The sequence below is a fragment of the Oryctolagus cuniculus genome, chromosome X, assembly GCF_964237555.1.
Source record: "Oryctolagus cuniculus chromosome X, mOryCun1.1, whole genome shotgun sequence".
In the NCBI taxonomy this organism is placed as follows: Eukaryota; Metazoa; Chordata; class Mammalia; order Lagomorpha; family Leporidae; genus Oryctolagus; species Oryctolagus cuniculus.
Window position 1 is genome coordinate 105,763,293 of NC_091453.1, and position 72,089 is coordinate 105,835,381.

General features: G+C 36.8%; 1 protein-coding gene across 1 annotated transcript; it reads right to left on the reverse strand.

Moving 5' to 3' along the window:
• Positions 1–31,032: 31,032 nt before the first annotated feature.
• LOC100344688 (actin-related protein T1-like) lies at positions 31,033–32,605 on the reverse strand. The gene has a single exon (XM_002720278.4). The coding sequence runs from the start codon at positions 32,284–32,286 to the stop codon at positions 31,147–31,149; it is 1,140 nt and encodes a 379-aa protein (XP_002720324.1). The 5' UTR covers positions 32,287–32,605; the 3' UTR covers positions 31,033–31,146.
• Between the last annotated feature and the right edge of the window lie 39,484 nt (positions 32,606–72,089).

Below are 72,089 nucleotides of genomic sequence, written 5' to 3' on the forward strand. Positions count from 1 at the left end.
TTAATGAAGAGAACTGAGAATGCTATTTATATAGGTAAATAAAAATAGTATTTGGATATAAATATTATACAAAATGGCAAATATTTCCTAAGGATAAAATATAGAATAAGAATACTAAAGTTCTTATTTTGAACATAAAATTGAACAATATGCAAGGGTATTTCAAAAATTTATGGAAAATACAATTAAAACATATTTTGCTGAAAAAAATTCACCAAATACTATTTTTAATTTTTCTGAAAGTCCATAAAAAAAGTATAGCATGGAAAATCTATTCAGGAATTTCAAAAATTTTTACACCAAAATAAAGTTATATTTTAAATACATTTTCTACAAACTTTTTTTAAAGTACCTCTGTATTTTTTTAAATTTTCATTTATTTTCATTATATTTGAAAGGAAGGCAGACAGAGAAAGAAACAGAGATAGATGACCAGAGATCTTCCATCTATTGATTCATGCCCCAAATGGCCACAAATACTGGGGCTGGGTCAGGCTAAAGCTAGGAGCCTGGAACTTCATATGAGTTTCTCAGGTGGGTGGCAGGAATCCAAGTACTTGACCCATCATCTGCTGACTCCAAGGGTGCACATCAACAGCAAGCTGTCTCAGAAGAAGGGTAACAAGGACTTGAACCAAGCACTTATTGATAAGGGATTCAAGTGTCCCAGGCAGTGACTCAACCACCGTATCACATGTCTGCCACAATTGTAGTATGTTAATGAGTTAAAGATGCATATTATAAAGCATGCAGCTGTCAGTACAAATATAATGAAGAAGTGAATATTAAGAAGCAACTGAGGAGGGGCCGGCGCTGTGGCTCACTTGGTTAATCCTCTGCCTGTGATGCCAGCATCCCATATGGATGCCGGGTTCTACTTCTGGTTGCTCCTCTTCCAGTCCAGCTCTCTGCTGTGGCCCAGGAGGGCAGTGGAGGATGGCCCAAGTGCTTGGGCCCTGCACCCACGTGAGAGACCAGGAAGAAGCTCCTGGCTCCTGGCTTCGGATTGGTGTAACTCCGGTCATGGTGGCCATTTGGGGAGTGAACCAACAGAAGGAAGACCTTTCTCTCTGTCTCTCTTTCTCACTGTCTATAACTCTACTTATCCAAAAAAAAAAAAAGCAACTGAGGAGACAAAAGATGAAGTATTACATATTAATGAACCGAGAACAACAGAGACCAGATTTCTCTCTCCTGCATTAAACAGCTAAAAACAAAGGCAAAATATGGGCACAATTATTTTCAGATATTGAAGAACGGGAAGCTCATAATAATTGATTTCTAAATGAATGGAATGAAGCAAGATAAATGCTACCCATTAACATAGCTTATTACTTGAGGAAAGTTTCAATACCACAGTGTAAGTAGGGAAAACACAAAAGGTCTCACCAATCTTTACTGTATTGAAAAGACAATTCTGAGTCCAGGAAGGCCAAACTGGTTCACATTTTGGGTCACAGTGCCTGAGAGTAAAGAGATGTTTATATGTAAAGCTTGGAAAATCTGAAGAAGGTTTCTCTGAGATCTTAGTACTCATCAGTAAATGCATGTGAGTAAACTATACTAAGTCAGGGAAAGAATCACTGAAAAAGAGCAGGAGAAAAATGAGCAGACCTCTAAAAGGGACAAGAATTTGTGTTATTTATGGTGGACAGTTCTTCTAATTTATACGCTATCAAGTAGAATCCTCAAAATGGTATTGCATCATTAGTGTGGTTATATTAACCCTAGACTAAGTACTTTCCTGGATTTCCCTGAAAAATGGTAAAAGGAAGCCACAAAAGTATAAAAATGATTATAAGCAACTTCATTCCATCCAGTGGGGTATAGCTATATTAATATGGTGCAATAAAATTCAGAATTCAATATTGTATAAGAATATTTACAGTCATCCTCTAGGAATTAAAAAAAAACATAATACCTGAGAAGAAAAAGAATACTAGGATTGGATTAATAACAGTTCAGACATTGTATAGCTAAATATTTTTTGAACTTGAAGACAAAGCAGTTTAAGCTATACAAAATGAAACTTGGAGAGAAAAAAGACACAAATAAATATAATAACATATCATTTAATAATGGGGACAAGTTCTGAGGATGTGTCATTCCGTGATTTGATGACTGTGTGAACATCATAGTATGTACTTAAATAAAAAAAGACAGCTAGGATGTTACTAGATAATATAACCTTATGGGACTGCTATATATATATATATATATATATGTACCATATATATGTGTGTGTGTATATATATATCATCTCAGTGGTACATGGTTATAAATAAATACATAATCAATGAACTGTGAAGTAATTTCACAGAACATAACCTATTTGTAACAGGAGTCCTGTCAAAGGAATCATTAGCAGATGATATAAAAAAAGACTTGGAAAGAATGAGCCAAAACATTTTAAATTTAATCAAAAATAAAATGGACAGAGGCAAGAACTAAACAAAATGCAAGTATAAGAAGCAAAGAAAACCACACTAAAACAAACAATAGTCAAATTGTTGATGATCCTCAATAAAAAGAAAATCTCAAAAGCAGCCTGAGGACAAAGTCACATTACATATAGAAGAATAAATACAAAAATGTTATTTGACTTCTTGTAAGCCTAAAAGACAATCCAGCATGAATTACATGAGTCTATATACAGGAGATCTGAAAGACTCCACTGAGAGACTATTTATACTCATAGAAGAGTTTGGTAAAGTACCAGGATATAACATTAACACACAAAAAAAACAATAGCCTTTGTATACACAGACAAGGCCATGGCTAAGAAAGAACTGTTGGGCCAGTGCCGCCGCTCACTAGGCTAATCCTCCAACTTGTGGCGCTGGCACACCAGGTTCTAGTCCCGGTCGGGGCACCAGATTCTGTCCTGGTTGCCCCTCTTCCAGGCCAACTCTCTGCTGTGGTCTGGGAGTGCAGTGGAGGATGGCCCAAATCCTTGGGCCCTGCACCCCATGGGAGACCAGGAGAAGTACCTGGCTCCTGCCTTCGGATCAGTGCAATGCACCGGCCGCGGCGGCCATTGGAGGGTGAACAAACGGCAAAGGAAGATCTTTCTCTCTGTCTCTCTCTCTCTCTGTCTCTCTCTGTCCACTCTGCCTGTAAAAAAAAAAAAAAAAAGAACTCTTAAGATCAATCCCATTCACAATAGCTACAAAAATTAAATTAAACCAAGGATGTCAAAATTTTCTGTGATGAGAATTACAAAATATTAAAGAAAGAAATAGAAGATAGTAAAAATGGAAAGATCTTCCATGTTCATGGATAGGAAGAATCAATATTATCAAAATGTCCATACTACAAAAAGCGACTTACAGATTCAATGTGATTCCAATCAAAATACCAACATTCTTTGCAGATCTAAAAAAAATGATGTTAAAATTCATATGGAAACACAAGAGACCCCAAATAGCTTAAGTAATCTTATAGAACAAAAACAAAGCCAGAAGCATCACAATACCAGATTTCAAGACATACTACAGGGCAGTTATAATCAAAACAGTCTGGTACTAGCACAAAAATAGATGTGAAGACCAATAGAATAGCATAGAAATTCCCAAAATCAATCCATGTATCTACAACCAACTTATTTTTGACAAAGGTGCTAAAATCGATCCCAGGAGCAAGGACAGTCTATTCAACAAATGGTGTTGGAAAAACTGGATTTCCACATGCAAAGGATGAAACTAGACCTGTATATCATACCTTACATAAAAATCTACTCAAATTGGATCAAAGATATAAATCTATACCCTGATACCATCAAATTACTTGAGAACATTGGGGAAACCTTGTTAGACACTGGCATAGGCAAAGACTTCTTGGAAAAGACCCCAGAGGCACAGGCAATCAAAGCCAAAATGGACAAATGGGATTACATCAAGCTGAGGAGTTTCTGCACTGCAAAATAAATATGCAGCAAAGTGAAGAGACAACAGACAGAATGGGAGAAAATATTTGCAAGCTACACAACTGATAAAGGGTTAATATACAGAATCTATAAATAGCTAAAGTAATTCAATAACAACAAAACAAACAATACAGTTAAGAAATGCACAAAGAACTTGAACAAGCATTTTTCAAGAGAGGAAATTCAAGTGGCCAAAAGACACCTGAAGAAATATTTATGATCACTAGCCATCAGGGAAACGCAAATAAAAACCACAATGAGGTTTCATCTCACCCCGTTAGATTGGCTTTCATAGAGAAATCAATAAATAACAAATGCTGATGAGGATATGGGGGAAAAGGTACTCTAATCCATTGTTGGTAGGAATATAAACTGGTGCAGCCACTGTGGAAGACAGTATGGAGATACCTCAGAAATCTGATATAGACCTACCATATGATCCAGCCGTCCCACTCCTGGGAATTTACCCAAATCAAAAGTAATCAGCATATAAAAGAATTATCTGTAGCCCCATGATCATTGAAGCTCAATTCACAATAGCTAAGGTATGGAATCAACCCAGATGCCCATCAATTGAATACTGGATAAGGAAATTGTGATTTATATATACTATGAAGTACTACTCACCTGTAAAAATTGAAATTCTGTCTTTTTGCAACAAAGTTCGATTCAACTGGAAACCATTATACGTAGTGAAATAAGGCAGCCCAAAAATCATATGTTTTCCCTGATCAGGGGTAACTAATAGAGTATCTAAAATGTAATGTATTTGAGTGAAATGGACATTTTGAGATTCAATGATTGTTGAAAGCACTTGTTTCTTCTGTTGAGGAACGTTTTTTTTTCTGAATACTATTTGTTGAATTCTTTTACAGAGAATAATGTTAACCTTATGATCATTTAGTAAACTGATCTCTGTAAAAATTAAGGGTAGGATTGAGTGAGGGATTAGAAAGAGGGTTGGAGTGTGGGTGGGAGGACGTTAGTATCACTATTTTCTTAAATCTGTATATATGAAATACATGAAACTTGTATAACAAATAAAATTTAAAAAATTGTTTAATGAATTTAAAGTGATGGAATAAACTATTTATCAGCACACAATTCCATACATGTAATATGTTTCAGAGCCAGTGTTGTGGTGTGGCAGGTAAAGCTGTTGCCAGTAATTCCAACATCCAATATAGGTGCTGCTCCACTTCTGGCCCAGCTTCCTGTTAATGTACCTTGGAGGGCCGCAGAGGATGGCCCAAGTGCTTGGGGTCCTGTACCCACTTAGGAGACCTGGATGAAGCTCCTGGCTACTGGCTTCAGTCTGGCCTAGCCATGGCTATAGCAGTCATTTGGAGAGTAAAGCAACAATGGAAGCTCTCTCTCTCCCTCTCTCTCTCTTTCTCTCTCTGTAGCTCTGCCTTTCATATAAATATTTTAAAAAAGAAAATATGTTTCCAAAATGAAGGCTAACTTATTCACACCTCACTTGAGAGAATTTCAGACTAGCAACCCCAAAGTACAGGACATGTTAATGGCATTTTCTCAGGTAGAAATAAAATAACCAGAAATTTCAATCGACAAAAAGAAACAAAGGATATCGGAAATTGCAATATATGAAGAAACACAAAAATATTCTTTTTGTCTTTTAAGTTTATCTAAAAGATAGCATGCTATTTTAAGTAGATATATTACAGTTTGGAGTTAAGTATGTATACATTGCACAATAGCAGTTATAGAAAAAAATCACAGATGGAAGAAGGAAATGGAAATATACAGAAGTAATGCATTTATACATTAAACATGAAATGACTTAATAGTAATTCAAGATAGATTGTTGATAATTTAAAAGCATATGAGGGTACATTCCAAATTTCTGATAAATGGAATTAAAATAACTAGGGATTTTTGTACAAAAATATTTTGAAATCTATGTAATTTTTTTATGATACACATTTTCCATTAACTTTTTTTTAACTTTTATTTAATGAATATAAATTTCCAAAGTACAGCTTATGGATTACAATGCCTTTCCCCTGCATAACTTCCCTCCCACCCTCAACCCTCCCCTTTCCCTATTCCTCCCCCCTTCCATTCACATTAAGATTCATTTTCAATTCTCTTCATATACAGAAGATCAGTTTAGCATGCATTAAGTAAAGATTTCAACAGTTTGTACCCACATAGTAACACAAAGTGAAAAATACTGTTTGAGTACTAGTTATAGCATTAAATCACAATGTACAGCACATTAAGGACAGAGATCCTACATGAGGAGTAAGTGCACAGTGACTCCTGTTGACATAACAAATTGACACTCTTGTTTATGCCATCAGTAATCTCCCTATGCACCAGTCCTGAGTTTCCAAGGCTATGGAAGCCTTTTGAGTTCACCGACTCTTATCTTGTTTAGACAAGGTCATAGTCAAAGTGGAAGTTCTCTCCTCCCTTCAGAGAAAGGTACCTCCTTCTTTGATGACCTGTTCTTTCCACTGGGATCTCACTTGCAAAGGTCTTTCATTTAGTTTTTTTTTTTTTTTTTTTTTTTTTTTTTTTTGTCAGAGTGTTTTGGCTTTCCATGCCTGTAATACTCTCATGGGCTTTTCAGCCAGATCTGCATGATCTCCTATTTTTGTTTATTCGATTTTCTTAACTTTTAAATTTGAGAGAGAGAGAGAGAGAGATGAAGTGAGTTTGCATCTTCATGTAGGTCCACTCCCTACATGCCTGTAATGACCAGTCAATCCAGATATCCCATATGGATGGCAGGAATCCGAGTAATTCAGCCATCACCTCTACCTCACTGAGTGCATGTATAGGAAACTGCTATCAGAACTGGAACTGAGAATTGAACTCAGGCACTCTTTTATGGGTGCAAGTACCTAAATCACTAGGCTAAATTTGCACTGCTATTTTATTTTTAGGAGACACAAAAATGGATACATTTATTGGGGAATATGATGTTTTGATATACGTTTGAGTGTCTGTGTGTGTGTGTAAAGCCCAATGCTCAAATCAGGTTAAATACACTTAACTTCTCAAACATTTATCATTTGTTTGTGATGAAAACATTCAAAATTCTTTCCTCTACCTTTTTAAAAATAAAAATATACAGTACATTATAATTATCCATAATCACCCTAGTGAGCAATAGAACACCAACACTTCTTACTGCTGTTTAACTATGACTTAATACCCAAGGAGTGCAATTTTAGACCCCAGAAAAGGCATTTTAAGATGAAGTAGTTATATGTAAAGTTAATAATAGATAAAAATAATATCAAATTAATTAAACCCAAAAAAGGCAGAATAAAATATTAGTAGTATGTAGAGAACATTCAGCAAAATGATTTATTGAAATTAAGTAATACTGATAACTAAATTTAAGTATGACCAATTAAAATGTAGTTAATGCCAGCTTGGACATAAAATTGAAATTCACTTATATGTTAGTTATAATAAATACATTTTAAATAGAAAGATACAGATAGGTACAATGCAAAAAGAAAAACACACTATGCTAACACGACTGAAAAGAAAGTTGGAATAGTTATATATTTAAAGTAGGTGACTTATGGGTCAGTATTGCGGCACGGCAGGTTAAGCTATTGTTAGAAACACTCCCATCCAAGATCAGTATGCCAATTTGAGTCCCAGGTATTCCATTTCCAATCCAGTTCCCTGACAATATACCTGGGAAGCAGCGAAATTTCTTGAGTCTGTGCCACCCATGTGGAAGATCCCAATGGAGTTACTGGCTCCTAGCTTTAGCTTGGCCCAGACCTAGCTATCACTGGCATTTGGGCAGGTGAACAAATAGGTGGGAGAGCTCTCTATCTCTCTCTCCCCACACTCTCGTCTTGCTCTGTCTCTCTCTGTCATTGTGCCTTTCAAACAAATTAAATCTTTCTTTAAAAAAAGGAGTCAAATAGATTTCAGAACAGGTTGTTTTACAGGAGATAGAGAAAACAATTTCATAAAGATAAAGTGGTAAATTCCTCAAGAATATATAAAATGTTAAAAGTCTATGTGCCTTGGGGCAGGTGCTGTGGTTCGGTGGGTTGATGTCCTGGCCCGAGGTGCCGGCATCCCATATGGGTACCGGTTTGAGACCTGGCTGCTCCACTTCCATTCCAGCTCTCTGCTATGGCCTGGGAAAGCAGTAGAAGATGGCCCAAGTCCTTGGGCCCCTGCACCCACGTGGGAGACCTGGAAGAAGATCCTGGCTCCTGGCTTCAAATCAGCTCAGCTCCTTCAATTGCGGCCAACTGGGGAGTGAACCATCGGAAGGAAGACCTTTCTCTCTCTCTCTCTCTCTCTCTCTCTCTCTCTCTCTGCCTCTCCTCTCTCTGTATAACTCTGACTTCCAAATAAATAAATCAATCTAAAAAAAGTCTATGTGCCTTGTAGTCAGTGCTCATAAAATGATCATTTTTCCTTTTTTTTTTTTTTTTGACAGGCAGAGTTAGACAGTGAGAAAGAGAGACAGAGAGAAAGAAAGGTCTTCCTTCCGTTGTTTCACTCCCCAAATGGCCACTACGGCTGGCACACTGTGCTGATCCGAAGCCAAGAACCAAGTGCTTCCTCCTGGTCTCCCATGCGGGTGCAGGGCCCAAGCACTTGGGCCATCCTCCACTGCCTTCCCTGGACACAGCAGAGAACTGGACTGGAAGAGGGGCAACCGGGACAGAATCCAGCACCCCAAGTGGGACTAGAACCCGGAGTGCCAGTGCCGCAGGCAGAGGATTAGCCTAGTGAGCTGTGGCACTGGCCCGTAAAATGATCATTAATAGGAATAGAAAAGTGGAAAACATTTTAAGAAATATTTGGAGGTCATAATATCCCTCTCACTAATTGAAATACATATTAGGCAGAAAATCAGCAAATATATAGCAGACAAATTAACAACAATGTACTGTGAAAATGCAGGTATTTACAAATTTAAACACCTTTGAATAATCCATGGACAGATGCAATCACAGAGGAAATTGATTAAAAATCAAAAGTGAACATCTGAAAATATGTGAGATGGAGCAAAAGTTTGTAGAAGAAAACTAGTATCAAATGATGTGTTCAAATAAATGGTATAAATTAGTTATCTAAGTTTCCATCTGCAAGAAACTAGCAAAAGAAAAACAACTGAAACCGAAGGTTTACAGAAGGAAATGGTAAGAAACAAATCAGGAATCAACAGCATGGGAAACAGCATTAGGTAAATCAATGAAAGCTACAACACATTCTTTGAGACAATCATTAAAATCAATAAAGCACTATACAGAGTTGCCTGGGAAGAATAGAGTCAAATTAGGAAAGGTCAGGAAAGAAAAAGTAAACATCAACATGGTTATTAAAGACATTAAAAATGAAAGAAATGTTATACCAACAAATTTGTCAACAGAGATGAAATGGATTATTCCTACAAAGATAAAAAATGCCAATGCTCACTAAGAATAGATAAAATAGTCACACATGTATTTAAAATTTAGAATTTGCAGTAAATTTTTCTCAAAAAAAGAAACAACTTATAGATAACTTGACTTATAAAATACATGTTCTGTACTTTAAGAAGATAAATTACATATTTTATATAAAGTCAACCACAATATAGGAGAGGTGGCACTTCCCAAGTCACTCCATAAGATCATTATAACAGGAACAGAAAGATAAACTGTGGGTTAATCATAAGCATCATCCCAATTTGAATTCACCAAAACACAAAAAGAATAATATATCATAACAAAGTTGGGCTTATTCCCAGATTGCAGACTAATTTTAAAAATTCAATAAATTCAATAAAAGTAAATCCGCCTATGTTATTTGAAATGATGCAGAAAAGCATTGAAAGTATTAACATGCATGCATGATATAAACTCTCAGCAATCTAGTAATAGGAAAAGATCTACTTAAACTGATGATGCATCTTCAAAAAATACAGTTAGCATGATATTTAATGGCAAAACACTGGATGTTATACCTAAATCAAAGAAGAAGATCATGGTGTTTGCCGTTACTACTCCTATTTGGCATGACGTTGGAGATCCTAACTAGTGCAAAAAAGCAAGAGACTAGAAAGGAAGAACGAAACTGTATTTTCAGATGACACAGCTGTATATGTAGAAATTCCGATGAAATCAGCTATATAACAAAAATCTTAGAACTAGCAACTAAGTTTTGCAAGGTATAAGATTACAGTATTAATATATAAAATAGGTTCATCTGAATGTATTATCAGTGAAGAATTAGAAATGAGAATTTAAAATTTTAAAATATCATTTACAATTAAATCAAAATCTATAGTTGCAAGAACTATGGTCTATTCTAAGCCAAAATATAATCTCACATATAACTTGAAAAGAAAGTGACAACTCATAAGAAAACAATAAAAGAAAATTCAGGGGCGATATTGTAGTTTAATAAAGAATTTTTTCAGGGGCCAGAACTGTGGCATAGTAGGTTAAGCTGCCGCCTGCAGTGCTGGCATCCCATATGGGTGCCAGTTCAAGTCCCAGCTGCTCCACTTCCATTCCAGCTCTCTGCTATGGCCTGGGAAAGCAGTAGAATATGGCCCAAGTCCTTGGTCCCCCGAACCTACGTTAGAGACCTGGAAGAAGCTCCTGGCTCCTGGCTTCAGATCAGCTCAGCTGGCACTGTAACTCAGTCTCCACATGGCCATTCTGTCATTCTATCAAGTCAGCTGCTTGGGATAACAGGTAATGTGTTAAGATTAATTAATTAAATGAGCATAGTCTCATCACTGCTCATTATTTTTTTTCTCTTATCAGAAGCAATATTGTGTAGAATACCACGATGGTGAATGAGGAAGGCATTCTTTAAGAACATGGACGGGGGCCAGCGCCATGGCTCACTTGGTTAATTCTCCACCTGTGGCGCTGGCATCCCATATGGGTGCTGGTTTCTAGTCCCGGCTGCTCCTCTTCCAGTCCAGCTCTCTGCTGTGGCCCAGGAGGGCAGTGGAGGATGGCCCAAATTCTTGGGCCCCTGCACCTACATGGGAGACTAGGAGGAAGCACCTGGCTCCTGGCTTTGGATTGGCACAGCGCTGGCCGTGGCGGCCATTTGGGGAGTGAGCCAACGGAAGGAAGACCTTTCTCTCTGTGTCTCTCTCTCACTGTCTAACTCTATCTTTCAAATAAATAAAAAAAGAACATGGATGGTAGTTATGGCACAAGTATTTTGTATAGAAGAGGTGAATCTGTATCCAGAGTTAATGTCTAGTCCAGTTAGGACAGAATGCTGTTCCTTCTGTAATGAAAGAGGTGGTCCAATTCAGTGAATTTGCTAAGCAGGTAGCTGTAAGATTACCCTGTAAAATGTTGCCATATCAGGGCCTCAGTATTTATCCCTGCTCCTAGCAAATCAGGTACTCATTGGTGTGAGTAGAAGTCCATGTTGTCAATCTCATATATAACCTCACTGTCACAAGGTTACTTTGCTCATGAGCCCACCAGGTGATGACAGATGAATTGGGAAAAAGTGAGTGACTATTATCCACAGAAAGTGTCATGTATCTACTTAATCATGGAGATCCTGTTTTCAGTGAGACACATGAGACACAAATATGTCTCTTGCTCATTGCAAGATATCTATCCATATACTTATCACACAAATTTTCTTGTCATCATTTTTCTAATTCTGTTCAAGTTCCTGATCATCCAGACAAAACATTGGCCACAGTTTTTGAATCAGAACAAAATCATACATTTGACCATTTCTCTTTCCAACCAAAGTGGAAAAACTAAGTAGAATTCTCTAAATTCTGCATACTGGGGGGATTTCCATTCACCACTGCCCATAAGAGATATTCCACACAGGGGCTGTAGTGCTTCAGCTATCCATATTTTGGTGGTTCATACATATTATGCAGACCATTTATAAACCAGATGTTAGTCGTCTTCTTCAACTGATGGTAGAGAACTCCCAAAGAGATATAGGTGGAAGCTTGGAAACAGATTGTACTGTAATCAGAGCAGGAAACCAGACATTTGGGCTACTCCATGCAACTGTTCTTGTGCTTTTACGGTCTCCTTGGGCTTCATCTTGGTATGAAAGCACTTCAAAAAGTTCATGGAAAATATAATTAAAGGATAAGCTTATTTGAAGCAAAAAAATTCATTGAAGAGTTTTCTTTTACAATATGTATTTTCCATGACCGTTTTGAAGATCCTTTGCTTATACTTCTATTTGATGATAGAGCGCTGCAGTGCACACTTAACTTTATGACTTGTTGGGCCAGTTCATGACAGGCAACTAAGTTGGCATTACTCTATTGTCCATGGGCAAACATTCAGTGTACACTATGGCCCAGCAACTGGATAACAACTACTTTTCAAAGGTGTGGGGTTATCTGAAATGGATGGCAAAGCTTTTCTTCAGTATCCTAGGAATTTATGTCATAATTCACATCTAGTGTTCTGCCACTTTGCACATGATTGGATCTGATGGATCAGATGGCCCAAAGGGAAGAGCAGATTGTTGACCAGCTTGGGTCTGTTTCAAGCCTTCTTCTGTTCTGGGTCCCACTGAAAACTACCAGATTTTCAGGTCACTGGATAAATGAGTTGGAGTAGCATACCAAAATGAAGAATATGCTGTCTCTAAAATTCAAAGAGGCACTAGGCCATGTGCTTCTTTTTTGTTGTTGTTGTAATGGTATAGTTTCAGTCCATTCAGGTCCAAAGTCCTGAGAACCAGGAGACTTAATGTCAGTTTCAGACTGGAAGTTGATAGGCTCAAGACTCCTGAAAAGTTTATTTCTCAGTTCAATTGTGAAGGCAAGGAAAGACTGATGTCCTTTTTTTTTAGTTTTATTTATTTGAAAGTCAGATTTACAGACAGGGTGGGAGACACACACACACACACATACACACACACATGCAGAGAGAGAGAGAGAGAGAGAGAGAGAGAGAGAAATCTTGCAGCTGTTTGTTCACAGAATGGCCACAACAGCCAGAGCTGGTATAGCCTGAAGCCAGGAGCCAGGAGCTACATCCAGATCTCCCACCAAGGGTTCAGGGGCCCAAAAACTTCGGCCATTATCCACTGCCTTCCCAGGCACATTAGTAGGGAACTAGATGGAAAAAGCAGCAGCTGGGACAGGAATCAGTGTTCCTGTGAGATGCCAGCTTCCCAGGCAGTGGCTTAACCCACTGTGCTACAACACTGGAAATAAATCTTTTACTGATTCCTCTTGCAATCACATTTTTTCTTTGACTATCCTGTATAGAGACTAAATAATACTATTCTTTTATCAATACATTATCTTCTCTTAACTCTACCAGAATACTAATTATTTATTTTTGAAGTTTTTATCTGTTTTTATTCTATCCCTTTTTCCACTGAGGGATTCTCTTATAACTTTGTCCATTTTTTATTATGTCAGAGATTTTCATCTAATGTCTGCTGATTGATGATTTCCATTAAATTTTATGACTAAAGCAGTAAGAACCTGAATGAAAGATCTATGTGAATGAGTGGTATTTTCAAAGATAAAATCCACTCAAGGTACGGTTGTGTTTCATTGGAAATCCCACATTTGTCACAAACTACAGGGTATTTTTCTCTTTTAGAAGACATTTTGCTTCATAGGTTTCCTAAATGATATACATACCATGGAGGCTTATCAGAGGTGATAGTAAGAGATAGGGGGTCTCGTGATTCATATTCACTTAGTGTTCTAATTTTCAGATGGCAATACTTAATATGACTAGGCCATAGAATTAACTAGTATTCTGCTGTGAAAAAGTGCAGTTAAGTAGTTAAATTATGAGTAGAATGAAATCCTACCATTGGCTACCTTTTTACAATCTGACAAATATTTTTGTACAAAGCAAACCTATATACAAGAATTTATATTAAATTTATCTATTTGTACTGTATCATTTGTTCTCTTCTGTTAAATCCAATCTTTGTAATAATAGTGACTTTATTGATATTCCTTATTACATCTCTAGCATCTAGAGTGGTGATTTAGAGTACACATTCAATAAATGATTGTTAAATAAACATTATATAGATACTCATACTCTTCTACCATATCTAGATGACAGTGTAGTAGATGAGAAGTTGTACACTTCTCTGATAATATTCTATTCATAATTAGCTCACAATTTTTGCTTGGAATCTGGATGATTATTTCCTTTTCCTCAGAATTCAGAAATTTTACCAGAATTAATTTGCTTGTATAATTTTTTTTATTAATACTACCTGCCTAATTTGAATAGAGGAATGACTGTAATATTAAAGAATGACTGGAATCTTTTTCTAATAGCAAAATGAGTAAACCTATAAAGGGACCCTCCACACCCAAATTAAGCCTTCAGACACTGTCGTCCAAGTCAACAACTTGACTACAACTTAATGAGTGACAATGAGCCAGAGTCACTCAACTAAGTCACATACTGGCTCATGACTTTCAACCACTTTGCAACTCTGCTTCCTATTTTTTCCTGAGATGATTAGCTACAGTATTTCACTTCTTTAACTTCTTTGACATTAAATGCAGACTTTTTGAATACCGTCCCCACTCCTTTCTGGTTGTCTAAGTTTGTGCAAGTAATTTAGCTCCTCTACCTCAATAGAATGAGGGAAATGATAGTAGGTACTGTTCTTCTTTAAGCCAGAAAAAGGATTCAAAGAATGATAAAGTAAAACAGCTTAAAACAATACAACCCACAGGTTTTCCATAAGAAATTGTATAAATTCAATATTTACAGTATTTTAAATTTTCAGATTAAAGCATAGTTTTTCTAATAGATATATTTGAAGTAAATAGATACCTTAAATATTGGTGGCTACAAATCTGAATGAATTTGAGTACAAAGTAATCATCATGAATTTTAAGAAAAGAAACGAAATTGCCAGTGGAATCAGCAGGGAAATTACTATCGACAATTTAGCCATTTATACCTGAAAACACAGTTACAGAAGTAATAGGTTTATGACACTCTGTTCTTGACTATTTCCATTTCTGTTTGTAGAAGTGAAAATAACTTACAAAATCAAAGGGTTAATCCATTAATTAACAAGGAAAATTACCATGAAGTAAATGTGATAATTAAACATTAAGGTTGTGTTTCTTATAAAATAAAATGATACTTATTTATCTGATACTAAAAGCAATATATGGATAGTCACCATTCATGTCATAACAGTGTAAGCCACTATGCAAGTCTTCATGTATACTCTATCAGACATTCATCTATGAAAATAGATACCTCTTTTCTTTTAATTTTCAAAAATGGATCATGCACTGCATGGTCCCTTTTCCAGGGCTCCAGTTCAGTTATTTGGTAAGTACATGTAGCACCAGGAAGTAATTTTGATGTTCTAATGTATTATCTAATTGCTTATTAATTGACATTTACTTTTAATTAACCAGTTACTTTAAATTATGAAATCTAGGAAAGAAAATCTTCATGCACTTCATTTGCAAACTTGTATCGTTTTTTTTAGAAACATCCACACAATTTCAATTTTTTGGCAAGGTAAATTTTTAAAGCTTTGGTGCATAGAAAAAATGATTTGTATTGTAATTGATGTTTGTATCCATTTTCTTCCAACTTTGCCATTAAAATATCAACCACTATTTATCTTTATGAATCTGACAGGAAAAATAATTAAAATCATTATTTTAATTACTACCTTTAGTTAACAAATAGTTTTTATATCCATTGGTATCTTTATTTTTTGAAATGTAATTTTAAGCAATTTGTCTATCTCTAATGAACTATTATTTTAATGTTTAGTGGTATTGTAGCTAAAGCTTTTATAAAATAAATATGTGCTAATTAAAAATTCCAGCAATATTGCAGAGAGAGTAGATTAGTGTTTCCACCACAAAAATGAAAATTATCTCAGGTAATGCATATGTTACTTAGTCTGATTAGCTATTTCACCAGGTATATGTATATCAAAACATTGTGATATTCTCAGTAATTGTACAAAATTTTGCCTATGAATTTAAAAAAACAGAATTTTAAAAAATTCCATTGATTGTAATGGGCATTTAGCCTGGCATTTAGGATAACGATTAAAATAATGATGTCCCACATTAGCATAGCTGGGTTTGACAACAAGATCTGGTTCCTGACTCTAGCGTCCTGCTCTGCAGAACCTGGTAGGCAGTGGTGGTGGCTCAAATGCTGTGTTCCTGCTATGCACATGGTGTTCAAGGTGAAACTTCAGTGGAGATTCTTCTGTAACAACAGCTGTGTGTCATCTCTCATGCAGAACATTCTTGTCATTGCTTTTCATTTTACAATAATCTCTGAAGGCTGCACATTTGAATGTGACCAATTGTAGCTACAATACATAAGGTCTAATATGCTATATCTACATTATTATTCATTTACATGTATTTTCTAACTTTCACCATGAGGTTTACAATCTCCAGTAATTGATTAGTGTGTTTAACAAATCCTACATTATACTTTAATTACTCTGTCATCAATTATAAAATGTTGGTTATCTTTAATCTTCTCTTTAATTGTAATGATATATTATATGCATATTTCTATGATGTCTTCCATCTGACTTTCTCAGTTTCATCATAAAAAGTCTGGATCTAAAAATTCCAACATTAGTAATCTTTGTGGATCTCACACAGATTTTTTTAGGTTCTCTCCTTCATAATGCCTTGTTTACCAGCATAAACATTTTTATGATTTATGTATATGTATGTAAGAGGTAGGTAATACCAGACACTTTGGAATTTTATCTGAGGAAATATTTGAGCTTTGAAATGAGCATGAATTTATTCAGAGAGAATGATGATTCGTAATTGCTTCTGCCAGATGTTAAATCATAAATACATGAAATTTCTGTCTTGAGCTCCTTGGACAATGAAGATGATATGTGCTGAGTATAGAAGACATAAAAAATTGCTTGTGGTTTCAAAAGAGGCCTTTTTACCTCTCCATTTATATATGGTTGAATCAGATGACTTTCTTTGTGCTCTGTAGGACTGCTTTGTTCCTCTTTTAATATTTTCATGGTGGGTATATCATTTAAGGGTCTGTGGCTTACAATACAAAGGTTGCAAGTTTTCTTTCCCATATCTGTGAGTAGTGGACATCACCCTCTGGTATTAGAGAGTTCACCAAAACAAGTAATACCCAAGAGGAGTCATCAAAAAGTCATTAAATATGGAAAATACATACCACAAAAAATACTATGCATGGATTTCTGAAATTTTTCCACTAAAATTATCTTTTAATTTCATTTTCTATGATATTTTAGAAGTTCTCTCATGCATGAAGATTTCCAGATGTCTTTAGGGAAATCTCTGTGTTGTACTCTTACTTCTTTCTGTCCATGTTACTGTTCCCATTTAATTTGTTATCTATGAGAATTTTTATCAATTCAACAAATTTATGTATGAAATATGTGGACATGTATATAGATACATGTATGTATATAAAATCTCAATACTTTATGCAGAATTTTTGATATTCTTTAGCCTGGGTTATGTCAAAATATTTTATTTGTTATTTTGTTGTATGATTTTATAAATGTTTATTTAAAATAATACAGGGGCATACAGAGTTGTACCATATCAGACTAACTTATACCACAAAAATGCATACTATGAAATTCAGGAAACTAGAGAAAACATAGAAAAAAATTTCAGACACTGTAAATAGGCAATTTTAGATTATCATCAATGAGGGAAAGGGAATTAAATAAGTTATCAAAAAATCACCTTCGTTTTCTACTTTGAGGTACTTTTCAAAATTTGGGGCAGGCAGAATAATCCCAGTGGAATGTTGATTTCTTGAGGCTGATAACAGTGGGAAGGATAGAGGGAGAATGTATTTCAAAAATAGGGGAAGTTGGGTGTGCTCTAAAGATCTGACAAGTATGCTAATATTGTTAATAATAAGGGAACTTGGGTGTGGAGTATATGGGGAATCTTGTACAACTCCTCAATTTTAGCTTTGTAAATGTGAGACAATTATGAAATAAAAAGTTAAAAATAAATTGAAATACTGAAAAAAAACAGGAAAAATAAATAGAATTATGCTTCAGTAAGGTTCTTTTTTTCAATTTTTTTTTAAAAATATATATATAAGCTTGGACCAATTGGGGAGCGAACTGTCAGATGGAAGACCTCGCTCTCTCTCTGCCTCTCCTCTCTGTGTAACTCTGAATTTCAAATAAATAAATAAATCTTAAAAAATACAATGTATATAAGGTTAACAATTTCATGTATTTCATCTATACAGATCTAGAAGCATAGTTATACTTCCCACCCTAACCTTCCTCCTTCCCACTTTCCCACCTTCCCTCCTCCTTCCTTTCATATTCATTCTTTTAATTTTACAGTGACATACTTTCAGTTTATTTTATAATCATAAGCTTAACGCTCGACTAAGTAAAGAATTGAACAAACATTAAGAAAAAAACACTGTTCCTCAACAGTAGAGACAGGGCTATAAACAATAATCAAATCTCAAAATATCAATTTTGCTCCTATACATTTTTTTGTACTCTCTAGGTTACCATAGATCAGGGAAAACATACGTATTTGTCTTTTTGGGACTGGCTTATTTCACTAAGTATAATGGTTTCCAGTTGCATCCATTTCGATGCAAAAGACAGGATTTCATTTTTTTTACCTCTGAGTAGTATTCCACAGCACATATATATATCATATTTTCTTCATTATAATTGAAGTATTATAATTTCACTTAAATGTACAATGTGAAATTTGAAACTATATATAGTCAATTCTAGTGCAATTATTGAAGGCAAAACAAAAGAGTCAATGGTCTGTTAATAAAAATAAAGTGCTGTACTACAGGAAAAATACTTAAAATGAGAAAGACAAAAGAAATACAAATAAAAGATTGGACAAATAGAAACAAATAAGATGTATATTTAAACACAACAATATTAATTATTAAATACAATTGGTATAAAATGTCAAACAAAAAGTAGAGATGGCTAGATTGAATGAATAAACACATGTATCTACATGTGTTTGGTAACAGTTACGAATGAAAGTATGGAAAAGATGCGTTAAGCAAATATTAATCAGAAAATGGCTAAATTAATATAATAATTATTCATCTTTTTGGAAATTCTAAAATAGACAAGGGTGGGCATTTGGTTTAGTAACTAAGACTCCAGTTAAGACACCTGCATCTTATATTGAAGAACCTGGTTTGATTATCAACTCTGGGTCCCAATTCCAGCTTCGTGCTAATGCAGACCATGGGAAGCAGCAGGTGTTGGCTCAAGACATTTGAAGACTATTATGGAAAGCTCAGACTGACTTCATGACTCGTGGCTTTGACCTGCCCCAGCCTCAGCCACTGTGGGCATTTGGGGAGTGAACCAGTGGATTGGAGCTCTCTAGCTGCTTTTTTTGTCTCTCTATCGCTGTCTCTCTCTGCCTCTCAAATCAATCAATCAATAAAATGGGCAGATCTATTCTTTAGTGATAGATAAGCATCAGTATTTGCCTAGAACTAGGGATATAGGAAAATAACTACAACAATCATGGACAAATTTGAGGAGGAGTGATGAAAATATTACTTATGTTGATTCTGTTAGTGACTATATGGATGTACAGATTTCTCAAAATTCACTGAATAGATTTACTATATGTGCCTTTATCATTTCAGTGTATTTAAATCACATATAATTCAATTTTATTTTATAAGTAATAAAGGCATATGGTGAAATAGTTCTGAAGTACATAAGAGTGGAAAATTCAATAAATTTTACTTTTCCAAGCCTCTAACCATGGAATGAAATATTTCCTTTCTCAATCTCGAATCATGGTGTATTACACAGCATATTCTTGAATAAGCCACTTAGCAATGCCACATTTTATCTTGTTCCTTGGATTTTCTATAACTTTGCATGTTTAACTCACTTTTTGTTCTGCCATTTTTATTCTATAGAATCAAACATATGTGGCTAACATTTGTTTAACATTCATTATATGACAGGAATTATGCTATGTAATTTAAACTTATAATTTTATGTTCATTTAAAAATACAAACTAATTTACATTGAAAACTAAAAAAGTAAAAATTGCAAAATAAAGCAAAAAGAAACTACACAAACGTAAAAAATAGTACAGGAGAAATTTCTAGTATGACATTAATCCTAAAGAGTAAAATGATTAAATAGTAATAAACTAGGCTAAATAACTAGTCCAAGTTTTTTTAATATTTATTTTATTTGAAGGGTAGAGTTACAGAGAGAGGCAGAGAGAGGGAGAGGGAGAGAGAGAGACAGTGACAGAGAGAGAGAGAGGGAGAGAGGTATTCCATTCACTGGTTCACTCTCCCGAATGGTCACAAGGACTGGGGCTGGGCCAGGCCAAAGTCAGGAGCCAGGAGCTTCTTCCAGACTTGCACGTGGGTGCAGAGGCCCAAGGACTTGAATCATCTACTACTGCTTTCTCAGGCAGAATATCAGGGAGCTGGATTAGAAGTGGAGCAGGAGTCACTGTGCACTTACTCCTCATGTGGGATCTCTGTCCTTAATGTGCTATACATTGAGATTTAATGCTATAACGAGTACTCAAACAGTATTTTTCACTTTGTGTATCTTTTTTTTTAACGTTTATTTAATGAATATAAATTTCCAAAGTACAGCTTATGGATTACAATGCCTTTCCCCCCATAACTTCCCTCCCACCCGCAACCCTCCCCTTTCCCACTCCCTCTCCCCTTCCATTCACATCAAGATTCTTTTTCGATTCTCTTTATATACTGATGATCAGTTTAACATACATTAAGTAAAGATTTCAACAGTTTGCTCCCACACAGAAACATAAAGTGAAAAATAATAGATGATTTTTTAAATGATGATGAAATCAGATCAGACCTATTGTCATGTTTAATCCCAGTGAGAGTCAAGTTGAGAATTGATATTTTCTACTTATTTTTTTACAGAAGATCAATTTAGTATACATTAAGTAAAGATTTCAAAAGTTGGCACCCCCATAGAAACACAAAGTGAAATATACTGTTTGAGTACTCGTTATAGCATTAAGTCTAATGTACAGCACATTAAGGACAGAGATCCTACATGAGGAGTAAGTGCACAGTGACTCCTGTTGTTGACTTTACAAATTGACAGTCCTGTTTATGGCATCAGTAATCTCCCTATGCACCAGTCATGAGTTTCCAAGGCTATGGGAGCCCCTTGAGTTCTCTGACTCTTATCTTGTTTAGACAAGGTCATAGTCAAAGTGGAAGTTCTCTCCTCCCTTCAGAGAAAGGTACCTCCTTCTTTGAAGACCTGTTCTTTCCACTGGGATCTCACTCACAGAGATCTTTCATTTAGGGTTTGTTTTTTTTTTGTTTTTTTGTTTGTTTGTTTGTTTGTTTTTGCCAGAGTGTCTTGGCTTTCCATGCCTGAAATACTCTCATGGGCTTTTCAGCCAGATCGGAATGCCTTTATGGCTGATTCTGAGGCCAGAGTGCTGTTTAGGACATCCGCCATTCTATGAGTCTGCTGAGTATCTCGCTTCCCATGTTGGATCACTCTCCCCTTTATTTATTCTATCGGTTAGTATTAGCAGGTACTAGACTTGTTTATGTGATCCCTTTGACTCTTAGTCCTTTCATTATGATCAATTGTGAACTGAAATTGATCACTTGGACTACTGAGATGGCATTGGTACATGCCACCTTGATGGGATTGAATTGGAGTCCCCTGGTATGTTTCTAATTCTACCATTTGGGGCAAGTCAGCTTGAGCATGTCCCAAATTATACATCTCTTCCCTCTCTTATTCCCACTCTTATATTTAACAGGGATCATATTTCAGTTAAATTTCAACACTTAAGAATAACTGTGTATTAATTACAGAATTAAACCAGTCATATTAAGTAGAACAGGCAAAAAAACTACTAAGAGGGATAATGGATTAAGTTGTTCATTAACAGTCAGGGCTATGCTGATCAAGTCACCGTTTCTCTTAGTGTCGATTTCACTTCAACAGGTTTCCTTTTTGGTGTTCAGTCAGTTGTCACCAATCAGGGAGAACATATGGTATTTCTATGTGGGTGCAAACTGTTGAAATCTTTACTTAATGTATACTAAACTGATCTTCTGTATATATAGAAAATTGAAAATGAATCTTGATATGAATGGAAGGGGAGAGAGAGTGGGAAAGGGGAGGGTTGCGGGTGGGAGGGAAGTCATGGGCGGGGGGAAGCCAATGTAATCCATAAGCTGTACTTTGGAAATCTATATTCATTAAATAAAAGTTAAAAAAAAAAAAGAAGTGGAGCAGCGGAATCAAATCGCACCCATGTGGGATGCTGGCGCTGCAGGGAAGGGCTTTAACCTGCTTCACCACAGTGCCAGCTCCTAGTCAAAGATTCTTACCACAATATTTTTTGGCTAACATTCGTATTGGCAACCACTTCATTTGTGAAATATATAGCCAACTGCCTCCCCTTCCTTACTTTAAAATAGTCTAATATTACCTGGCACATGATTTTGAAGGTTAATATGATTATGTAACCCAACCTGAAAAATGGGATATGAACAAGAGGGTTGTGAAATTCCACACACCTTTCAAAAAAACATGCCACATTTTGTCAAGTTCCCCTTTTCTCATTTACCACTATCTTGAATATGATGATAGAGGGCTGATGAGTTGTTGTGTGCTATGAGATACAAGTTGAATTTTATATTTTTGGAAGAACCAGATAAAAGCAGACTGGGTTCTGTACATGATTGATCTATGTAATAAACCTAAATAACAACAATAATTTTAAGTAATATAAATTTTGATATATTTATTTCATCCTTTAAAAATCTTTAAGTTAGAACACCCAAACTTGAAACATAACTAGTATGGTATGTAGAAATGAGAGCTTCTTAAACAAGCCCCCAAATATAAACATTTAGTAGTATTTTGGAATAGAGAGGGCACAGACACCACAAGCTGGAAATTTGGTGACACTTGTTAGACTATGACAAAGCATTCAATAAAATTAGTTTATGGTAATATCTTAAAAGTACCCTGAGTGCCAACCAAGTGTGTAGCTCTAGATCATGGTCAGTAAAATCTTGCTTGAAGGTCACGTAGTAAATATTTTAGGTCTGTGTAGCTTACAGTCTCACAACTGCTCGATCCTGCTGTTTCAGTGCAAAAGCAGCAATAGACAACACAAAATGGGCATGGATATATTCCAATAAAACTTCATTTCCAAAACAGGCAGCCATATTGTGTTGATAGTTTGTGAACTTCTGCTCTTGAATATATATATTTACATATATATATAATATATTAATATTACATGAGGATGGCCTCTTAGTGTTTTTTTATTAGGGAATTTTTTAAGTACAGATGAAACTGAGCACCTCTATACCAAGAATCTATTCTTAGCCTACTGCCTGAAATCTATATTGATGAAGACACTCATATTTTGGAGGCTTGCATATGGAAAAATGTCAATAACTTAAGCTTACAAAACACAACATCAAAGTATAGCTTGATTAGGAGTCCTGGATTTTGGCTTAAGACTTTCTCAAGCACCTTCCTCTAAGTAGTCTTTCCCAGGAACTCAGAGTCAGAGTCTGACAATTACAGAAACCAGTGTTGAGCTACCAGTATTGTATTACCTTTTAAGGAGACCAATCACATACTTGATAATCAATTGATTATAGGAGAATAGGGTTCTGTTCTAGAAAATGTAGCAATTTACCTTTATTGAGATTAACATGTACTCTGGAAATATTTTTGCTTTTCTTGCCAAGAGTGGCTCAGCTAATATATAATAATATAATATAATATAATATAATATAATATAAATCTCCATGGAATGAGAAGCTCATTTTACAGTAAAAGAAGCATGATAATGAGCACATAACCTTGAGGTCCTTTAATTATATCAGATACCACACTATATAGAAGCTACCATTTCAATGGTGCATCAGAAAAAAATTTAAATGGTACAGATGAATTATCAGTTTGAAGATAACACCTGGTTAGGATAGGGTATTATCATTTGTGACACAAAATATATCTTAACCCAAATAGCCATTATATGATGCTGTATTCCCAATAGTTAGACCATTTTGATCCAAGGACCAGGGAACAGTAGGAATGGTCCTACTAGTAAATGTTCCCATGACTCACTTGGGAAATTCGTGCTTTGTTTAATCCCTATATTCTGGTTTATAAGAGATTTTGGTGAACATAATGAAGACATCTATACCAGAGTACACAGTAAGAATTCCATCAAATTTAAATCTATGGCTGCCACCAGATTATTTTGAGATCCAGTACTAGGCAATCAGCAAACCTAGGAAAGAGTACTATATTTGAAAAGGTCAATATCCTTGATCATTATGAGTAGGTAAGATTGCTGCTATAAAAATGGTGCAGAAAATCATTTTGCAACACCTGGGTAATCTATCTTTCGCTACTCCCACGTAAAGTTTCTATAAATGGGCAAGAAACAGCAACCATGATGTGATAAATACTGAAAGTATCTATCAGTCAAATCACCAAGCAATTAACCCAGATCAGCAGAAATGCTAGAAAAAAGAGAAAGGCAATCCCAAATGAGTGGTGGAGGAGCAAGTTCATAAGCATCAATTATGGCCCTTGGACAAAAGCCTTGAGGTTCTGAGTGAGTGGTACAGTTTGTCCCAATAACTCTCTTTTTGGAAATTTTCTCAGAAATTATGACACATCTCTGGATGAAATAATTAAATAAGTGATTCTGGGTGGTACAAAGGTGGACATCAGTGAATGCCATTGGCACCCACCAGTATCTGTTTATTGAGTGGTGTACCCTTTCTTCATCTTCTGTGCAGACTGGTTGAAAAAAGTTAACACTTGCTCCCTTTTTTCCCAATCTAAAGAGCTTTTCAGTCCATGAGGCTGTACCTCACACCGCCATAAGAAGTTGAATTTGGCCAATGACTGATAGGCATGGAAGCACATGGCCGTTTGTGTCAAGGTGGGGTCAAATACTTGTATGTGGCAAAATTTCTGCTTCAGAGTTTCCTTTTCACATTATACTTAATTTAGTTTCCAATTGAGACCTGAGCTCCTTTTTAGTATTTTTCCTCTCTACTATCCTACTTTCCTATCTCCCCTTCTCCTACCAATAAATTACTTGAGAAAGAGTACTTAGTGTGGATTCTGCTTTTAGGAACCCAAATCCAGATACTATTAAGATCCAACTTTCAAATATCACTTGACTCCACTAACCTACATACAATCACTAGCTATAAAATTATGTCAATATTCTCAGCTTTTCCTTACTAATTTTATCCCATATGTATCTAACATTAAACAATACTTTATTGGGCCGGCGCCGCGGCTCACTAGGCTAATTCTCCGCCTTGTGGCGCCGGCACAACGGGTTCTAGTCCTGGTTGGGGCGCCGGATTCTGTCCTGCTTGCCCCTCTTCCAGGCCAGCTCTCTGCTGTGGCCAGGGAGTGCAGTGGAGGATGGCCCCAGTACTCGGGCCCTGCACCCCATGGGAGACCAGGAGAAGCACCTGGCTCCTGCCTTCGGATCAGCGCGATGAGCCGGCTGCAGCGGCCATTGGAGGGTGAACCAACGGCAAAGGAAGACCTTTCTCTCTCTCTCTCACTGTCCACTCTGCCTGTCAAAAAATAAAAAATAAATAAATAAATAAAATACTTTGTTGAGTTTGCCCTATTCTAAAAAATTTACAAATGGAATTACAGTGTATTTGTTGTCCTGTGACTAGATATTTGTTTATGACTTTGTATTGAAGATATTCATATGGATGCAAGTAGCTTGATTTATTTCACAGCTATCTGGTATTTATATCATATATTTACATATATATTAATAAAAATATGATTTTTTTTCCATTTTGGCTATTAATACATTGCTAAGATGAAAGTTCTTGCATTTGTTTTGGGGTACAAAGAGGTACGATATTCTCTAGTGAAAATATCCATGTGAGGGATCATTTCATCATAGAATATTAAATTTTTAGCTTAGGTAATGTTCAATTCTCTTCAAAACTGAATGAATGAATAACTCTTGTTAGCAACATAAGAGAACAATCCTTTGTAACATACATTTGGTAGCACTTAGTCTTGCATGACTCATATTTAAATATTTTGCCAATTTGGTGTATGTGAAATTGTATCTAATCCTTGATTTAATGACAGTTTCCTTGAACATTAATAAAGTTTGATATTTTAAATTAATATTTTTCTCACCTGTAAAGTACTTACTTTTGTCTTTTGTCTTATCTTGTGTTCAGTGATTTGTATTTTTCTTACTGAGGTAAAAATTACTCTGGAGATTATTACCTTGTTGAAAAATTTTCCCTGTTTGTGTTTGTATTTTTAAATTTATAAAAGAATGACATATACATGGAAAATGTATAAAATATATAATAAAGACTAATATTGTATTGCAACCAAATACTCTCTAACCACTTGAAATCTCGTGATGAGGCACTTTGTCCCTGTGAGGAAATGTAGCACATTCAAATGGCTTATACTGTATACTACTGTGCTTCAGATTGCATTGTTGTACTGCAGAGACCTACTTGAAAGCTGATCACCTTTCTGTGTTATGCAATACAATGGCTGGAAATGCATCTCCACGTTTGAAATGTACAGTTGTTAGATCCTTAAAAGGCCTATTTCCTGTTATGCATCTTTCTTAGTGGTGAGAGTTACAAGAGTTTATAATGTGTCCTTTAATTTGGAGAGGGTGTCCAGCGTGTTACAGATATCTGGGTCTACCATAATTCCAGAGATGACATAAGACTCTGATTTATTTTAGGGTTTATCTGTCATACTTTTGAAATCATTTACTATACCCAGGCCTCCAACATATATACCAACTCTTCTTCATATAGTCCAATTAGTAATGACATTAATATACTGAACCAATGCTCTATTATCTAGGATATATAGAGGACTCTTTCTTTTATACTAATCACAGAAGGTGAATAAATTCACTTAAATTTATACCCTCTTCCATCCCAGTGAATTAGAACTTCTAAGGTACCTATTTGGTAAGAATAAAATGAAACAAAACACATTTAACAGATTGGTTACTACAAACCATTGCTTGAGACAATGTTAATTTGCTATAGCAAAATATCACATCTAGGATAGCAGGTGCATTTGGGGAATTTGAGCTTACAGTAGTCCACTGTCATATAGAAGCAGTCCAGCTTCTTTAGGGGTTGCAGTACTGAATTAAATGTGTACTATTATCCCAGTATCCTTTTAGCCTTTATATGTAGCACTAATCATTTTCATTTTTCCATACCAGATGTACTATTCCATTTGACTGATTACCTTGGTTGGTGTGGAGATGAAAAGAAGGTGCTTAACATATTTCAAACTACAGGTGGCATAAGTGACCAAGGAACTCAGCTGCTACATCATGAACGGATAATCATATTTGTGCCAAGGTTACACTTCCCAGACTACTACCTGTCAAAATACTTAGTATTGTGGAATACTAAGGCAGGCCTGTTTGGGATACACATAAGATCGCTTTGTAGGCCAGTTTTGACTTCAGGATGTCTGAATATTGCTAATATTGCTGAAACTTGCTAAGGCTGCATGGTTGTGATGATAAAATAGAATTTTTGAAAGACTGATAAAAACATCTACTCCTATTAATTAATTCATGTTAAGCCTTCAAACAATTTTGTATTTTTATAGTAGGTATAGCTATCTATAACATAAACTTGAGTTAAATGTATACTGCTAGGATTGAGTGTAAATTTATTTGTAATATAGCTATTGCTTAATTTCTTCTCCTTCTGCATCTACTATCTTTTAGTCTTCATAAATTTATGTTTTTGTTCATCATAAATTTTGGTCAGTGATTGAATTGTTTTATATATATTTATATATTTATTTTGTCTTTTAAAACAAATTTTTGTCTTTATTTATCCTCCTTATTCATTCTTCTTTTACATTTCATTAGGTTTTTTTTAAGCTTTATTTATTTATTTTAAAGAAAGAGTTTCAGAGAGAGAGAGAGAGAGAGATCCTGCTTTGTTGGTTCACTCCTCAAATTTCCACAACAGCTGGGGCTCGGCTAGGCCAAAGCCAGGAGCCTAGAACTCCATCTGAAGCTCCTGCATGACTGGCAGAAGCACAAGCGCTCAGGCCATCTTCTGGTGCTTTAGCAGGGAGCTGGATAGGGAGTGGAATAGCTGGACTCAAACAGGTGCTCATTCAGTATGTTGACATCTCTGGTGGTGGCTTAGTCTGCTTGCACAACAATGCCAGCATCACATCTCATTAGTTTCTGATATTTAAGTTTAACTTCCTACTGATTTTTATGGATTTATTCTGTTTCCTTTTCCTAATTGCAACAATTGAATACTTAACTCAGTTGTTTTAGCCTTTTTTACTTATATGAGTATTTAAGACTATATTCCAACATCAGCTCACTAATTCCAACATTAGCTGTAGCTCATCTTTTAATATCTAGTATTGCATCATTCACTTTTAATTTCAGTTTCCATTACTCCTTTGACATATTAGTTTATTATGTCAAGTCTATTAATATTTCTAAATGGAGAGATTACACAAACATTTTTAAAAGGTTTGTAGATCACAATTTATTCAATTTCAACATTAAGGTTCTAAATTTAAGATTTCTCTGACTAGTGCAAAACTATTCAAAGATTTTAAATTCCAACCAGAATCCATGATTTATATTCTTTAGTATTACATAATTCTTATTTCTCTTTGTCTACTTTATTTTTCAGTCAATATTTAACCTTGATCCTCATTTAGAACATATTCTAATATTAATTATTTCCTTTTACATCATATATATTTATTCTGAGGTTATTTAAACATGCCTTAATAGCATAAAATTTTCTCTAGTGATGGTCTATTGTAAGAAAACGACATTCAGTTATCAGAAATAGCAGTTGTTTATGTAACACCTTTCTTTTTTATGATTTATCTATTTATTTGAAAGGCAGAGACACAGAAATAGAAGGAGAGAGAGAGAGAGATCGAGAGAGAGAGAGAGAGAGAGAGAGAGCTCTTCTGTCTGCTGGCTCACTCCCCAAATGGCCACAATGGCAGGGGCTGGGCCAGGCCGAAGCTAGGAGCCAGGAGCCTACTCTGGGTCTCCCACGTGAGCACGGGGGCCCAAGCAATCCCCCACTGCCCTCCCAGGTGCCTCAGCAGGGAGCTGGATCAGAAGTGGAACAGCCAGGAACGAAAAGGAAACCACAAGGGATGCCACTGCTGCAAACAGCTGCTTAACCTTCTATGCCTATAACATCCTTCTTGGAATGCTTTGATGGTAATGTTTTCCTAGATCCCTCTGAAGGTATCATTTTTTTAATATTTCATTTTGTTTTGTTTTTAAGGCATATTTATTTATTTAAAGGCAGAATGATAGAGAAAGAAAGGAAGGGAGGGGTTGAGAAAGAGAGAGGGAGAGAGATCAATATTTCATATGCTGTTTCATTCCCCAAATGAGTAAGACAGCCAGGACTGGGCCGGGCTGAAGCCAGGAGCCAGGAACTCCATCTGGGTCTCCCAGCTGGGTGGCAGGGACCCAAGGACTTGAGCTACCTGCAGCAGCTTTCCCAGGTGCATTTGTGGAGAGCTGGACTGAAAGCAGAGCAGCCTGGTTGTGGCTTAACCCACTGTGCCACAATGCTATCCTCTGAAGGTATCATTTCACCATCTTCTTGTTACACTGTGGTTTTCATAAGTTATCTGCACACAGAGATGTGTTGCTCAATCAACTCTCTCAAATAAATGTAAAAATAAAAAGACTTGATTTATAGGGATTGATAATTTTTATGATTGTATTTAAGCTAACAATGTGACATTCCTGAACATGATGTTGGGTAGATATGTTCATTTTGTTCAACAACTTGAATAAAAACTGTGTTGTTTATTCTTCTGTACTCCTCCCACAAATGCTTATAATTATATATAATTATATATTCATTTGCACATGTACATAAAAGTGAGCATAGATATATAATTACATGAGAAAGTATATTATTTCTTTACTGAAATATGTGTTGCAAAAATTTTCCTGCATTTTCCACTTTTCTGTCAATAGTTCAGGATAATAACATTAAATAATAAAAAATATTTCCTGATGCATAATTTATTCAAGTATTAATTATCATTAACTGTTGTTTTAAAGATTTATTTTTATTTATTTGGAAGAGAGAGTTACAGAGAGAGGCAGAGACAGAGAGAGAGGTCTTCCCTCCGCTGGTTCACTCCCCAGATGGCTGCAATGGCTAGAGCTGCACCAATCTGAAGCCAGAAGTCAGGAGTTTCTTCCCAGTCTCCCACGTGGGTGCAGGGGTCCAAGGACTTGGGCCATCTTCTACTGCTTTCCCAGGTCATAGCAGAGAGCTGGATCAGAAGAAGAGCAGCCAGGACTAGAACCAGCACCCATATGGGATGCCGGCACTTCAGGCCAGGGCTTTAACCTGCTGCACCACAGCGCCGGCCCCTAATTACCATTAACTGTTTTCAGTATTTTACCCCTAACAAAGTGACGCCACAATCATCACTGAAAATAAAATAAAACAAAAAAAATACTGAAAAAACTACCATAATCACTCAACAATTATTGAAGCATTGATTCTTAATGCTGCAACTGGAATCAGAATCTGAGTTTAGAGAACCTTAAACAAATGATGATTTTTATGCAAAACCACCCCCACCATCTTTTTAGCTATCTGATCTCATAACAGCAGAGTCAGAATTCTATTGGACTAACTAAAAGTCAACCCAGTGAGATGGTTTGTAAGACTATGAATAAGATAGTATTTCTGCCTCTTAATTCTCTTCCCCTTTCTATACTTTCACTGGTGGTTCTATCTCTTGGACATGAGGTCTATTAAAAACATCTAACATAAATTTATAATAAAGATTCCATGGACATTACTGAATCATGCTTTTAGCTTTGAGGCTCACGAACCTTTTACTGCAAATACTGAAGAGTGACCACACCCTCAAAGCAGAATAGAAGGCTTTCTGAGGAGGTGCACATGAAAAGAAACATTGCCTTAAACCACTTAAATATGTATGACATAAGTTAGAAATTACTCTGGTACTACAAAAAACAAATCAAAATCTGAAATGGCAAGACAGTTTAATTGAACATTTTGCTGAATTCGTAGGTGTGATGTATCCCCGCCCCCACACACACAAGTACTTCTGTAATCTGGTATTTCAACCTGTTCCATGGGTTCAGTGCTCATTAAAAGCATTTTCTCTGAACCACAGATCGCCCAAACTCCTTGAATTCTGCAGCAGTGACCCACATCTGCTTGAATGTGCTCAGAGACGTCATAACAGATGCACCGATCCATGCAGAGAAACATCTATCAGGAGAAGCTGTGATCTTGATGGGGTTCCCTTCAAAAGCTAGTGGTTCCAGTTCCTTCATAAGTCTTTCCTCCAGTCCCTGGAAGAGAGTGGTGCCACCACACAGCACAATATCTGCAAACAGGTTCTTCTGGATGTCGGTGTCACACTTCATGATGCTGATGGAAACCATTTCTGAGAGTCCCGGGCTGTTGATGCCCAGCTGATCCGGTGAAAAAAGAACCTCTGGCACCTTGGTCATACTGTCCTCAATGGAGATGACATGACCATCTGGAAGTATGTATTCTCTCGGAGGTGTGTATTCCTCCACCGTCTTGCATAGCTCTTTATTTGATCCCAAGGTGATGTAACACATACTCTCCTTGATCTCATCCACCACGGCTTTGTTGAATATACAAGGGAAGATGCACTTGCTTGCAAGGAGGAGTCGGGTGAGATGGTTGGTGATGTCTCTTCCTGCCACACAGAGCTTGGTGACTGCATGAGGCAGAGCATAACCCTCAAAGATGGGAACAGTGCAAGTAAGTCCTTCACCACTGTCTATCACAAGGCCGGTGACACAGGCATAGGCATAGAGAGCTATTGCTGCATGGTTGGCCAGGTAAAAGGCTGGGACATCGAATTTCTCAAACATGGTTTCTGCAATTCGTTCTCGAGTTTCTCTTGGGTTCAAGGAGGGCTCAGTCATGATTACAGGCTGCTCATTTGGTTTTACTCTCAGCTCTACTTCAAAAAGATGGTTCCAAAGTTTCTCCATATCATCCCACCCTGTAACCTGCCCACGTTCTATGGGGCAGTGTAAATATAGGGAACCATATTTGTCTAGAGCTTCATCACCCACAAAGTACTTGATTCGATTGCTTCTTGCAGAAGGTAAGTTAAATTTAGGATGTCCTACGACTGAGCTGACAACATGACGGGGTCCAATATCTCCAGATAATCCCACTTTACAGAGGCCTGAACCATTGTCAAAAACTACAGCAGGGACATCTAACAAATGTGGATTAAACATGTCTTTTACCTGGTCTTCTAGACTTCACCAAAATGAAGAAAGATCAGTTGGACCTCTTCAAGAGACAACAGTTACCTCTGATGGGATTCCAAAGTGCTCTGGTTGTCGCCCAGATGGAGCAGACAGGCTCTTGCCAATCCACCAGAACACCCTGTCATTAACCTATGAATCTTGTCTACTTTCTCGTGGCTCAAGGCCTGTGGAGGTAAATTCAAGGCTGGCTGCCCAGTATGTAACAATCTCACCATAGCAACAGTTTCCCTGGATAAACATCAGTGGGGGAGGGGCTGGGTCTCAATTACTAGGGCTCCCTAATTTGTGAAATATTTAGTAGAGTAAGGCAAACCATATCTATAGACATCTTTAATAAATACATGAACTCCATACAGATGCCAACATTTAGAATAAAGTGAAGCCATGAACTTGTCCCAGAGAAATTCCTTCTGTGTTGGGCTGAGCTGCTCTATGTGGAATGTCAAAATTACCCTTCCTTTTACTAACAGAAGGAACTAAGCCCCCATCACAGAATCAAGTTGGAGAGGAAACGCCTGTAATCCTCCTGATCAGTGTTTTTTTTTTTAATTTTCCCTTACATTTGCTTTCTTGTTTCCAATAGCTTTATATGAGATAAATTATATGTATCTTATGATTCATCCATTAAAATGTATAATTCCATGTTCTTATATCTCTATTCTCTAATATCTTTATATAGCTCTATATCTATATATATATATATATATATCTAATATTCTCTAATATCTGAAAATGGTAGAATAGTTTAGAATATTTTTCTACCTCAAAAAGAAACTCAGTACCCTTCATCTATCACTCTCCTCTTTAAACCATACACATGAGCTCCCACAGAAAATATTTGCCTCTATATATCTATCTTTTCTGCCACTTTTCATATAAATGACATCATATAACATGTGGTTCATTGTGTGTGACAACATTCACTCTAAATATTCCTTCAAAGTGCAACTATTTGGATGTAACACATTTTATGCCATCAGTCAATTGATTGGATTGTTTGCATTTACATTCCCATTGTTGGATGGTTCCTGTTTCACATTATCCTCAACACTATTGTTTCACACTCCAAGATGTTGTGTAGGGTAAAACTTTTTGGATATGACCCCAAAGCACAGGCAACAAAAACAAAACTAAACAAAAGGGACTATGTCAAACTCAGAAGCTTTTGCATAGCAATGGAATTGACAGAATGAAGAGACATTCAATAGAATGGGAGAACATACTTGAAAACCACCTACCCAGGAAAAGATTAATATACTAATATATCAGCAACATTAAAAACTAAACAATAATAAAACAACCAATCCAGTTGTGAAATGGACGAAGTATTTCAATAATTCTCAAAAGAAGAAATATAAACGGCCAACAAACATATGAAAAAATGTTCAATATCACTAGCCATCAGAGAAAAGCAAATCAAAACCACAATGAGATAACACCTCACTCCTGTCAGAATGGTTAAACTCTAAAACACAAAGTAGCAAATTCTGGCAAGGATATGAAGAAAATTGAACATTTATAAACTATTGGTGGGAATATAAATTAGTATGGCCGCCATGGGAAACCATGTGGAGATTTCTTAAAAAGGTAGAAATAGAATTGCTATATGATCCAGAAATCCAACTACTGGGTACATACCCAAAAGACTTGAACACAACAAATCAAAGAGGTACCTCTGCCACCATGTTTGTAGAAGCACTGTTCTATAGAAGTACCAGGATGTAGCACCCACAGGCAGCTGGCTCTGGGAATGTTTCTACTCTCTCCATGGATAGGACAGGCTATCAGGGTTGAATAGACCCTTTGTAACACGTGACTGTGGGGGCCATGTGTACCAAGGCTGTGGGAACTCTGTTATTGCACAAAAAATTGCAGGGTGTAAATGGGTCTCTAGGCGATCAATGTGTGCTGCACCAGAGGCTCAGAGTTCCTTGATTGCCTGGGGTGGGTCATGGCAGCAGGATCTATGCAAACACATAGGATTGCAGAGATTCTTTGCACAGTTCAAGTGGTGGCATGGGTGAGAGTTGCACCCACTGTGGGCTAACCCTGAGAACTGATCACGTTGGAAGAGAGGCAAGGGTGTGATTATGCCAACAAAGGTGATCATACCCTCTCCCCTGCTGATAATAGAGGAGATATGCCACATCCAACTTGGGTGTCACTCTGGATACTCACTCCACCCTGGAGCAGTGACCACAGCTCCCTGGCTACACTCAATACACGCCTCAGGTTATTCACTGAAAGAGCAGACACTCCACTAAGCTACAGAATCACAGTTCAAAGATAAAAGCCCTCAGAGGAGAAAACTAAGTATTTCCAAAAATGCCTAAAAATAAATACAAGAATTCAAGAAACAAGAATAAGGAACACAACGTAACTCTTCTAAAGGAACACAAAACACTTCAATATCAGAATGTGAAGAGGAAGAGATTGATAAAATGCCTGAAAAGGAATCAAAAGAAAAATCATAGGATTCCTCAGAAGCAATGAGAAGCAAATTTATGAGTTAAAGAAATCCATACATGATGTGGAGGAAAAACTTCCCCATGAAATTGATTTTGAAGAGAAATCAAACTGAAATATTAGAAATGAAGAATCGAATAGATTAAATAAGGAATGTGGTGGAAAGCCTTAACAACAATCTTGGAGAGGCATCAGAAAAATATCCAAGCTAGAATACCAATCTTTGGAAATATCTCAGTAAGATCAGAAAAAAGGAAGAAGAAATTAGAAAAATTAAAAACAGTGTTGCACATTTATGAGATACTATCAAATGGCCTAACAGATGGGTCTTAACAGGTCGTGAAGTTGCAGAAATGAGAGAATGGATTAGAAGAATTATTCAGTGAATTACAGAAAACTTCACCAATCTGGGGGAAGAAAGGCATGCTCAAGTACATTAGGCACATCGAACTCCTAGTAGACATGACCAGCAAAGATCTTCACCACAACACATTGTAGTCAAACTTTCAACAGTAAAACATAAAGACTCTAAATATTGCATAAGGGGAATTCCAGATTAACTTCAGGAGGGTCCCCAGTTAGACTCACAACTAACTTATCAGAAACCCTACAGGCTAAGGAGACAATGGAGAAATGAAGTCCAAGTCCTAAAAGAAGAAAATAACTGCCAACTCAGAATACTGTACCCTGCAAAGCTCTCTTTTATGAATGTAGTTTAAATAAAGACCTTCCATAACAAACAGAAATTGAAAGAATTTGTCATCACTCATCCAGATTTACAAATGATGCTTAAGGATGTGCTACACAAATAAACTCAGAAAGATAGTCATCATCATGAAAAATGTGAAGGGAAACAAAATCAGCTGGAAGTACAAAATCCAAAGTAAACAAAATATTATTTATGGAAAATGGCAGGGGCAAGTCCTTACTTATCAATAATAACCTTGAATGTAAATGGCCTAAATTCTCCAACTAAATGATAGAGATTGAATGGATTAAAAAACCAAGACCCATCTATTTGCTGCCTAGTAGGAACACACCCGACCAAAAAAGATACACGTTGACTGAAAGTGAAAGGATGGAAAAAGATATTTCATGCTAACAGAAAGCAGAAATGAGCACATGTAGCCATCATACTATCCGTCAAAATAGAATTCAACAGAAAATTCTTAAAAGAAGGATCAATTCAAGAGGAAGATGTGACAATAATAAATGTATATGCACCCAATGCCAGGTTGCCCAGCTATTTGAATTGTTAATGGATTTAAAGGGAGACAGAATATCTAACACAATAGTAAATTGTAACTTCAACATCCCACTTTATCAATGGGCAAATCAACTAGAAGAAAATCAAAAAGAAACAACAAAGGTAATCTACACTATGGACCAAAAGTACTTAAGTGATATCTACAGAGCTTTTCACCCCAAAGTTGCAGAAATACACATTCTCATTAGTGCATGGAACTTTCTATAGGATAGACCATATGCTAGGCCATAAAACAAGTCTCAGTAAATTGAAAAAAAAAAAAAACTGAAATCACACCATGCATCTTTTCTGGCCACAGTATAATGAGGCTGGAAATCAACAACTCAAGAATCTCTAGATCATATGCAAGCACAATGAGACTGAACAACTTGTTCTTGAATGAACAGTGGGATTGAAGAAATCAAAATGCAAAAAAAAATTTCTATGAGTGAATAAAGATGACAATAAAATATATCAAAACTTTTGGGATACAACAAAAACAGTGTTAAGAGGCAAGGTTATAGCAATTGGTGCCTACATGAGAAAGGCATCAAAATTGAGGAGTGAATACATCTCAAGCACCCAGAAAAACAACAAACCAAACCAGAAGTTAGTAGGAGGAAAGAATTAATTAAAATTAGAGCAGAAATAAACAAAGCTTAAACAAAAAATACAAAGGATCAGTGAAAGGAACAGTTATTTTTTGAAAAAAAAAAACTAAAATAATAATATACCATGGGCACAACTAATAAAAAAAGAGGGAGAAGACACAAATTAATAAGACCAGTGATGCAAAAGGATATATAAAAGGGGATCCAAGATAGTGGAATATGGAGGGAGCTTACTGTTCTAGTCTAAGGAAAGATAGTTTAAAACAAGTGGAGTAAGTGCAGTCTTAGGAGTTAGGGAGAAAAATAGCAGAGGAAACTTCATGCAAACTAGAAGGACACTGTGGACTTACATGGAGGATGTGGATGTGCACAACTAAGGACCCCAGCAGCCAAGAGCCTCATCACCAGCTTTGAAGGTGAGACTAGACTGAAGCAGCCCAAGCCACTGGTGATAAAGCTGCAGGAAGAGCCTGGCGGGAGTCCAGCTTGGAGCCCTGTGGGGGACAGTGTACCTGACTAGAGGAGAAAATTAGGGGATATGTTTCTCTCTCCCCAAGCACCCTGCACCAGCATCCTGTAACAAGCTGAGAGAGGCTGGGCTGGGCATCATTTTGGACATACATAACAGCTGGGCCAGCTCATGTCCTCACACCCAACAACCAGCCAGCCAACGGGACATACCTGATTCTGGCTGGGAGAACTGACAGGGGCTGGGTGCTCATGACTGTGAGTAGTGTGTGTGCTGGGACTTGTAAAACACTGTAGCTGTGTGGGAGGGCACAGGGTGTGGTTGGGACTTTGGGCAGTCACTGTGGGCAGTTCTATACACTCAGAGATTCCCAATTCACAGTCATTGCTGTGAGATCTGTGCTCACACCAAGGACTACAAAGATCCTTTGTTTGGTTGCTGGGGCAGCCCTAATGAGCATTGTGCCCACTGGGGCTAGTGCCAAGGCACTGTACTCCTTTAAGGAGAGGAGAAGAGCATGAGACCATGCCAATAGAGTAGAACAAACCTCCAATCTGATAAAAAAAAAAAAAAGAGGAGATCTATCATGCCCAGGAGTGTGTCACCTTCCACACTCCCATCACCCCAGAGCACTGAAAAGAGCACTCTGGATACACTCACCACACAAATCTGAGTATTCACAGAAAAAGTGGAAACTCTACTAAGCCACAGAGGCATAGTCTAAAGATAAAAGCCATCACAGAGAAAAAACAAAACAAAACAAAAATAGACCAAGAAGTATCTCTATAAATGCTGAATAATAAACACAGAAATTCAAAAAATGAGAATAAGGAAGACAGCATGACTCTCCAAAAAGAACACAAAACTTCAATACTAGAATGTGAAGATGAAAAGATGGAAGAAATGTCAGAAATTGAATTAAAAAAACTGATTGTAGGATTGCTTAGAAGGAATGAGAAACAAATCCATGAACTAATGAAGGACGTGACAATGTACGTGACAATGAGGAAATTTATCCCATGAATTTAATGATATAAAATCAATACACAAAAATCAACAGCCTTTGTATACACAGACAATGCCATGGATGAGAAGGAACTACTAATATCAATACCATTCACAATAGCTATAAAAATAAAATGCCTTGAAATAAATTTGACCAAGGATGTCAAAGATCTCTATGATGAAATTACGACACATTACAGAAAGAAAAAGAAGATATAAAAAAAAGGAAAATCTTCCATGTTCATGGATTGGAAGAATCAATATCATCAAAATGTCCATTCTTCTGAAAGCATTTTACTGACTTAGTGAGATACCAATAAAAATACCAATGACATTCATTGTGGATCTAGAAAAAAATGATGCTGAAATTCATATGGAAATACAGGAGACCCCGAAAAGCTAAAGTTATCTTATACAACAAAAACAAGATTGGAGGCATCAGAATACCAGATTTCAAGATATACTACAAGGCAGTTATAATCAAAACAGCCTGGTACTAGTACAAAAACATGCAGATAGACCAATGGAACAGAATAGAAATGCCAGAAATAAATTCATGCATCTACAAACAACTTATATTTGACCAAGAAGCTAAAACCAATCCCTGGAGCAAGGACAGTGTCTTGAACAAATGGTGCTGGTAAAACTGGATTTCCACATGCAGAAGTATGAAGCAGGACCCCTCCCTTACACCTTACATGAAAATCCATTCAAAATGGATTAAAACTTAAATCTATGACCTGATACCATCAAATTACTAGAGAATATTGGGTAAACCATTCAAGACATTGGCACAGGCAAAGAATTCTTGGAAAAGAACCCAGAGGCACAGGCAATCAAAGACAAAATCAACAAATGGGATTACATCAAATTGAGAAGCTTATGTACTACAAATGAGACAGCAAAGTGAAGAGGCAACTGACAGAATGGGACAGAATGGGAGAAAATATTAGAAAACCATGCAATTGATAAAGGATTAATAACCAAGAAACTCCACAACAACAAAACAAACAACCCAGTTAAGAAATGGTCAAAAGATTTAAAGAGGCATTTTTTCAAAAGAGGAAATACAAATGACCAACAGACACATGAAAAAATGCTCAGGATCATTAGCAATTAGGGAAATGCAAATCAAAACCACAATGAAATTTCACCTCACCTCAGTTAGAATAGCTTTCATACCGAAATCAACAGTCAACCAACACTGGGGAGGATGTGGGGATAAAGGTACCCTAATCCACTATTGGTGGGAGTGTAAACTGGTAAATCCACTATGGAAGACACTGTGGAAATCTGAATATGGCCCTATCATATGATCCACCTATCCCACTCCTGGGAATTTACCCAAGGGGAATGAAATCAGCAAATAAAAGAGTTATCTATACTGCCCATGTTTACTGTAGCTCAATTCACAATAGCTAAGATATGGAATCAGCACAAATGCCTGTCAACTGAAGACTGGACAAAGAAATTATAGGATATATACATCATGGAATAATACACAGCTGTTAAAAATGAATTCTTTTCATTGCAACAAAATGGTTGAAACTGGAAAACATCATACTTAGTGAGAAAAGCCAGTCCCCAAAAGTAAATACTATATGGTCTGCCTGACCTGTGATAATAGAGCACCTATAAAGTAATCTACAGAAGTGATATTGATACTCTGAGAGGCAATTACTTTGAATAGCTCTTGTCTCCATTGTTGAGGTACTATTATTTTCCCCATACTATTTGTTGGATTCTTAACGTAAAGTTAGTCATATGTGTATAAAATCATGGAGTAGGGAGGGAGCTTACTACTTAAGCCTAGGAGAAAATAGTTTAAAAAAGTGGAAAGAATACAGTCTCAATGAAGAGTTAGTGGGAAAACAGCAGAGGAACCTCTATGTAAATTGGAGGAACACTGTGGACCTATGTGGAGGGCAAAGATGCACCCAACTTAGGATCCCAAGCTGAGAGTCCCCACACCAGTGTTGGAGACCAAGGTGAGAGCACACTGCAGCAGCCCAAACCACTAGTGAAAAAGCTGCAAGAGCCTAGGGGAATCTAGCTTGGAGCCCCATAGGGGATATTGTACCCCAAAAACTAGAAGAGAAAAACAAAGGGGAGCACATTTTATCTCTCCCTGATCATCCTGCAAAGTCACCTTGAAACAAGCTGACAGAGAGCAGACACTATTTTGGATATATGTAACAGCTGTGCCAGCTTGTGTCTGTGCTCAGCAACAAGCCAAGTGGAGATTTCTGGGTCTGGTGGAGAGAACAGAAAGGGGGCTGGGTGCTTGTGACTGTGAGAAGCTTGTGTTCCAGGACTGTGAAAACACTGAGGTTGCATGGGAAGATTCAGTGTATGGCTGGGACATTGGGAAGCCACTATAGGAGCTCTGCTCGAACAGGGCTCCCTTGTTACTTGGCAAGGGATACTGCTAGGGAATCTGAGCTTATACCGTGGACAGCAGAGATCCTTTGTGTGGTCCTTGTGGCAGAGTGGATGAATAATATATTCACTGAGGCTAGCACCCAGGCACTGGTCTCCTTTGAGGAAAGGAGATAACTGACTCTACGCCAAAAGACAAGAAATCTCCCTCTGATTAAAAAAAAATTTACCATGACAAACTTGGGTGTGTCACCTCAGACATATCCATCACACTGGAACACTGAACAGAACTCTCTGATCACTCCCACCACACGCCTCTAGCTATTCCCTGAAAGTAGACATTCCACTAATACAATCAGACATAGTCCAAAGATAAAAGCTGCCACAGTAAAAAATCAAAGAAGAAAGCAAGGAGTATCTCCACAAATGCCAAACAAAAAATGCACCAATTCAAGAAACAAGAGTAAGGAAGACAACATTATGCCCCTCAAAGAACACAACACCTCAATACTATGTTTTAAGATGATGATATTGAAGAAATGCCAAAAATGGCATTTCTGATTACTCAATAGTAATCAGAAGCAAATTCACTAAGTAATGAAATCCATACATGACATGAAGGAAAATTTCCCCCACAAAATTCAGATCTTAAAGAGAATTCAAAATGAAATCTTGGAAAAGAATACTTCAATAGAACAAATAAAAAATACAGTTGAGAGTCTTATCAACAGGATCAGTGAAACAGAAGAAAGAATATCTCACTTAGAAGACAAAGCACAGGAAATTATACAGTCAGAGCAAACATAAGAAGAAGTTAGAAAACTAAAAAGCACTGTTGGGAATCTACAGGATACTATCAAAAGACCCAACATATGGGTTCTAGGAGTCCCTGAAGGTGTTGAAAGAGAGAAAGGATTAGAAGGCCTTTTTAATGCAATAATAAAAGAAAATTTCCCCAATTTAGAGGAAGAAATGGGCATCTAAGTACAGGAAGCACATTGAACTCCTAACAGGCATGAATAGAAAAGATCTTCACCACAATACACTGTAGTCAAACTCTCCACAGTAAAACATAAACAAAAGATTCTAAAATGTGCATGAGAGAAATACCTGATTACGTTCAGAGGATGTCCAATTAGACTCATAGCAGACTTCTCATCAGAAACCCTACAGACTAGGAGAGAATGGCGATATATATTCCAAGCCTTAAGAGAAAAAAAACCCTGTTAATCCAGAATACTAGACCCTTCAAAGTCTCATTTATGATTGAAGGTGAAATAAAGACCTTCCATGACAAACAGAAAGTATAAGAATTTGTCACCACCTTTCCAGACCTGCAGAAGATGCTTAAGGATGTGCTGCACATAGAAACACAGAAATATGGTCATCACTACAGAAGAAGCTAATGGAAGGAAAGATACCAGTAAAACTACAAAGGAAATCCAAACTAAAAAATAGGAATGTTTATGGAAAATGGCAGGGCAAAGTCATTATTTATGAATAGTCACCTTGAATATAAATGGCCATAACTCTCAAGTTGAAAGACACAGACTGGCTGAATTGATTAAAAAACAAAACCCTTCTATTTGTTGCCTACAAGAAATGCATCTCACCAACAAAGATGCTTGCAGACTGAAAGTGAAAGGATAGAAAAAGTTATTCCATGATAATAAAAAAAAGCTGGTGTAGCCATCCTAATATCTGAAAAAATAGAATTTACACAAAAACTGTTAAAAGAGATGAAGAAGAACACTATGTAATGATTAAGGGATCAATTCAACAGGAAGATTGACTATTATAAATGTATATGCATCTAATTACATGGCACATTGTTATTTATAAGAACTATTAAGGGATAAAGGGAGACTTAGACTCCAATACAATAGTAATGGTGGATTTCAATACCCAACTTTCAGCATGGACAGATCAACCAGACAGAAAATCAGCAAGGAAACAGCAGAGTTAATCGACACTCTAGACCAAATGGATATAACAGATAGCTATAGAACTTCTCATCCTAGAATTGCAGAATTCACATTCTTCTCACCTGTGCCTGATACCTTCTCTGGGATTGATCACATGCTAGGCCATAAAACAAGTCTCAGCAAATTCAAATAATCAAAATCATACCATGCATCTTCTCAGAACACAATGCAATGAAGCTGGCAATCAGCAACTCAGATATCTCTAGAACATATGCAAAGACAGGGAGACTGAACAACATGCCCCTGAATGAACATTGGGTCATAGAAGAAATCAAAAGAGAAATAAAAAAAGTCTGAAAAAATGAAGATTACAATACAACATATCAAAACTTATGGGATACAGTGAAAGCAATGTTAATTGGAAAGTTTATTGCAATTGGTGTCTACATCAGGAAATTGGAAAGACACAAAATTAATGAGCTATCAATGCATCTCAAGGATCTAGAAAAACAACAGCAAACTAAATGCAAAACTCGTAGGAGAAATTAGTTTATTAAAATTAGAGAGGAAATCAACAAAATTCAAACCACAAAAAAAAAATACAAAAGATTACCAAAATGGAGAGCTGGTTTTCTGAAAAAATAAACAAAATTGACACATCATTGGCCCAACTAACCAAAAAAAAAGGAGAGAGAAGACCCAATTCTATAAAATTAGAGATGAAAAAAGAAGTGTAATAAACACTACAGAAAATAAAAGAATCACCAGAAATTACTATAAAGAGCTGTATGCCAACAAAGAGGGAATCCTAGAAGAAATAGATAGATCCCTGGACTCATACAACCTACATAAATTGAGCCATGAAAACATAGAAAACTTACACATACCCATTGCCAAGATGGAAATTGAATCAGTAATAAAGGCCTTCCCAACATAGAAATTCCCAGGACTGGATGTCTACACTGCTGAATTCTACAAGACATTTAATGAAGAACTAACTCCACCTCTTCTCAAGTTATTCAAAACAATTGAATGAGAAAGAACCTTCCCAAATTCTTTCTATGAAGCCAGCATCACCTTAATTCCTAGTCTTGGAAAAGACGCAATTGAGAACGAGAACTACAGACCAATTTGCCTCATGAAAATCGACTCAATAATCCCCAAGAAAATTCTGGCCAATTGAATCCAATGACACATTAGAAAGATCATTAGGCGCCTGTGCTGTGGTGCAATGTGTTAACGCCCTGGCCTGAAGTGCTGGCATCCCATATGGGTGCCAATTTGAGACCTAGCTACTCCACTACCAATCCAGCTCTCTGCTATGACCTGGGAAAACAGTAGAAGATGATGTAAGTCCTTGGACCCCTGCACCCACGTGGGAGATCCGGAAGAAGCTCCTGGCTCCTGGCTTCAGATCAACTCAGCTCCAGCCATTGCGGCCAATTGGGGAGTAAGCAATCGGATAGAATATATATCTCTCCTCCCCCCCACCCCCGTGTAACTCTGAGTTCCAAATAAATAAATAAATAAATAAATCTTTAAAAAAAGATCATTAACCCAGACCAAGTGGGATTTATCCTTGATATGCAAGGATGGTTCAACATTTGCAAATCATTCAATGTGATACATCACATTAACAAACTGAAGATCCAAATCCATATGATTATTTCAATAGACACAGAGAAAGCATTTGATAATGTACAACATTATTTAATGATGAAAACTCTAAGCACACTAGTTATATAAGGAACATTCATCAACACAATGAAGGCAATTTATGACAAACCTACAGCCAGCATCCTCTTGAATGGGCAAAAGTTGGAAGCATTCCCACTGAGATCTAGAACCAGACAAGGATGCCCACACTTGACATTCCTATACAATATAGCCTGTAATTTTTAGTCCTAGCCATTAGACAAGAAAAAGAAATCAAAGGGAGTCAAATACAAAAGATGCTAAATAACTTCAGCAATCTTATACAACAAAACAAAGCCAGAGGCATCACAATATCAGATTTCAAGACATACTACAGGCAGTTATAATCAAAGCAGCCTGGTACAGACACAAAAATAGACATGTAGACCAATGGTACAGAACAGAAACTCCAAAAATCAATCCACTTATCTACAACCTATTAATCTTTGACAAAGGAGCTAAAATCAATTCCTGGAGAAAGGTCAACAAATAGTAAGAAAAAGTACTATTACTCAACATTCAAGACAATAGTTGTGATCAATCATCAAAATCTCAAAATGTCAAGTTCACTCCTATATATTACATTTTGGTACTTTATTAGTTACCACAAATCAGGGCAAATATATGACATTTGTCTATTTGGAATTGGATTATTTCACTAAGCATAATAGTTTCCAATTGCATCTATTTTGTTACTAATGACAGGATTTCATTCTTCTTTATGGCTGAGTAGAAGTCCATAAGGTATGTGTGCAAAAATTTATTTATGCAGTCATTGGTTGGTGGGCATCTGGGTTGATTCCATACCTTAGCTATTGTGAATTGAGCTGCAATAAACATGGGGGTATTTATTTCAAAATCTGCTTCATCATGTTTAATGGTCACATGTTTCTTTTTCATATCACATTAATTTATTTTACTTAAAAATACTATAATGTTATTTCACATACTGTAACATAAAATTGTAAAGTATGTAGTGTTTTTAGACTTAATTCTTGAATTTGTTCTGCCTTCTGACTCTAGCTAATACAAATTATATTCTTAAGATTTTGGTGAAATTTTTCTGATAAAATAAAGTTTTAGCCTCTTGCTATGTTTTAAATCTTTATATTCCTTCAAATTACTTAGACTCCAGTGTAATTGCCAGGTGCTAGAGGCTATAGGAGGTGACTACGTGAGCCCTCTTGAATGTGATTATTACCTTATAAAAAGGACTTGATGGGATCTCTTAGCTTCTTTTTCCCTTCCACCCTTCTGCCATGGGAGGACACAGCAATAGTGGTTTTGTGAAGCAGAGGGAAAATCTTCTCCATTGAATGTCCTGCAGCTTTGATTTTGAACTTACCAGTATTCAGAACTATGAGGAATGATTTTCTATTATTTTTAAACTTTTATTTAATAAATATAAATTTCCAAAATACAACTTTTGGATTATAGCAGCTTTTCCCCCCATAACCTCCCACCCACAAGCAATCCTCCCTTCTCCCACTCCCTCTCCCATCCCATTCACATCAAGATTCATTTTCAATTATCTTTATATACAGAAGATCAATTTAGTATATATTAAGTAAAGATTTCAACAGTTTGCACCCACACAGAAACACAAAGTATATATGAATTATACATTACTCAATCTAAGGTATTTTGTATGGCTATCTGAATAGAATGAGGTATCACTCATTTGTAGAAATTCATTGTGGTCTGTGTTTAAAGTGACTTCCAGTAGACAGGACTTGCTTTTGTTTGATACTGCAGATTTGGAGCATTAAACTAAAAGTTTGGGTCTGTATTTTATAAGTAATATGTACATATAAAATTTGTTTTCAAAATGTGGGCCATGTTTAATAATCCACAATAGACACTTTTTCTCGATTTTATTCACTGTATGAATCTCTTGCTTCAGAGTTCTCAGTTTTATGTATGGGATTCAACTTGAATTCTCATTGCATTTGTGTCCCTTAGTTTTCTCTTATCTCAGCATATATAATCAAAGCTGTAGGCCACCAAACATAGAAAAATTCACTGGATGAACATATCTAGCTTCCTATTGTGCTGGATCACACATTTATTTTTACAAGCTTTTGAAGGATTCCCTTCCTTTAAGCCCATCCATGTATAGAAACATATTAAGACATTTTATGCTGCAATTTTATACTGTCCTACTGGTACCTAGATACCTTGTTTATAAAATATTGCCTCCTTATCCTTTCAGATAGATAAAACCTCACAGTTCAAATAAAGTAGATTTTTCTTTCACTTTCATAATGAAAACTAGTAATATTTTAATATATAATAATGTATCGTGATATCAGGAACTCACCATGCTGTCTACAGTATCTCCATGTAATTTCATAAAACTTTCAGAGTACAGTATTGACTCATGATAGTAATTTACTTCATTTTTTCGATAATATGGAAGAAACATGCAGCTATGATACTCAGATATTGCACCATTAAAAGGGAACTCTAAAATGCTTCATTGCAGGCTTTTAGTTTCAGATAAAATAATATTATAATGCTTCCCCCAAAGGATGGGTCCCATAAAAAATCTTTATTTGATTTGGTAGAATCTAAGTTAATATCTACCCAAGTAGAGAAAGAGCATCATCTAAGACTGATACTAGGCTTTCCAGCATCTCCAACATAAAATAGTTTATATACATTGAGAAAGGTATTAAAGAGAATGACAGAATCTCAGTAAAAAAGTGTGTTCCGGCACATTTAGCTCGCTCTGTTCTTATTCTCCCCTCTCCTATATCCACAGTTCCCTTGTAAACCAAAAGGCTATAATCATAGAGAAAATCAGAAGCCTGGTAAAACTTAGGTTGGATTTGGTTTGGAGTTCCCTCAAAATCCTATTTTCAAATATTAAAGGTCTTTATTAGTTTTGTCTGGTGGTTTCCCAGAAGACCAGATTACAATACTGTCTTTATTTGACCTCTTAGCTTGCCCAGAGTGAATAGATTTTTTCCTGAAGGCATTACTGAAAAATCAAAAGGCAATTGTTGAACACCTAGCTTCCTGAGATGGTGGATAATAGTTGCAGCAAGTGATAAGGTAATCAAAATTTAAAAGGAAAATCTGAGGATCAGGTTCCAGAACAGGCTTTGAAAAAAAAAATTATTTATGGAAATCTACAAGGCCACACATTATGTGTGGTACTCTGTAGGATGTGAATATGCTCAGAAAATATCTGTGATGGCCCTGTACTCCTACTGTTGGCTAACCTTCAGGCTCTGAACAATTATAAACTCAATAGAAATAGAATAAAATCTTCGGGTAAAGCCCAACACTCTTTCAGGACAGAAATACTCCACAAACTAGTAATAGAAGCAGCTATCTTCAAATCTATTAAAGACAACTATGAAAATCCACAGCTAATATAATAAAAGTGAAATATAAAATGTCTTAACTCTAATATCAGGAACAACATGAATATATATTGGTTTTCCTGTGATTTCTATTCAACATTACACTGGCGTTCCAACCAAATGCAATTAGACAAGCAAATAAGTTACGAGGTATTCAGATGGGAAAGGCAGTAAAACTATGTGTATTTTCAGAAAGTATTATTTTCATATGGGAAACCCTAATAAATATACAACATGTGCACTCACATATGCTAAACAAGGATCAATTTTCAAAAAAAACCCTGTACTTCTACATAGTACCAATAAACAATATGAAAGTATAATTTGGGGCTGGATTTGTGGCATAGTGGGTAAAATTGACCTGTGGAGCTGACATCAGATATGGGCTCCGATTTGAGTCCCAGCTGTTCTACTTCCAGTTCAGCTCCTTGCTAATGGTCTGGGAAAAGCAATGGAAGATGGCCCAAGTATTTGGGCTCCTGATATCCATGTGGGAGACCTGGAAGAAACTCCAGGCTTCTGGCTTCAATCTGGTCCAGCCCTGGCCTGTGGCCATCTGGAGAATGTACCAGCGATAGAAGATCTCTCTTTCACTATCTCTCCCTTTTTCTGTAACTCTGACTTTCAAATAGTAAATAAATCTTTTAAAAGGATAATTTAAATTCTCATTTATAATGCAATAAAGGTAAAATACTTAAGAATAAATTTAACAGGGCTGGTGCTGTGGTATAGTAAGTTAAGATTCTGTCTGTAGCACCTGCATTCCATATGGGTGCGAGTTTGTGCCCCAGCTGCTCCTCTTCCAATCCAACTCTTTGCTATGCACTGAGGAAGCAATGAAAGATGACCCAAGTGTTTGGGCCCCTGCACAGGAGACCTGAAAAAAGCTCTTGGCTCCTGGCTTTGGATCGGCCCAGCTCTGGCCATTGCAGCCATTTAGGTAGCAAACCAACAGATGAAAGAACTTTCTTTCTGTCTCTCCCTCCCTCTGTCTGCAACTATACCTCTCAAATGAATTAATAAAGTCTAAAATAAGAAATTTAACAAAATATTTGTGAAAATATATACACTGAAAATTATAACGCATTTAAAGAAATTTTTAAAAACCTAATAAATTTGAATCTGTCCCATATTAATGACATAGAGTATTTAATATTGTCAAGATAAAATTCAAATTGATTTAGTGATTGAGCATTGAGCATATTTTTAGCAAATAATTAATTTTTTATTTGAGAGTCAGAGAGACATATAGATAGGGAGCTCCCATCTGCTGCTTCACTCTCCAAATGCCAACAACAGCCTCATTAGAGGGGTCAAATTCTGGAGCCAGGATTTCAATTCAGAATCTCTACTGGTATGAAGCTGGAGACAGGAGCCACAGCCAGGTATTAAACTCAAGTAGTCCAATGTGGGATACAGACGTCTTCACAAGGGGTTTAATTGCTAGGCCAAACACCCACAACCCAATAGAACTGACATCAAAATCCCAGCTGGTTTGTTGCAGCAAATAACAACCTAATCTATAAATTCTTATTAGAATGCAAGGGACTTGGAGTAGTCAAAATTACCTGGAATAAGAACAAATTTGGAGGCTCCTTGATTCTGAAAATTACTATGTTAGAATAATGAGACGGCTGGCGCCACAGCTCACTAGGCTAATCCTCCGCTTTGCGGTGCCGGCACACTGGGTTCTAGTCCCGGTTGGGGTGCCGGATTCTGTCCCGGTTGCCCTTCTTCCAGGCCAGCCCTCTGCTGTGGCCAGGGAGTGCAGTGGAGGATGGCCCAAGTACTTGGGCCCTGCACCCCATGGGAGACCAGGAGAAGTACCTGGCTCCTGCTATTGGATCAGCGCAGTGTGCCGGCTGCAGCGGCCATTGGAGGGTGAACCAACGGCAAAAGGAAGACCTTTCTGTCTCTCTCTCTCACTGTCCGCTCTGCCTGTCAAAAAAAAAAAAAATAATGATGACAGTGTGATACTGGTATAAAACAGATATACATCAATGGGATATAATTGAAAATGTAGAAATGAGTACATAGAGCTATGGTCATATGACTTTTGACAAGAGTGCAGGAAATAATACTATTTTCATTAATTGGTACTGGGTGGCCTTCATAGCAACAGTAAAATAATGAGCTCAACTCCATAACTGCAACCAAATCATTAACAAGAACAAAACAGAAATTTTGGAGATGAAATTTTCAATCAATGAAATAAAAAATATGATTGAGACCATCAACAGCAGAATATAATGAGTGCAGGGAAGAATTTCTGATCTGGAGGACAAGGATTCTGATAAAACCCAAGCAGTCAAAACAAACAAACAAGCAAGCAAACAACAAGAAAATAATTTAAAAATAATGAAGAAGCCTACATGAACTATGAAACACCATTAAGTGAACAAGTACTCATTTTATAGGGATTCCTGAAGGAAAAGAGAAGGAAAAAAGGCATTGAAAACCTATTAAATAAAATAATAGCTGGAAAAAAATCCCAAACCTTGAAAGAGACATGGACATCCAGATAGAAGAAGCTCAAAGGCCCCAAGCAGAGTCACCCAACAAAAATCTCCTCTGAAACATGCAATAGTCAAAATGTCCAAAGATACAGGCAATGAGACAATCCTGAAGTCAGTAAGAGAAAAGTAACAAGTTACATATAAAGGAAAACCAATTAGAGTAACAGCCGACTTACCAGTAGAAACTGTACAGGAAAAGGGAGTGGGATGCTATATTCAAGGGTTAAAATAAAGGAAAAAATAAAACTTCCAACCAAAAATAATATATTCAGTTAAACTGTCCTTTAGAAGTAAAAGAGAAATAAGGTATTTCTTAGTTAAGCAAAAATCTGAGAGAATTCACCACCACCAGACCATCCATACAAAAAATTCTGAGGGGGGTCCTACATTAGAAGTAAACATGATGAAAACACATTACACTACCAAATTAATTAACAGAGCACGTATAATCTGTAGGCAATCAACTAAATGACAGATGTTAGTTCTTATCAATACTAATCATGAATGTAAATAGACTATCCAGCTAAAAGATTTATGTTGGATAAATGGATAAAAAAACAATAGCCAACTATATGCTGCTACAAGGCACCTACTTCACAAATAATGATACATAAAGACTGAAAATGAAAGGCTAGATAATGATATACCAGGAAAATGGAAACCAAAAGCAAGGAGGAGTAGGTGTCCTCATATCAGATAAAAGAGATTTTAAAACTGTAAAAAGAGACAAAATGTACATTACATATGTATCAATAAAAGGAATGATTCAGCAAGAAGACATCATAAACATATACACACATAAAACAAGACCACCCAGATATATACAGCAAATAGTATTAGAAATAAAGAGAGGAGTCCGGCACTGTGGCCTAGTGGGTAAAGCCACTGCCTGCAGTGCTGGCATCCCATGTGGGTGCCGGTTCGAGTCCTGGCTGCTCCACTTCCGATCCAGCTCTCTGCTATGGCCTTGGAAAGCAGTAGAAGATGACCCAAGTCCTTGGGCCCCTGCACCTGCGTGGGAGACCTGGAAGAAGCTCCTGGCTCCTGGCTTTGGATCAGTGCAGTTCTGGCCATTGCAGTCATCTGGAGAGTGAACCAGTGGATGGAACACCTCTCTCTCTCTCTCTCTCTCTCTCTCTCTCTCTGTCTCTCTGTAACTCTGACTTTCAAATAAATAAGATAAATCTTAAAAAAAAAGAACTAAAGGGATAGACTCCAATACAATCACAGTTGGGAACTCCAACACCCCACTATCATCAATGGACAAGTCATTGAGAGAGAAAATCAACAAAGATACATCTGATTTAAACCATACAACTGAGTGAATGGAGTGAACAGATATTTTAGAGAACATTTCAACTAACAGCTACAGCATTCACATTATTCTCATCAGCATATGGAACATTCATTAAGATACATCATATATTGAGTCACAAACTAAGTCTCAGCAAATTTGATAAATTAAAAAGATTTAAATCATATTAATATCTTCTCAAATCACAAAGGAATAAAACTAGAAATTAAAAACAATAACAATAGAGATAATACCTAAGGGATTCCAAGATGGCTGAATAGGGAAATGTGTACTGCTCTAGGCTAGGGGTAAATATTTAAAAAAATGTGCAGGAAGTATATTCTCAGGGGAAATTTAGACAACCACAGTGGAAATTCTATGGAAGTTAGAGGAACTCCGTGGATCAGTGTGGATTCTGTGGACATGCAGCATGAATACGGAAACAACACACAAACACAACAGTTTGAGAGCCGGAGAAAGCAACAACTTTGGATGTTGAGGTGAGATCAGACTGCAGCAGCCTGTGCCACCGATGATATAGCTGGAGGGACAGCATGCTGTGAGTCTGGCCTGAAGTCCTAAGGGAGACAGGGTAATCACTGACCCAGTGTAAAAAGGAGACATGCTTCTCTCACCTGGTCCCCTCAGCAATGGTACTTGGCAACCAGCTGAGAGGGGGCAGGAGCCATTTTTGGGCGTAAGCAGCTACAGAGTTTCTTAGGCACTTGCCCAGCAACTGGGTGGGCTAAGACGTCATCTCGTCAGCAGTACCACAGGCAGCTGCTTGTATGCATGCACCCAGCAACTGGCAGGTAGAAGGAAACACTTGGTTGGTAGCTTTTGTGCATGTGTGTGATCCAGAAATCCTAGCAGAGGCAAAAATCATGGTTCTCATTAATTTTGTCTGGCTTGGAGAAGTGACAGGGGGCTGGGCACCCTCATAAGACTGTCAGGTGCCCCCGTCCTCTCAACATATCACAGGCTCCAGAGCTCAAACCACTTAGGTGGAGCACCCAGAGGCAGATGATTCATTGTGGTCAGGACAGGTTAGTAGGGTGGGACAGATCCTCTGTATTCCATGACTGGGAGCCTGTGTGCTGAGACTGTGGGAACCCTGTGACTCCACAAGAGGATGCAGTGTGTTGCTGGTTCTCTCGGCAATCAAGCTGAGTGGCTCCACACATTCCGAGCTCCCTGACAGCTGGGGTGGGTCACTGCAACAGGATCTGTGCTCATACTGAGGACCGAACAAGTCTTTGGGCTGTTCTTAAGGCAGTGTGGATGAATTTTAAATCTACTGTGGGCTAATACCTGGGCACTGATTACCTTAAAAGAAAGGAGGTAAGGGTGTGAAAAAACCAACAGAGGTGAGCATATTCTCCTTTCTGCTAAAGCAGAGATCTACCATGCCTAACTTGGGTCTCACCATGGATACTTGCCCCACCCTGGAGAACTGACCAGAGCTCCCTGGACACCCAGCATATAGTTCTGCATATTCACTGAAAGAGCAGACACTCCACTAAACCACAGAGGCATAGTCCAATGATAAAAGTCATCAGAGGGAAAAAATCAACAAGTATCTCCACAGATGTCTAAAATTAAATGCAGAAATTCAAGACCCAAGAATAAGGAAGACAACATGATACCCACAAAGGAACAAACACTTAAATATTAGAATGTAAGGATGAGGTGATTGATGAAATGCTTGAAACAGAATTCAAAATATTAATCATAGGATTACCCAGAAGCTGTGCAAACCAAATTCATTAGTTAAAGAAATCCATATATGACATCAATGAAAAATTCTCCCATAAAATTGAAATTTTGCAGAGAAATTCAAAATGAAATATTAGAAATGAAGAATTCAATATGTCAAATAAAAAATGCAGTGGAAAGTCTTAAAACACACTTGGTGAGGCACAAGAAAGAATATACAAGATATAACACAAATCTTTGGGAATTTTTCAGTGAGACCAAAAAAGAAGTAGAAAAATTTTAAAAAGTGTTGATGGAGAGTTATGGGATACTATCAAATAACCCAACATATGGGTCATAGGAGTTGCTGAAGCTGTGGGAAGAAAGAATGGATTAGAAGACCTGTTCAGTGAAATAAATACAGAAAACTTCTCTAATTTGAAGAAAGAAAGAGATGTCCAAGTGCATGAGATACATAGAACTCCTTATGACATGACCCAGAAAAGATTTTCAATGTGATACATATAGTCAAACTTTCAACAGTAAAACATAAAAAAACCACCATTCTAAAACATGTAGGAGAGAAATGCCAGATTACTTTCCAAGGATCTCCAGTTTGACTTACAGCTGATTTCTCATTAGAAACCCTAAAGGCTATGATTGAATAACAAGGTATACTCCATCTCTTAAGAGAAAAAAATGGTCAACCCAGGATAATGTAACCTACAAAGCTTTTATTTATGAATGAAGGTGAATAAGGACCTTCTATAACAAACAAAAATTCAAGGAATTTGTCACCAGTCTTCCAGCCTTACAAAAGATGCTTAAGGATGTGCTACACACAGGAGCACAGAAAAATAATCATCATTTTGAAAGAGTGTAAAGGCAGAAAATCTCCCAGTAAGAGTAAAAAGGAAATCCAAAGCAAATACTGGAATATTTATGAAAAAATGGCAAGGCCAAAGTTGTTACTTAACAATAGTAACCTGGCCGGCGCTGCGGCTCACTAGGCTAATCCTCCACCTGCGGCACCGGCACCCAAGGTTCTAGTCCCTGTCGGGGCGCTGGATTCTGTCCCGGTTGCTCCTCTTCCAGTCCAGCTCTCTGCTGTGGCCCGGGAGGGCAGTGGAGGATGGCCCAAGTGCTTGGGCCCTGCACCCGCATGGGAGACCAGGAGGAAGCACCTGGCTCCTGGCTTTGGATCTGCGCAGCATGCCGGCCATAGCGGCCATTTGGGGAGTGAACCAACGGAAGGAAGACCTTTCTCTCTGTCTCTCTCTTTCACTGTCTAACTCTGCCTGTCAAAAAATTTTTAAAAATAAAAATAAATAAAAGTAAAAAAATAATAGTAACCTTAAATGTTAATGTAAATGCAAAATTTCCAATAAAAAGATATAGTATGCCTGAATGGATTAAAAACAAGACCTTTTCTTTTATTTGCTTTCTAAAAGAAACACATCTCACCAACAAAGATACATATAGATTTAAAGTGAAATAATGGAAAAAAGATATTCCATTCTAATTGAAAAAAAAAAAAACACAAGCAAGTGTAACCATCCTAATGTCATACAAAGTAGACTTTAACACAAATGCTGTTAAAAGAGACAAAGAAGGGCATTAATAAAGCTTAAGGGATTAACTCAAAAGAGAGATATGACTAAAATAAATGTATATGCACCCAATCAAAGGGTACCTGGAGATTTAAAACAAATATTAATGAATCTAAAGAGAGACATATACTCTAATACAATAGCAATGGGGGACTTGACCACCCCACTTTCATCAATGTATAGATCAGCTAGGCAGAAAATCAACAAAGACACAACAGAGCTAATCTACAATGTGGACCAAATGGATCTAATTGATATTTACAGAACTTTTCATTCCACAGTTACAGTTACAGAATACACATTCTTTTCACCAGTGCATAGAATCTTTTGTTGGACAGACCACCATCCAGGCCATGAAGGAAAGCTCACCGAAATAAAAAAAAAATCAGAATCATACCATGTATCTTTTTTGACCACAACAGAATGAAGCTAGAAATTAACAACTCAAGATCTCTAGATCATATGCAAACACATGGAGACTGAACAACATGCACCCAAATGAACAGTACATCATAGAAGAAATAAGAGAAATCAAAACTTTTCTGGAAATGAATGAAGATGATAATATAATATATCAAAACTTAAGGGATCAACAAAAGCAGTGTTAAGAGGGAAGTTTATAGCCATTGGTGCTTACATCAAGAAATTGTAATGGTACCAAATAAATGAGATATCAATCCATCTCAAGGACATAGAAGGACAACAAACCAAACCCAAAATTGGTAGCAGGAAAGAAATTACTAAAATTCGATAAGAAGTAAATGAAATAGAGGAGCTGGTACTGTTCCATAGTAAGTAAAGCTGCTGCCTGTAACCTGGACATCCCATATGAGAGACAGTTCAAGTCTCGGCTGCACCACTTCCAATCCAGATCCCTGCTAATGTGTCTGGGAAAGCAGTGGAAGATTGCCCAAGTTTTTGGGATCCTGTACCCATGTGGGAGACCAAGAAGAAACTCTTGGCTCCTGGATCCAGACCTGCCCAGCTTTAGCCATTGTGGCCATTTTGGGAGAGTGAATCAGTGAATGGAAGATCTCTTTCTCTCTGTCTCTCCCTCTCTCTGTCCTTGTAACTCTCCCTTTAAAAAAATAAATCTTTTTTAAAAATAAATAAACAAAATTGAAACAAAAATACAAAAGATTGCTAAAATGTAGAGCTGGTGTTTTTAAAAACAAATTTGATACACCATTGACCTAATCAATAGAATCAGGTGTGAGAAAGGAAAGAGGGATAAGACCCAATCAATAGAAACAGAGGTGAGAAAGCAAATGAAACAAGATATCAAGTAAAGGACTCATCAGCAATTGCTGCAAAGAGCCATATCCCCAAAAATCAGAAAATTTAATAAATGGATAGATAACTGCACACATAACATCTACCAAAATTCAGTCATGAAAACATAAAAATCCTAAACAGACCAATAAACAAAAGGGAGATTGAATAATAATAAAGTTCCTATCAACAAAGAAAAGTCCAGGACTGCATGGCTTCCCTGCTGAATTATATCCGTCTCATTCCAGTTCTTCTCTAATTATTTAAAAAATTGAATGGAAGGGAATCCTACAAAATTCTTATGAAGCCAGAATCATCCTAAAGCAGAAAAAGATACACCAGGGAAAGAGAACTACAGACCAGCATCCCAGATGAAAATATATGCAAAAATACTCAGGAAAATACTAGCTAATCAAATCTAACAACACATCTGAAAGATCAATCACCTGAACCAAGTGGGATTTATCCCTGGTATGCAGGGTTGTTTTAACATATGCAGATCAATAAATCTGATATATCACTTTAAAAACTGAACAACAAAAACCGTATGATTATTTCAATATACACAGCAAAAGCACTGATAAAAAATATCCTTTCATGAGGAAAACCTTAAGCAAACTCAGTATAGATGGAACATTCCTCAACACAATTAAGGGAGTTTAGGACAAACCCTTAGCCAGAATCTTATTGACTAGGGAAAACTTGGAAGCATTCCCACTAAGATCTGGAACCAGACAAGAATGCCCACTCTAACCATTGTTATTCAATAGAGTCCTGGAAGATTTAGCAAGAGGGATTATACAAGAAAAAGAAATCAAAGGGATTCAAATCACAAAGGAGGAAATCAAACTATCTCTACTTGCAGATGACATGATTTTATATATAAGGGAACCAAAAGACTCCACTAAGAGACTATTGGAACTTCTAAAAGAGTTTGGTAGAGGATTAAGGAATTAACACACAATAGTTAATAGCCTTTGTATATGCAGACAATGCCATGGCTGAGAAAGAACTTTTAAGATCAATCTTATTGACAATAGCTACAAAAATAGTTTAATACCTTGGAATAAATTGAGCAAGAAAGCCCAAGATCTCAATGAAGAAAGTTACAAAACATTAAAGAAACAAATAGAAGACATAAAAAATGGAAAAATCTTCAATGTTCATGGATTGGAAGAAATAATATCAGCTAAATGTCCATACTATGAAAAAGCAATCTACAGATTCAATACAATCCCAATGAAAATACCAATAATATTGTTCTTATATATAGAAAAAAGGAAATATGCTAAGGTCATATGGAAACACAGGAGACACTGAATAACTAAAGCAATCTTATACAACACAAATAAAGCTGGAGGCATCACAATACCAGATTTCAAGACATACTAAAGGCATTTGTAATCAAAATAGCCTTGTATTGGCAAAAAACTGATATGTAGACAAATGGAACAGAATAGAAATTGTAGAAATCAATTCACTCATCTACACCCAATTAATCTTTGACAACGGAACTAAAGTCAGTCCCTGGAGTGAGGACAGTTTCTTCAAAAAACACTGTTCAGAAAACTGGATCACTATGTGCAGAAGTATGAAACAAGACCCTTATCTTATCCCTTACAAAAAACCCTTTCAAAATGGATTAAGAGCTTAAACCTATGACCCAATATCATCAAATTACAAGAGAATATTGGGGAAACTCTGAAAGAGAGTGTCATATGCAAAAACATCTTATAAATAACTCCAAAAGCACAGGACATCAAAGCTACACTGGTGGGAATACATCAAGTTGAGAAATTTCTGCACTGTAAAGGAAATAATCAGCAAAGCGAAGAGGCACCCAAGAGAATGGGAGAAATTATTTGCAAACTGCACAACTGATAAGGGATTAATATCCAGCATCTATAAAATGCTCAAGGAACTTAATAACAACAAAACAAACAATCCAGTTAAGAAATGGGCAAGGGGCTTGAACAAATATGTTTCAAAAGAGAAAATTCAGAATGGCCTACAGATAAATGAAAAAATACTCAAGATCACTTGCTGTAGGGAAATGCAAATCAAAACCACAATGAAGTTTCACATCACCCCATATAGAATGGTTCTCATAAAGAAATCAAGAAACAATAAATGTTGGCAAGGATATGGTGAAAAGGGTACCCTAATCACTGTTGTTGGGAATCTAAACTGGTACAGCGATTGTAGAAAACAGTATTGAGATATCTCTGAAAGTTAAAAATCAATATACCACATAACTTAGCAATCCTACTCCTTGAACTTATCCAAGGGAAATGAAATCAGCATAGGAGAGTTTTCTGTACCCTCATGTTAATTGTAGCTCAATCTACAATAGCTAAGAAATGGAAGCTACCCAATGTCCATCAACTGATGACTGGATAAAAGATTATGGTATATGTACATACATATATATACATATATATATATACATACATATATACACACACACACACACACACACACACACTGTGGGATACTACTCAGCAATAAAAGATGAAATCCTGCCCTTTGCAACAAAATGAATGCAACTGGAAACCATTATATTTAATGAAGTAATCCAGCCCCCAAAAGGCAGATACCATATGTTTTCCCTGATCTGTGGTAACTAATTGAGTACCAAAAACTGTAATGTATAGGAGTGAAATTGACATTTTGATTTGATTACCCTTTATAGCCCTTGTCTTGACTGTTGTGGAACAGTTTTTTTTTTTTCTTCATGCTATTTTTTGAACTCTTTACTTGGTGTAGCATTAATCTTATGAATATAAGGTAAACCAAAAATATATCTTTGTAAAAATTAAGAGTGGAAATGGGAGATGGAGTAGGAGGAAGAGGGGAGCATAGGTACTGTATCACTATGTTCTTAAAACTGTATATATGAAATACATGAAATTTGTATTCCTTAAATAAAATTTAGAAAAATTAACAATGGAATATTTACTAACCCATGAATGTTGAGCAACATGCTATTCAATGACCAATGTATCATTCAAGAAATTAAAAAGAAAATAAAAAACTTCCCTGAAGTAAATGAAAATACAAAATATCAAAATATGTGGATATTAAGAGGAAGTTTATAGCATTATATGCTTACAGTAAAAATAAAGGTCCAAAATAAATAAATAATGTATCCTGAATACTTAGAATATTAAGAAGAAATCTAATGCAAAATTAGTAGGAAGCAAGAAGTAATAACGTTCACTGCAGAAATAAATGAAATTGATACAAAAAATATAAAAGATCAACACAATAGAAAGGCTTTTATTTGAAACAATAAATAGAGAAATCCTTAGCCAGACTAACATAAAAAAGAGAAAAAACCTGAAATAAATAAAATTAGAGAGGAAAAATGAGACATTACAATTGATAACATTGACATACAAAGGATCATAAGAAACTACTATGAACAACTATATGCTAACAAATTGGCAAAACTCGAAAAAATGAATAAACTCCTGGATAGATATAGTTTACCAAGATTAACCCAAGAAGCTTTAGAAAATCTAAGCAATGAGATTGAAGCCATGGAATTGAAGCAGATATTAAACGTCTCCCATCAAGGAAATGCCTAGGACCTGGTGGCTTTACTACTAATTTCCACAAAACATTTAAAGACAAACTATCTCCAATACTTCTCAAACTATTGCAAAATAGTGTACACGATGGAATTCTGCCATATTTTTTCATGTGTCCATCACCACTCTGATACTAAAACTGAGAAAAGACACAACACAAAAAGAAAACTAAAAACCTGTATCACTAATGAATTGGATGCAAGAATTTTCAACAAAATACTACCAAACTGAATTCAGCATCAAATCAAAAAGATTATATATCTTGATCAAGTGGGATTTATCCCACTGGTGCAAGGGTGCCTCAAAAAGTGCAAATTAATAAATATAATAAATCACATTACCAGACTGAAGAACAAAAACTATATAGTCATCTCAATCATGCAGGGAAAGCAGTTGATAAAATCCAATATCACATGATAGAAGCCCTCCACAAATTAGGTTTTGGAGCAATGTATCTAAAAATTATAAAGGCTATATATGACAAACTAAAACCACTGTCAAGCTGAACAGGGAAAATCTGAAAGCATTTCCTCTCAGAAATGGAGCAACACAAGGATGTCCATTTTCATGAACCTTAATTCATTATAGTACTGGAAGTTTTAGCAAGAACAACTAGGGAGGAGAAAGAAATAAAGGATGTCAAATTAGAAAGGAGGAAGTCAAAACATCTGTGTTTTCAGATGACATGAAAAAAAAACTTAAACACTTCACAAAAAAGCCATTAGAACTGACAAACCAATGCCATAAATTTCCAAGTTACAAAACCAACATGTCGCTCCCCCTCTTCATGGAGGAACGACACTAAACCCTGCCTAGGCTTCATATCCGAGTCACGGCACCATTATGTCGCTCCCCCTCTTCGCGGAGGAATGACACAAGACCCTGCCTGCGCTGTTCTTTTGTCTGCTCAGCCCTCCCTGGGTTTGCTGCTGGTTCTTCCCGGGTTGGCTACCGACCCTTCCACCTCCGTGGAAGGGCGGTTCCCCCTGCCACTTTCCCCACTTCCGCGGGGGAGCGGCACACCGCCGGCTGGCTCTCTCGGGGGCTGCACAGGTGTTCCTTCAGATAGATGTTCCTGGTGCATGTTGTCTCTCTCCTCCTTTATAGTCCTCTTCCACCAATCCCAACTCTGCTACCCACATGCCGAGTATGCTGCTCTCCTCCAATCAGGAGCAGGTCCTGCTGTTTATTGGTTGAACTGGAGGCAGCTGTGTAGAAGCTGTTTCCTCCTCTCCCAGCGCCATATTGTGGGAGAGCAGATGCATAGAATAAGTCTTAATTCCAGTAACAGTCTAGTCCGAGTTGCTCCCCACACAACACTCTAAATATCGCAGATTTTCTATACACTAATGAGAGACTCATCAAAATAGAAATCAAATGAGAAATCTCATTCATAATAGCCATATAAATATTTAGGATTAAACTTAACCACAGAAGTGAAAGAAGTCTACAATGAAAATTATAAATCACTGATGAAAGAAATCATCAAGGACACACAAAAAAGATTCCCTTGCTCATAGACTTTAAGAATTACTACCATTAAGATGCTTACACTACCTAAAGCAACCTATAGATTCAATGTAATGCCTATAAAAATACCAAGATATTTTTGCAGAATTAGAAAAAAAAAGTACTCTAAAATTCATATAGAATCACAAATGTCCCAGAATAGACAAAGCAATCTTCAGCAAAAGAAGTCAGGCTGGAGGCATCACAATAACTGACTTCAAAGCACACTACAAAGCTAAAGCAATTAAGACAGCCTGGTACAGGCATAAGAATTGACAGATCACTGGAACAGAATAGAGAGCTCAGAAATTAATTCACATACATATAGCCTACTGATATTTGGCGAAAGTACCCAGACCTTGGAGAAAATCTAATCATTTCAATAAATGGTACTGGAAAAACTTGTATGTACATATGTAGAAGAATGAAATTAGGTCCCTATTTCTCAGCATGAACAAAATTCAACTCAAGATGGATCAAAGATCTCAATTTAGGAAATATAAAGTTTATGAAAGAAAATATAGGGGAAACACTTCAATACATTAGTATGGGTGATGGCTTGTTGGATAAGACTCCCAAAACACAAGCAATAAAAGCAAACCTATACAGATAGGATTACATCAAACTCAGAAGCTTCTGTACAACAAAGGAAACATTCAATACAGTAAGAAACATCCAGCAGAATGGGAAAAATATTTGCAATCTACTTATCTGAAAAAGGATTAATATTCACACTATATCAACTCAAAAAGTCAACAATTAATATCCCATCCAGTTACAAAATGAGCAAAGAACCTCAATAAATTGTTCTCAAAACAAGAAATACAAAAGGACAACAACTATATGAAAAAATGCTCAACATCACTAGCCATCAAGAAAATACAACTCAAAACCACAATGAGATACCAACTCATCCCTATCAGAATGACTGGTATCCAAAAAACAGAAAGTAACCAATGCTGGAAGGGATGTGGAGAAAGGGAAACTATTATAAATCGTTCTTAGCAATGCAAGTTAAGTACGGCCACTTTGAAAACAGCATGGAGATCTCTTTTAAAGTAGAAATAGAATTTCCATATGATGAAGCAATCCCATGATTGGGTATATACCCAAAGACATGAACACATAATATCAAAGAGATACCTAAACCACCATGTTTATAGCGACACTGTTCACAATACTCGAGACATGGAATAAAAAAGATACTTATCATCAGATGAATGGATATAGAAAATATGATATATACACATTGGAATACATTCAGCTACAAAAACAAATGAAATTCTATCATTTGTATCAAAATGCATGCGACTGGATGATATCGTGTTGATTGAAATCAGTCAGACACAGAAAGACAAATACCACATATTTTACTTTATATATATATAGGATCTAAAATTTAGAAAGAAAGAATGAATGAAAAAGAAATAAAAGACTGCATGTATCAGTATTGCTACAAATATTTTGTTTACTATGTTTTATATTTTTGTCAAAGAAATTATTAAGACTTATATAGAACTATAGTTTTAATGATCTGCGATTATTTTGAAGTTTACTGTATAAGTAGTTAAAATGACAATTTTTCATTTAATTGTTACTTATAACCCTTACCTTTATTCCTGGTGAATTATGGTCTTTTTACTTTTGCCTTATTGAACTTTTTATTTAATGTAGTATTATGCCTTTGACTATAATATAAACACATTTATTATTGAAAATAATTTAAAATAAGAAACATAGGTGAGGGAAGGAGAAAAGGAGGTATTATATTCTTAGAATTATGTGTATGTGTATGAACTACATTAAATCTTCCCTCTTTATATTAAAATTATAATAAAAATGAAAAATAAAATAAAACACTTCAAAATATATCAGAGAGCTAAATGAGATAAAACCATATCACCCTTAGAAGAAATAATAGGTGCAAATTTTTTGACCTTGTATTTTCCAAAGTTTATTTTAATATGATAATCAATTTAAGTAGACATTTGTCCAAAGATATACAAATGGCAAACAAGCATTGGAAAGAAGCTCATCACTAAACATTAGTGAAATACAAATAAAAAAATAATGATATGCCATTTCACACACACTAGGATAGTTATAAACAAAAAGTCAGAAAATAGTAAATATTGGTTAGCATATAGAAAAATCAGAACCCTGATACATGGTTGTTTGGGATGCAAAATGGCATAACAGCTTTGTAAATAGTCTAATGGTAATTTGAAATGTTAAACATAACTTTTCAATATGACTCAGCGCTTCAACTACTAGGTATATACCCATTAGAAATTATGATAGGAGAAATCTAAGATGGAAAAGACACACTGATTTTGACCACTGGAAGATAACAGGAAAAATGGAGTGGCTGCATTCACAGGGAGAGAGCTGGAAAAAGTTTGCAGTGGAAATTCTGCAGAAAGAGGAGGGACACTGTGGACCAGTGTGAACAGTGCAACCATGCAGCAGTGAGTGGGGACACCACTAGCAATTCCCACAGTCAGGAGCTGGAGCAGATATCACCTTGGAGTGAATTGAGAGGTAACTGCAGCAACCCATGTCACTCATGATATTGCCTGAGTGAGAACCTTGCAGATGGCACCAACATTGATTCTGGCCTGGAGTGCTAACAGGAGGGGCAAGGATTTGCCCTGAATGAAGAGTACATTTCTTTCTACTCATTCCCATTACAAGGGTGCCTGGTGACTTGCCGATTTTATTTAAGGCATAAAGCTGCCATCCCCATTGACTTCAATTCTGACTTAGAGGGTTGGAAGGGGGTGAGGTGCTACTTAGGCACTCCCCTCCCACCCATTCTATCACAAGCACCCAAACTCAAAATGCCAAGGAGAAGCACTGGAATTCCTAGATGGAGGAATAGGGAAAAGGTGTACTACTTTAGGCTAGAGGAAAACAGTACAAAAAAAGTGGAGGAAGTATTTTATCAGGGGAGAGTTAGAGATAAAAACCTGCAGTGGAAATTCTATGGAAGGAAGAGGGATGGTGTGGGTCATTGTGGAAGGTGCAAATGTGCAGCAATGAGCATGGACACAACACACGACACCGGCAGTCAAGAGGCAGATGAAACACCAGCTATGGAGAGCGAGGCAAGATGAGACTCCAGTATCTCATGCAACTGGTGATATAGGCAAAGGGAGAACCTGGCAGACTACATCATTTTTGAGCGCAGCATGGAGTCCTAAGGGGTTGAGGGTATCTGCTAATGCAACAAAAAAAAAAAGGGAGCATGTTTCCTTCTCCTCATCTCCCCCACAACAGTACTTGGCAATCAGCAGAGAGAGGGAAAGCACCATTTTGGATATAAGTAGTAGCTGCAGCAGCTCTGGTATGTGCATCCAGCAACTGGTGGTAACAAGACACCATTTTGACAGTAGTAGCAGCTACAGAGGCACTTGTGTATGCCTGGCAACCAGCTAGGAAGAAGGTGCTATTGTGAAATGAGTTTTTTTGTTTTTTTTTTTTGTAGGATCTGTGTCTGGCAGTTCTTATACATGCATGTGATCCAGGGATTTTACCAGAAGGAAAAATCTGGGTTCCTTACTGACATTGAGAATGGCTGGGAGAACTGAAAAGGTGATGAGAACCCATGTAGGACTGTGAGATGCCCCCAGCCTCTCAACATATCACAGGCTCTGGGGCTCAAATAGCCTAGACAGAGTACCCATGGGTAGCTGGCTCTGGGAACATGTCTGCGTCTCCATGGACAGGACAGGCTAGCAGGGCGTAGTGGATCCTCTGAACCACATGATTATGGGAGCCTTGTGTACTGAAATTGTGGGAAATCTGTAACTATATGAGAGCTGGGTAAAGCTAGGTCACTGGAAAATCACTGTGTGTGGCACATGAGGGTCAGAGCTCCCTGATTGCAGGGGGTAGGTCACCACAGAAGGATCTATGCTTAAACTGAGGACTGCACAGATCCTTTGTGCCGATCATGCAGGAGTGTGGATGAATACTGCACCCACTGTGGGCTAACACCTCGGCACTGATCACATTGGAAGAGAGGAGATGGGGGTGAGATTACACCAATAGAGGTGGTCATACCCTCCTTCCTGCTAGCAAGAGAAGCTCTAGCACGCTCAACTTGGGTGTCACCCTGGATACTCACTCCATCATGGAGCACTGACCAGATCTCTCTGACCACATCTAGCACATGCCTCTGGATATTCACTGAAAGAGCAGACATCCCATTAGTCCACAGAGGAATAGTTCTAAGACAAAAGCCATCAGAGGAAGAAACCAACAAGTATTTCCACAAATGCCTAAAATTAATGCAGAAATTCAAGAAACAAGAATAAGTAAAACAATATGACCCCCCCCCAAGGAATACAATAACACTTTAATACTAGAATGTGAAGATGAAGAGATTGATGAAATGCAGGAAATGGGACTCAAAAATTAATCATAGGATTACTTAGAAGCAATGAGAAGCAAATTCAAGATTTACAGAAATCCATACATGGCATGGACAAAAAATTTTTCCAATGACATTGATATTTTGAAGAGAATAATAATGAAATATTAAAAATGAAGAGTCAATGTGTCAAATAAAAAGTACCGTGGAAAGCCTTAACAACAGATTTGGTGAGGCAGAAAGAATATATGCACTAGAAGAAAAATCTTTGAAAGTTTTTCATTCACAACACGAAAATAAAAAATTAGAAAAATTTAAAACACTGTTGGAGATTTATGGGATACTATCAAATGATACAACCTATGGGTCTTAGTAGTTCCTGAAGGAAAGAAAGAATGCATTAGAAAGCCTATTGAGTGAAATAATTACAGAAAATTTCCCTAATTTGGAGAAAGAAAGAGAGGCCCAAGTACAAGAAGTACATAGGGCCGGCGCCGCGGCTCACTAGGCTAATCCTCTGCCTTGCGGCGCCGGCACACCAGGTTCTAGTCCTGGTCGGGGCGCCGGATTCTGTCCTGCTTGCCCCTCTTCCAGGCCAGCTCTCTGCTGTGGCCAGGGAGTGCAGTGGAGGATGGCCCAAGTCCTTGGGCCCTGCACCCCATGGGAGACCAGGAGAAGCACCTGGCCCCTGCCATCGGATCAGTGCGGTGCGCCAGCCACGGCGGCCATTGTAGGGTGAACCAACGGCAAAGGAAGACCTTTCTCTCTGTCTCTCTCTCTCACTGTCCACTCTGCCTGTCAAAAAAAGAAAAGTACATAGAGCTCTTAATAGATATGACTAGAAAAGATTCTCACCATGAGCCATTGTTGTCAAGGTTTCAATAGTGAAAAATAAAGAAAAAATTCTAAAATGTACACAGGAAAAATGTCAGATTACTTATTACTTTCAGAGGACCTCCAATTAGATTCACAGCTGATCTCTCATCAGAAACCCTATAGACTATGAGAGGATGGAGAGGTAATATCCCAGTCTGAAGAGGGAAAAAAAGTTAACCCAGAATACTGTACCATTGAAAGCTCTCATTATCAATGAAAGACATTGCATTACAAACAGAAATTGAAAGAATTTGTCACCAATACTCCAGCCTTACAAAAGACGCTTTTAAGGATATGCTAAAAAGAAAGACAATCATTATTATGAAAGCAGGTAAAGGCAATAAATCTCAGAGTAAAAATACTGATGAAATCCAAAACATTCAATAAGAATATATACAGGAAAACTGCAGGGTAAAGGCATCATTTATCAACAGTAAACTTGAAAGTAAATGCCCTAAATGCTCCAATTAAAAGATACAGGCTCACAAGATGGATTATAAAACAAGATCCATTGTCGCTCCCCCACCTTCAGAGGAACGACACCGGACACTGTTTTCTTTCCCCGGCCCTTCCCAGATTTGCTGCCACTCCCCTGCCTCCGTGGAGGTGCGTCGCCCCCGCCGTTCCCCCGCTTTCGCGGAGGAGCGGCACCAGCGAGCTCTCTGACCGGCTCTCTCAGGGGACCCCCCGCATGTTGTCTCTCTCCCCCTTTTATAGTCCTCTCCCACCAATCCGTGCTCTGCTGCCCGCGTGCTGAGCATGCCGGTTTCTTTCAAACAGAGGTTGGGTCAGGAATCAGCTAGTTAACGAAGCAGCTGTGTAAGATTTGTTTACTCTCTCTCTCAGCGCCATATGGTGGGAGATCAGATGCATAGAGTTAGTCTTAATAGTCTCAGTGGTCTAGTCTAGTCTCGGTAGTCTCAGTACTTATTTCGCCATGTTGCGGGAGACAGGCCCTGCTCCCCACAATCCATCTATTTGCTGCCTACAAGAAACACACCATGCCAATAAAGATACATGTGAACTTAGAGTGAAAGAATGAAAAAAGATATTACATGCTAAAGGAAGGAAAAAAACAACCAGGTGTAACCATTCTAATATCAGACAAAATAGACTTCAACACAAAAGCTATTAAAGGAGACAAACAAGGTATTAATTATTATTAAGGGATAAATTCAAAAAGAAGATATGACAATAATAAATGTATGTGTACCCAATTAAAGGGTGCTTGGGGATTCAAAACGAAAATATAAATGGAATGAAAAAAGAAATCAAAAATATTCTGGAAATGAATGAAGATGACAATACAACATATCAAAAGTTATGGGATCACCAAAAGCAGTGTTAAGAGGGAATTTTAAAGCAATTGGCACCTACATCAAGAAGTTGGAAAGATATCAAATAGATGAGCTATCAATTAATCTCAAGGTCCTAGAAAAACAAGAAAAACCCTCAAAATTAGTAGGTGATTATTAAAATTAAAGAAATAAACAAAACTGAAACAAAAAAATACAAAGCATAAGTGAAAACAAGAGCTGGCCCAGGTCCTTGGGTCCTGCACCTGCATGGGAGACCAGGAGGAAGTACCTGGCTCCTGGCTTCAGATTGGCACAGTGTACTGGCCGCAACGCACCAGCTGTAGTGGTCACTTGTGGGGTGAACCAATGGAAAAAGTAAGACCTTTATCTCTGTCTCTCTCTCACTGTCTAACTCTGCCTGTCAAAAAAAAAAATCAGAGATGAGAAAGGATATGTAACAACAGATACCACGGAAATAATAGGACTCATCAAGATTTCCTACAAAGAGCTATATGCCAACGAATATGAAAATCTAAAGAGATGAATATATTCATGGATACATACAATCTACAAAAACTGAGTCATGAAGACATAGAAAACCCAAATAGACCAATAACAAAGATGGATATTGAATCCATAATAAAGACGCTCTGAACAAAGTAAAGCCCAGGACAGGATAGCTTCACTGCTGAATTCTACCACACATTTTAAAAAAGAACTAATTCTAATTCTCAAGTTATTCAATACAATTGAAAGGGAGTGAATCCTTCCAAACTCGGTTTATGGGACAACCATCACCTTAATTACTAAACCAGAAAGAGATGAATATAGATGCAAAAATTCTCAAAAAATACTAGCTAATAAAATCCAAGTACACATCAGAAAGATTATTCAGGCAGACAAGTGTGATTCATTCCTGGTATGTGGTGATTGTTCAACATTCACAAATTAATAAATGTGATAAGCACATTGACAAACTAAAGAATAAAAAGCATATGATTTTCTCAATAAATGCAAAGAAAGCATCTGATGAAATACAACATCCCTTCAAGATGAAAACCTTAAACAAATTGAGTAAAGAAAGAACATTCCTAAACACAATCAAGGCAATTAATGGTAAACCAACTGCCAGCATGTTAATGAATGGGAAAGAGTTGGAAGCACTCCCATTAATATCTGGAATCAGGCAAGGACATCCACTCTCACCATTGCTATGCAATAGACTTCTGGAAGGTTTAGCCAGATTCCTGAAATTTTTATGCAAGAAAAAGAAATCCAAGGTATACAAATTGGAAAGCAGGATGTCAAATTATGCTTATTTGCAGATGACATGGTTCTATATATAGGGGAACAAAATGACTCCACCAAGAAACTATTGGAATTCATAAAATAGTTTGGTAAAGTGGCAGGATATAAAATTAGAACACAAAATTCCATAGACTTTATAAACACAGACAATGTCATGTCTGAGAAAGAACTTCTAAGATCAATCCAATTCACAATAGTTACAAAAAAATCAAATAAATTTGAATAAATTTAATCATGGAGGTCAAAGATCTCTATGATGAAAATTATCAAACATTAAAGAAATACAAGAGACACACAAAAATGGATAAATCTTCCACTGTTATGGATTATAAGAATTAATATCATCAAAATATCCATACTACCAAAAGCAATCTACAGATTCAATGTGATCCCAATCAAAATACCAATGATATTCTTCTCAGATCTAGAAAAAATGATGCTAAGATTAATGTGGAGAGACTTCAAATAGCTAAAGAAACCTTATACAACAAAAACAGAGTAGGAGGCATCACAATACTACATTTCAAGACATAGTGCATGGCAGTTATAATCAAACCAGCCTTGTACTGGCAAAAAAATATATGTGTAGAAAACAGAAAAGAATACAAACTCCAGCATTCAATCTTCACATCTACAATGAACTAATCTTTGACAAAGAGCTAAAATGAATCCCTGGAACAAGGACAGTCTCTTTAATAAATGGTGCAAGGAATATTGGATCTCCACATGCAGAGGTATGAAACAAGATGCCTATCTTATACCTTACATCAAAATCCACTCAAAATAGAGCAAGAACCCAAATCTATGACCTGATACAATCAAATTACAAGAGAACATTGAGGATACTGCAAGACAGAGAAGCATAGGCAATGATTTTTTGGATAAGACCCCAGAAGCACAGGCAATAAAAGCCAAAATAGACAAATGGGATTACATCAAGCTAAGAAGCATCTGTCCTGCAAAGGAAACACTCAGCAAAGTAAAGAGGCAACTGACAAAATGGGAGAGCATATTTGAAAACTATACAACTGATAAAGGATTAATATCCAGAATATATAAATTCTTCAAAAAACTCAAGAACAACAAACAAATGGACCTGTTAAGAAATTATCAAAGGGCTTGAACAGCCATTTTTCAAAAGAGGAAATTGAAATAGTCAAGAGACACATGAAAAAATGCTCAGAATCACTAGCCATCAGGGAATTGCTAATCAAAACCACAATGAGGTTTACCTCACCCGGGTTAGAATGGTTCTAATACAGAAATCATAAAGAACAAATGCTGGGAAGGAAGAGGGAAAAGGGTACACTAATCCACTGTTAGGGGCCAGTGTAAACTGGTGCAGCCTCTGTGGAAGACAGTATAAAGACACCTCAAAAATCTGAATATATATCTACCATATGACCTAGTCATCCCACTCCTGGGAATTTATCCAAATGAACAAAACAGTAGCATATGAAAGAGTGATCTATCCCCCCCCCCTGTTTATTACAGCTCAATTTATGAAAGGTAAGATATGGAATCAATCCAGATGGTTATCAACTGAAGACTGGATAAAGAAATTATGGTGTATATACACTAGGGAATACTGCTCAGTGGTTAAACAAATGGAATCCCATGTTTTACAGCAACATGGATGCAACTGGAAACCATTATACTTAGTGAAATAAGCCAATCCCAAAATGACAAATATGTTTTTTCCTCATGTGTCATAACAGAGTATCTAAAATATTATAGTCAAGTTGATGTTTTGAGATTTTATGATTCTTACAGCCCTTGTCTGCACTGTTGAGGAATATTGTTTTTCATTCATCTATTTGTTGAATTCTGTACTTGTTTTAGATTTAATCTTATTAGTATAAAATAAACTGAAAATAGACATTTGTAAATTTAAGAGTGGGAACAGGAGAATAAAGAGCAAGAAGGGTGGGAGTGTGGGTGGGAGAAAGTATAGCATGGGAAGTATCATTATGTTACTAAACATGTATATAGGAATTACATGAAATTTATATATGCTAAATAAAATTTTTTAAAAAGGTGAAGCATTTACTGGCAGCTTTTTCTGGGACCACCAGTGCTCCCTTTGTGGATAGGGAGTGGATCTCCTGTTCCCTGTGAATTTGGGAGCCTTGCATACTATTTCTGTTGAAATTCTGTGACTGCATGATAGGGCATAGGGTGTAGCTGGGTCACTGGGCAGTTGCTCTATCTGATTTTGGAGGCTTATAATTCCTTGAGTCATTGCATAAGGTTCCATGCTTACACTAAGTACCACATATGTCTACTGTGTAATTTATAAACCTGCATTACTGTGTATAACCACTGTGGGCTAACCCTGGAGACATAACATTTTCAAGAGAAAAGGTGAGGCTGTGATCACATCATTTATTCCCTGTCCACTGCTGACAAATGAGATATACCACACACAACTTGGATATCTCCCTGAAATCCTGCTCCACCTTTGAGCACTGACCTGAGCTTCCTGGTGCCACCCAGCACAAGAATTTTGATATTCATTGAAAGAGCAGACATTCCACAAAGCCACAGAGGCATATTTCAAATATAAATGCTATCTGAGGTGAAAAACAACAAGTATTTCCACAAACACCTAAAAATAAATGCAGAAATACAAGAAACATGGATAAGGAAGACAATAAGACTCCCCCAAAGGAATACTAGAACACTTCAATATTAGAGTGGGAAGACAGAGATTGATGAAATAAATGAAAATGAATTCAAAAGAATGATCATAAGATTACTCAAAAACTCAGAGAAGTAAAAACATGAGTAAAAGAAATTCATAAATTTTGGCAAATGATTGAGATAATGAAGATAAATCAAACTGAAACATTAGAAATGAAGAATTCAGCATGTCAAATACAAAACACAGTGGAAAGCCTTAATGGACTTCATGTAGCAAAAGAGAGAATATCTGAGCTTGAAGACAAATACTTGGAAATATCTCATCAGACAAAAAAGAAGAAAGATTAAAGAAACTGAAAATAGTGTTTGGGATTTACAGGATACTCTCAAATGACAAAACACATGTGTCATAGGAATTCCTGAAGGTGTGGAAAGACAAAATGGAGTAAAATGTCCTATTCAGTGAAAAAACAGCAGAAAACTTCACTAATTTGAGAAAGGGAAGGAAATCCAACTATAAGAAGCAAATAAAGCTGCTACCATATATGATCAGCAAAGATGTTCACCAAGAGACGATATAGTCAAACTCAAAATAATAAAATATAAAGAAGAGA

Coding starts and splice junctions, on each gene's coding strand:
- LOC100344688 (XM_002720278.4), bottom strand. CDS start 32,286: ATGTTTAATCCACATTTGTTAGATGTCCCTGCTGTAGTTTTTGACAAT.